Consider the following 72,089-nt stretch of genomic DNA (forward strand, 5'->3'; position numbering starts at 1 on the left):
TGTCTGCTACACAGATAGCCATGTGCACTTGAACTATATCTACAGTAATAGCCTACAAACAATTGCTGAATTAATACTGTTACTGTGTCTCATAGATACTTTTACTTCGCCCAGTTTCAATGCACACGCCAATCAGTTTGTACACAGCTTGGAAACAATTGGAGCCTACTGTTATTTTTCACACCTTTTGCGACTGATGAGGGTCTAAGATCACCCCTACCCCATCCCAAAGCTTAAAATTACAAATACTGCAACTGGACTTGCATCAGGAAACATATTACCTGTACAGAATCACACAATTGTATAGTGATTAACATGGTACAACTCAATTTTACAATAAATAAAATACTACACCAAACCTCCTGTAGAGGCCATTTTAGCATTAAATACAATGTGACAAGCTAGAAAAAATGCAGGGATGCATCTTAAAGTCAGTATATTATTATACAGTACAGACTCCCAACTTAAACTTGAAATTCCACCTGACAGGCAGTTACCCTTTAAAAAGACCTTGAGCTTCAGAAGACCTTGCCTCCAGTGGACATAATGTAATCCAACACGCTGACATGACTGCATTTATGGGCCATGTATAATACGGAATGTATAATTGCCTCATAATTCCGGTCTTACAAATCAATAATTCTAGAATTCTAGAATAAAGCTCACAGTATATAATGTGATGACTCAAGAATGCTCTGACCTGCCACCTCAAAAGTACTCATTAACTGCCATTTGAATAAAAAAGCAAGGAAAAAAAAAGATTTGAAAAATTAAAGATCCCATGCACGTGGCTTGCGTCAGACATATTCGAATTGCAAATATAGTTTAACATTTAAAACTATCTTTGAAAATAAATGTAAAATGTATTATAAATAGGTGTACGAGAAGTTGCAGAATAAAAAGTAAAAAGTAAAAGATGTTTACTGGTGTGGCCATAAAAACTACTATGAGCTGTGTAACTCCAGCAGTTATGTGTGTCTCTGCAGTTATTCCATTGTGGAATCTCTAATGATTTATAATGTGTTTCTAAAGCTATTTATGAAGCAACCTGAATTCAAACAATAGTATCAGTCACATAGTTGGTCATTATCGTAGAGCTATGTGTTAATATATGATACAGCAACTGTTGGTAAATATCTTCTGAACTAAAAACAACCTATTTTGAAAAAAGTTTAACAAGTCTGGAATTCCACTAAAATGGTTGAATGATTGACCTGCCTATAGTTACATAAATCCAATAATCTAAAACTACATGGATTATTCTGATAAAGGTTTTTGTACAGAATCCATGTTAACATTATGAAACATAATTTCAAACTATACACGTTCAGTACTAGTACAAGTAATGTGTCTAACCAAATAATACAGTACAACCAGGTGCAATAGAGGCAAGCACAGTGCCTGCGTGTCAATATGTGAGGGGTCAACTACTGCAACCTTGCAAAGGGTTCTTTGGATTTCTGGTTCTAAAGCTCACAATCCACCTGGGTAAACTAACATTCTCACCCCAGGGGGGGTGAAAGGAGTAATATCAATTAATGTGGTTCTTTCACCATGGTGTCTACAACTCAATGTCGCCAATATAGAGGTTGTCTGTGTTATGGACAGTGGGGCATGGACATAGACTGCCAATCAATTCATCTGTAATAGGAGTGTGGGAATCCACTGTGAGAGATTGAGGGAGAGACAGAGGGTTGTAGTCAAAATGCCACACAGGCACCTGGGTTTGTTCACAATATTTTGCAGGTAGCCACCACAAGGGTACCATCAATAGTAATACATAGGGCAGAAGGACACACACACACACACACAAGTGTAAACAAAAGAAATACAAAAATGCAAAAACAAAACAGTGGGTAAGAAGCAGCTAAAAAATAAGATTGCCACACCGTTGACTCAGCGCTGCTCCCATTAAAAGGGAGGTCCCACTATAGGAACCTTCTCCCTGACACACCCTCAATTAAGCTGTATGGGATTTAAAAACCCTAAACCAATTGCTGTTCTAAGTGTAGCACTTATAACCCTGGATCCACACACAGTGGTCACGTACTTGGTTCGCTCACCCTGGTCTCACTCACACTCTCACACTCACACACTCACACACTCACACACACACACACACACACACACACACACACACACACACACACACACACACACACACACACACACACACACACACACACACACACACACACACACACACACACACACACAGCTTCTAGAGGACAAAGGAACTGGCTTTCCAGATCCTCTTTTATAGCAAGTGGCCACGGTTAATTGATCATCAATAACTCAATCAACACCTGGCTACATTCCGCACCTGTTTTATCAGGCAGTGGATTACAACTCCACCCCTGCCACATATAGTACATACTTTTTTTTTTTTTTTTTTTTTAAACAAAAAGAAAAACAAACAAAATACACTACTTACACATGGAGGGCCTCAGCCCTGCCACATCACCAATAACTATACTATACCCTATTAGGCATCAATATTGAGCTCCACATCATGGGCATCTTTACTTTTTTATATGAAAAGGGTTCTATGAATAACTCCTAATGATGTAATACTAGTTTTTATATGCCAATATGACAGCAAAGATATGTCAGTAACAGCTCATGCTATTCATACACGTTCTGTGTAGCAACGCATGTGACTAATCACAGACATTATTAAAAATAAATGCTTGCTATCGGTACTGATGGAAACAAGGTGAAGACAGAAAGCCATTAAAAGAAATAAACAAACACACTAATATAGAATACAGTCAGCAAGAGCTGGAAAGATGCTCCTTATAAATAGATCACTGACAGAAGCAGATGTCCACCAAGTACTCTATTATTAATAGCGTAACTGATGCTGCAAGTTTGTCTCATACTTTACTCATCGTTCATATACCTCTTCCTGCTTCCCTCTGAACAGTCATGTGGTCCATGTGCAAAAGCTGACGGGCAGCTGTTCTGGTAAGCATGAGGTAGGAGGGTCGGCATTGCTGGACTGTGTAGTCACGACTATTGGCACCAAGTCTCCAGTTTCACCTTGATTCATACAAGCAGGAAGGCCCATTTTTATGTGACATCAGATAGTGCCTGACAGCATGCCAAGAATGACAGGACACCTATGTCGGTAATTGGGGGTGGGTCCTTCCCGGGTTGGAACATGACCTAATTCTGTAGGAGTCGTCTGTATATATAAGCCACCATGGCCTGATGGGTCTCAGTAGATTTGAAATTGCCACCTGGGGAGTTCAGCACTAACTAAGGATACTACAGACCTTTGCAAACATGGTGATGTTAAGAGTGGAAGAGCTGGTAGGTCTAAGACTGATTTTATTATCGTACTGTTCCTCGTTAATATTAGCAACCCTACAACCAGTATTGGGGGATATACTTTTGTACATTAAGAATGTAATAGTTTTGGTATTAATGTATGGTTCTTTTGTTTATGCTCACTGGAGTGGACAAAGCATGTTTACATAGTTACACTGTACAGTTTGTGACAAAGTTATTAGGATTCATAGTCTGAATATCCCTTATAAAAGTTTACCATGGTGTTTTTGCAGTCATTTTGCAGTTTTCCTATGGTTATTATACTATACATTTACTATAGCCTACCATGGTTTACCATTCCTCTCTGGGCTTTACAGTGCTTGCCTATACTTCATTATGTTTTTACTATGCCTTATCACATTTTGCTATGATTTTACTATGGGAAACCTTTTTAAGGAACATACCACAATTTTTGTATAATAATATGTTTGATGATGGTAGTAGTAATCCATCTTGCTTTAATTTAACAATTAAGCTCAGCAGAATGATTACATAATCATAGATTTTCTGACAAGGTTGGATTTTTAAGGTTTAGATGTTTAAAAAATAAAATAGGTTATTTTTTTTCTACTCTACTTTCTACTGTTTAGATGTCAGAGCTCAGGGATGCAACACTGATTTCACAGTCGAGAAGTCCAGTGTCTACCTAATTTTACAATCACTATAAAACACAGAGGTCAAACTGGTTGGCAAAGGTCAGACAGTGGATTTCTAGCTGAGCCTGATACACCCAATCCTCTACTAAAGATGTCAATACCCTGGCGTACATAAAAGGAATTCATACACGCAGTATTATTTTTAATCTTTAAAAATTCATCTTTAAAATTCATCTTTCTCCCTCTACACCAGATTAGGCAAAATTGACCCTTACAGTCCCTAAATGTCCTAGGGTACTTAATCATTTTAATTGTATCTATTAAATATAGAATGAAATGGCCCTCCAGGGACAAAGTTGCTATCCCTGCTCAAAACAGTCAGCATCTCATTGTTCTATACAGTTAGCCCAGCTGGCAAAACCTTTACATTTTATAAATCAACATGAAAAAAATGCTTTGAATGTGACAGATTACAGTGGAGTGTAATGATTTATTATAGGGTCTTTGGACCCTCAAAAATAATAAAAGAGATATCAAGGATCTCATAACCGCTTAGTTGCTAAATAAACATGTTTGGCAACCTGTGAAAAAGGTAGAGGTATTGGTGTGTAATTTGATTATTATGTGAGGTAGAACTCCTCAACATATTCCTATCTGAGGAGCTATAGGCTAGTGATATAAACGTTCTGACTGAAGAACTTGAAAAGGTCTGCATTTCAGACTGTGTATGTCTGAAGGACACAGATTAACTGATTTTTGATTCCTGTTGTAGGTTAGTGGCAAAAAGTGTGAGGACAAAGAGAATGGAGAACAGGAGAAGTTCAGAGGAGGAGAATATGAATCTGCAGTTACCAAAGAGAAGCATGATGATCTGAAATCACACAACGAGGACCTACCTTTAAAACTGAACTTCCAAAATGAGAACAACCAGAAAGAAGCAACGGTAAACAAGCATTTACTGTATACATCTGTATGCCAGCGGTTGTGGAGTAACTACAAAGCAGCAGCTCATAGGAAAAAGCAAGATTTTTTTTAAAGAATATTGAAACTTGAAAAATTCATTCTTAAAAATCAAGTAATAATTCTCTCCTTGTAGGTTAGAAAAGTCGAACCGAAGTCTAAGCTTGATACTCTGGATGATCTTCAAAGCATTGTGAATCTGAAGAAGAGGAAGAGAGTGAAGAGAGTACCAGCTGCAAAAAAGGAACCAGAGCCAGAAGTTATAGTAAGTTTCATTTTAGAAAAGGTGTTGATGAATCAATGTTGGGGAAGGGTAAATATGAATTAATGTGCAATGCATCATGTGTCATATTAATTAGTCATTGTTAACATGATAAAAGGAAGAATTAATCTTCTAAGCTAGGGTAAATAAATGATAATTTGTTTAAAACTGAGTAATATTGCACTGTGGTGAAGCATAGTGCCGTGACCTCAATGCTTCCCCACCTCACTTCAAAAAATCTGGATCCTTCAGAAACAGGAATCGTTAGCAAGCATGGCAAATAGTGGTCTAAACATGAACAATATATAATTACATAGAACACACATAGTAAGAAATTCACAGATATAAAATCAAGTGTAGATTCACAGATATAAAACTAACTGTAGACGTAAACTAAAATGTATGTCTGCTTGTCATTTTTCAGCCCGAGGTAGTGGATGTCACCACATTCTTGAAAGCTGCAGTGGAGAATAAATTACCTGTGATTGAGAAGTACCTTGCGGATGGTGGTGATCCCAATGCTTGTGATCAGGTAAGCTTTCAAAACAAAACTGTATGCATTATGCATAGTTACTATTTTTAGCAATAAAACATTAATACCTACTTTACATTACTAAGACAATTTCCCCCTTGTAGTTTCAAAGGACAGCGCTGCACAGAGCATGCTCAGGAGGTCATATGGAAATTGTGAATAAATTACTCGAAGCTGGGGCTTTGATTGAAAACAAAGATAAGGTATGTTTCCCTGATTTTTATCATCTGGAGTATTTGTAGGAGATTTCTATTACCTTTTAAAGACTCAGTATAAATTGTACCACCCTTATAAAAATTCCCTGTTGTATACTGTGATAAAATCAATATATAGTAAAGCCTGGTGAAATTACGGTACATGAGATTGGGAAAAGGGCTATCTTACCATGGTAAACTACTGCGTTTTTTTTTTTTTTTTTTTTAATAATAAAGGTTCTGCATTCTGAATAGGCACAGTCCCTTTAATGAGTTTAGCATCTCCATTATGTTAAAATGATAAAAGCCCTTTAATTGTAGAACTTTTAATATAGTACTTGTATAATGTATTGTTGAGATCGACTGACTTGTTTATAAACTGTCTTCTATTATATTTGTTGATAGCTTCATTCCACTGCTGTCCACTGGGTGTGTCGTGGTGGATCCCTTCCTGTTTTGGAGCTGTTATTGAACAAAGGGGGAAATTTCAATGCAAGAGACAAGGTATGATGCCTGGCTGCTGTTCTATCAGAGTTCTGTCTTCAGATCTGCTGCTTGATCTAATATATATATATATATATATATATATATATATATATATATATATATATATATATATAAAGTTGTGTATTTTTTTTTATCCCAACAGTTGCGTAGTACTCCTTTACATGTGGCTGTCAGGACTGGACATTATGAATGTGCTGAACATCTCATTGCTTGTGGAGCAGATATCAATGCAAAAGACCTGGTAAGGACATCATATCCAATATACAGCGCAATTCACCACTATCAACATTAGACACATTTCCATGCCTGCCTGAGTTTACAGTGCTGTAATTTTAAAAAAAGCCAGTAGGGAATAGTGTGCCACCTAGTGGTATAATGCACTTCCAACCTTGCGAATAGGAGGAAGTAATAAAACAGCAAACAGCTATCACGAAGATATCCCTAATCCTTACATCTGTTGCTTGTGAGATACAACATGCTGACTGATTACATACAATTGACTGTTGGCTGCACAAAGGGAAAATAATTCAGAATGATTTCTGTTTGCTTTCAGGAAGGAGACACTTCCTTGCATGATGCTGTGAGGTTGAACCGTTTCAAAGTCATCAGGCTTTTGCTTATGTATGGAGCAAACGTGACCACGAAGAATTCTGTAAGTATAAAACATGTGATTGTTTTGTTCTTAATGATCATCATTTTCCAAGCAGGATTTTTCATAGTACAACTCAATCGTCTTCTTAATTTCTTCTGTTAAAATGCTTAATTTTGTCTCGTCTTCCTAACAAACACCATCAGTCCAAGTCATTCATTTGGGCAATCACAAGCATGCAAGACTCATGTTTAAATGAGCGTACTTCAAAGCCCAGAATCAATACAATATAAAACATGTATTAATGGCCGCATGAATTAAGTGAGATACATCTCTTACATACAAGTGAATAGTATGTAGTGTGGCGGGGTGTTGCATTTTGCATGCAGATTCTTGATTGCAATAAATATCTTATAATGTAGTCATTTTATTTGGCAAACTTTAGTCCCTGGAGTTAATGGTAGTGCTCCATTTAAAAAGGGGTGGTAATATGCACAGCCACAAACAGCAAGAACCTTGTAAGACATTGCATATTTTTACAAATACTTATTTTATTGTACAGGATGGGAAGTCCCCAATGGAGAGTGTACTTCAGTGGCAGAGTGGAGCAAAAAACATCTTGAGTAGCTTTGTGGAAGAGCCAGGCAAGCCCCCAAATTAAAGCATCTTGAAGACGTAACAATGCCAACCAACAATTAACTACAGTTGTTGTACAACTTTGTGAAGAAAGCATGTCATGAACTTGCATTCAGCAAACACGCTATGCTGAAACGTTTTAACTTATTTAGCTCTGACGTTTAAACTGTAATATTTGTTATTTATTTATTTTGTTATTTAATGGCAAGACCAGGGGAAGATCAGCAAATATTTTTTTTATTTTTAATGATTAGTTGTTCATTATGTTGAAAGCAGGATATATTTTAATGAACTGATTTGGCTGGTAGCAATCAAAGGAATCAGCAGAGGTGATCCAGTAAACTACAAGAAAGTTGATGATAAGTATCTTCGAAAGAAATACTAAGATTTTATTTGAAGGAAATGCCTATTGGGTTAATGTGATCTGACAAAAGTACATTCAATACCCCTTTTAAAGTTGAGGAAATTTAAGAAGCAGCACATCTAATTCAGTTACATGTAGAACTGATGATGCAACAAACTATTTTCAGTATTTTAGTAAACATAATTCTCTTCAGGAGTATCAGTAACATTTTTAGGATTTTTATTGCAGCACACTAATAATATATAAGTACTACTTGGAAGACCAGTGTACAGAAGCCTGTGAAGTGTGATGTAATTAGTTAGAGTCAGATCCACATTATACAAGAGACTGTTGAATTTAAACTGACAGAGAATGTAGTGAAGGACTGAGTAGCTGTTGGGGGGAAAAAGATCAAACAAGTTTATGAGGCCATACAGTCAGTACCTGAGGCCTTGGATTGTAATGCACTTACTGTAAAACTGTTCTTGTAATACTTCTTAATGTAAAGTATATATGTACATTTTGCAAATATTTAACTATTGTTTTAGCTACTGTATGTACAATAAAAATGCATTGCATTATTATTCTATTATTTATTGCATTCTATTCTTTTACACAGCAACACACACTAGCACTTCCAAAAAAAATAAAAAAATCACAGGAAAGTTTGGTTACAAAAAAAATGTTTTAGAAGTGATTTTTAATATGTACAGCATACATATATATATATATATATTCGATTTCAGATCATTCTTGCCCATGGAAGTTTCTAGTTTCAGTGCGTGTGTCTGTACACAACCGATAAATAACTCTACTATGCGTCTGCTACATACTGAATCAATTGCACAGCATTAGGACAGGACATGCACTGCAACCAGAGACTGGGAGATATAAAAACAAGTAAGATTTTATAACAGTAATATGAAAATAATAATAATAAAAAAATCAATATGCTTAGAAAGCCAATTTTTCAAACACAACCCAAACTTTGATGGGACATCAATTTTTACTTAAGGATCTTCAGTTCTTGCCCTTTTTGAGGCTGGGGCCTCCTCCTTATCTTCAGGGACTTCAGTTTTCTTCATGGTGTGCACCACACCCTGTGCAGTCTTCCTCGTTTCTATGTATAGAGCAATACAGTAAATGCATGCAAACAAACTAATGCATTGCTCCCTTATTTTACAGTTCAATATTTGAATTATAAATGGCTTATCAGAGAAAAGTGTTTACCTCCATGCAGAAGAGCTTTTCTGCAGTTGGTTGAGATTGCTGCTTTGGCATCCCCTTCCGACAAGCCAAACAGTAACCCTCTGCAAACTTCATTAAGGATCACCAATACAATTTATTAACTTAAACTTTAGCAAATCAAATAGCAATACAACTTACATATGTACAGCACTTTAAAGCAGACCTGGGGTCAATTAGCCAGGATTACATGTGTATGGCAAGCAAGTAGAACGAAGTACATTAATACAGACAAAACATATGTATCAAATAAAAAATGAATTCAGTATTTGAAAAAAGAACCAACTGCAATGATTTCAAACCTCATGGACAGTACAACAACCAATGGTACCTTTTTGTAAAAATAAATTACTATCTTTAATAAAATGTATGACCAATCTATGTGCAAGAATCCTTCTAATGTTTTACTCAAACCAAGGTTATTGCTCATTTAGGAACTGTCTACACCAAGTTTTATAAAACACATGTCTTTAGAAATAAATAAATAAATAAACACTGCAAGGATACAGGTTAGCGATGTCATAAGGTCCTCTTAATTCTAAAGGCTGTGAACATACAAATAGGTCACAGATCATTCTTCTAGATCAACTTCATATTAGAAATAGTCCATATGTGGGAGATATATAGATTATATATTTAGGGTGTGTGTACATAGTAAAGTATATAACAGTGTAGGATAGAAGATATATTGCAAACACATTACAAACGGTTACTGTTGCATAATTTGGTAGTCTAAATAAAAACAAAACTGTAACTGTATATCATAAACAATTTCAAACTGGTTCCATCCTAAAGTTGCTTAAATGGACATCTCGATGCAGACCACACTTACCTTTTCTGCTCCACTTGATATAATAATATTCTGTAAAAAACAAACAAATGGTATTATGTTCCTGGTAATATTCATATATTTTTATACATGAATTGCAAGCAGATGTCTCCATCTATTCTAAGGCAAGAGCATTTAACACTTATTTAAGATTAATTTATAACTGCTACTATACTATATAAATAAATACTAGAATATTCTGAATTTTTCAAGTGGGAGGAAAAAATGGACATGGACATTTACAAAAATTGTGCTTTAAAAAAAAAAAAAAATGAAATAACATACCTTCCCTTTACCTATATTCATCAGACTGAGTGAATTTGAAATAGTATATCTTCTCATTGTAGAATCTTTAATGGCAGGACTATAAACAAGTTCAAAGACAATTCCTCTGTCAATTGCCTGGAAAACAACAAAACAGGTCTTAAAACAAGAAATATAAAGTGAAAACATAATCAGTAAAACATGATACAGGTTAAAACACAAAAAATAACCTTTATTTACATAAATAAAAATACAATTGATGGCATGCACACACTAATCTGTTAGTTCTTTTTACTGTTAAAGCTTGTTTTATCAACTTAATTCTTATTAAATGGGCATAGTTTGAGAATTGAGAAAGCATTTAAAACAAATGGGATGTTTATGTACTGAATTGCACAAAAATATATCAGAGGTTGGACAAAAACAAACAAAACACCTGGTGAATGTAGAAAATGTGCAGTTTATCATTACAGGACTGCAAGTGTTTTTGCCATCGCATTGTTTAGTACAGCCACTTAACATTATGTCATTGTTGACACAAGTGTTAGCAATGATTATTTACATATTTTATTACTATGCAAATACTTACCACATTCACCGGGGGTCGTCTGAAATGAAACTGTTGCTTTTCTGTCATAATAATTTCAATTATGTCCACATCTAATGTCATACAAGCGGTCTGTTGAAAAATAAAAAAGCACAGGATAAGTGTTCATCTACATCTTGAAAGGACTATAGGCTATATAAAATGATTCAGTAAATTATGTTGCAGGCAATTCTATTTGGTATCAAGACGCACTTGGCAGGCGGATGGGTAAATACACAGCAAATAAAGCATTATTCAAGCACATGTTGTGCTTAAAGCTAATTCCTAGAAGCAAACATACTAACATGAAATAGCTTCTCTGTTTTGGGATGCACAGCCACAAGGTCATATAACCTGGTACGAGGGGACGTTGTTCTCTGGGGGGGGGGAAAAAGGAAATAGAACATTAAAGATGTTTTACTAATGCAAATACAGTTATCTGTTACAAGTCAAAACTCTTACTTACTAATTCATTGCAATGTGATGCTTCAGAAACCACCACAGTCAGTCTGGTGATTATTTTAATTGGCTTTGATTTCCCCTGCAAAAATAATGTATGTACTTTTAGCAGGAACATTTATATTGGCAAGCATTATAACTGTGAAATATAGGGCACCCTGTTAAATATATGGTCACCATTTCCTTTACTTATTGTTTTAAATGTGAATGGCACTGCTTAAAACTGTAATATCTTAATACAAATGCAGACTAAAGTCTTAGATATCAAACTTAAAAAAACAACAAATATGTGTTTATTGGCATAAGACGTTGAGGTTTAATTATAGTGAATACAAGTAAATATGTAATAACCTAGTGAACTTAGTTTGAAAATGTAATACCTGTACAGTGGGAGGAGAGGTGAAAAGTTCTGCCACACAAGTAGGTTTGCCAATTTCCTGTAAAACCAAAATTTCATTTTAGGATATTTGACCAGGGTAATGTTATGCACATTTGTTTTTTTTCAGAATTGTTCTATGGGCATATGTGACAGGCTAGTGCTGTGGCCCAAGATGTTACCAGCAGTAATTAAAGACTCAGCGACAGAAGATGCAGTTCAAACGCTGTTGCGCATGTTTAAAACACAAAAACACACAGGAAGAAATAAAAACAGGCACGAGGGCCAAAATAAGATTTAAACAAAACAAGCAAACGTAGGACTGGCATTCACCTTCACTACTAAGCTGCTGCTGCCACCCCCAGGATTTCTCCTTCCTTTTATACATTTTATACAAGTCTCTAATTAGCACTCAATTACCTAATTGGGGAATAGTCATAGCTGTGATTGTCGGCAGGGCAAACCTTACATTTATTTACGTTTGCCCTGCCACAGTATATAATAAAGTATATAGGTTTAACTGTATTAGTACACTTTATAAAATCGATATACAAAGACATGTTACCTGTTTCTTTTCTTGGAGGTTAACTACATGGTTAATAGCAACTGTTGAATATCCAACTGGAAAAAAAAAGAAATCGTCCATAATAGTTGCATATCACTTTTCCTGAATTGACCCTTTACGAACACTCACTCAAACATGTCTTTTTTTTGTTTATTTGCATTCTCTTAATTCATTGTACAATTCTCCTCTAGAACAAGCCTTCGACTTGACTAGTAGTACTAAACTGAACAGGCATGCTCAAGCTGTTCTACCTGCTACAGCAACATACGTTATTCATTGTATTCCTGCAGACAGTAGAAAGAACACAAGTATGTAAAAACATGTGAAAAATTATATATATATATATATAATTCCAATAGCAAAATAGACTACGACTACAGACAGTACTACTCGCAGCATTCTAACCAGGATCACAGTTACCGGTACTTATATAAGAAACAAAACAGTTAAGCAAAAAAAAAACAGTGCTAGTTATTATTATTATTACGAAGAGTACTCACGATGAGCAGCTGTTTCGATAACATTCTTAAGCTTTCTCTTATCTGTTGTATTGACAATGTTCAAATCTCCGAACAGAGCCATGCTGGATCACTGCGACAGGACAAGTTGAGAGGGCGATAAGATCGCCTCACAATCAATTCAAGGTATACTGGGGAATGTAGTCCAGATTTAACCACCTAGTTCACTGACACCGCTGAACACATACCGAACAAATACTGCACATTAGAGCCCAGGATTAGTTGTGCCCATACATTTCATGTCAAGAATTTTCAAAATTGTATTCCTGATTATAATAAAAAATTAAAAACTGTCTGATTTGATTTCCTTATCTAACTACAATTCCCACAATACACCACGAACTGTGACGGTTTTCATTTATTGAACTATATTTAGTAATGTTTAATTTTTGTAATTAAATCAGTTATTATTCAACAGTATTACATACTTACAACAGACATATGTTTATGTTGGCATTAAAAGGCGTATTTGTCGCCTGTCTGTATTCTCCCATGATTCCGTGCGTTGTTACGGTATAGCGATTGGTTGGATTTAAATTCAATCGCGGCAGTTTGGAAGTGGATAAAACGTAGGTAAACTAGTGTCATTGTCTTCATCAGTCATGTAAGTTTTCTTATATTTGTATTACTTTAATGTTTGCGATAACACACGTTATCAATCTTAGACGAAAGCAGTATCTTTGGTATAGACTATAAATAAATGTTTCCGCAAACACTGTCTGAAACTTGAAAGCCTTGGGCAGCCCGTATAGAACTTGTTGCATTACGATTCCAAATCAGACAGAACAAGACTAGTTGTGGTTTATTTGTGTATTATTAAAAAAAAAAAAAATAAACACGTAATGTAGCGCTCCTGACAGTTAGATGGTATAATTTTCAAATGTAAATGCAAATCGATACATACTACAGCTGTAAGAGTACATGCTAAATGTGTTTTTAATCTTAGTCCTGTAATAAATATGGCGCTTGTTTACTGACACGTTGAAACGACAGGTATGGTGTTTCTGCAATGTGGAAATGTATGTGTGAATTAGTAATGTGGATGTCGACTAATGAATCGTGTGGGCTTCATTTACTGTATTCATGCACCCCTGACTGAATCGTGTGACAGGCATGTTGTACTCTGTACCTGGTATTGTAGTACTGTCAGATAATATTCATGCATGATGTATAATGTAAATTTACAATTGAAATGTGCAAGCCCTAGATACGAAGTTGATGCAGTGATGTCGCTTCTGGCTGTTTATTATTATTTACACAGGCTGATTTTGGGGGATATTTACTGTATGGACGACTAATGTTGCTTTAAAACAGATTTCCAAAAGTCAGTCACGGAAGAATTCTTCAGTGCTACTGGCTGGCTCGTTACACTGTGTCATGTTGTGGCTGCAGAGTTTCTTCGAAGAACTGATGTGTGTAATAGTCTTTGAATTCCAGCACCTCTCAAGTGTGTGGTGGTGTGTGTGTTGTGTGTTTTTTTTTTTTTTAAATTAACCTAATGCTGTCTGATCTCTACCCATCTAAATCACTTCTTGGCACCAAGGCTGATATAGTGTGGTTCTTCCCTTGCTGTTGCAGGTTTCTTTCTCACGTTAAACTACTGCACCTCAATGATTATATCTGGGGACTTCTCTAGTGCCTCATTTGCACTATAAACAATGTGTAAACAAGATGTACAAACATTATTATTTATTTTGTGTATATATATATTGTATATACTAAGGGTCATGAAGAGAAAGCATTACTATGCATGGAGCTCAAGTTTCTTCTGGCAAGGAGATACATAAATAAGGATACGTTAACAAAATTAAATGAATGAGACTAGTGGAATACTTTTATGATGAAACACACACATAGAATCAGAATATGTGTGTGAACATGGAATAAAAATGAAAAGAAAGCAGCATTGGACTCCTCCAGATGGAAGAAACTAATGGTTAGACATGTAGTTAGAAATGAAATAGTAACAGGCCTAAGAAGTACAGGTCAACTAAATTTAACTATGAATGAACAAGCAGTGCTGAAAGAATTATTAAAGGATAATAGTATCATTATAAGACCAGCAGATCAAGGTTCTGGGATGGTAGTAATGAACAAATATGATTATATTAAAGCAATAGGGACTGACTTGCAAAATATTAATACATATGAAGTAAAAACTAATAATAATGGCATAAAAGATGTGTGAATTTTTGTAGATAATATAAAAATGGGTTTGTATCAAAAGAATAAAAAAATGACATGCTTCTGCCAAATCCAAGTAAAGGTTTGGTTAGAGGTAACCCAAGAATACACAAAGAAAAACATCCAATACGAATGATTGGCACAATTGAATTGATAACCCAACATATGTTATTGTGGAAATAGCTGAAGGCAGCTACAGCCACATGTTGAAAGCTTACCTAGCTATGTTAAAGATTCAGCACATTTTCTGAAAAGGGTTAATATAAAGGTTAAACTTCCAGAGAATACCATTTTATTTAGCATGGCTGTGAAATCCCTGTACCCCAGTGTTTCCAGGCATGAAACTTTAGAAGCATGTAGAGAGGCACTGGCAAACAGCATAGATAAGAACATGATACCTACAGAAGAAATAATAAATATGAGCAAGATAGTTTTAGAAAATGGTTATTTTACATTTGGAAATAGAAGTTACAAACAGAATGATAGCACAGCAATAGGCTCAAAACTAGGTGTGCATTATGCAAGCACTTATATGGGTAAATGGGAGGGAATCTAATAAACTAGACAAGAAATCATTAGAACAAATTGAGACAATTGAGAAAAGTTGACAAACTCAATAGGCATGAACTACTTGATTATAAGAAAAGGGAAGAGAGGGTTAAGAGAGTACCATTAATAATTACATATTCTAAATTATTACTCAACATTTCCAAAATTGTTTAGAAGTACTAATGTATTCGTCATAATTCAGAAAAAATATTTCCGAAAACACTTATCGTAGCTTTTAGAAGGGATGCTGTGGCTGTGTGGTCCAGTGGTTAAAGAAAAGGGCTTGTAACCAGGAGGTCCCCGGTTCAAATCCCACCTCAGCCACTGACTCATTGTGTGACCCTGAGCAAGTCACTTAACCTCCTTGTGCTCCGTCTTTCGGGTGAGACGTAGTTGTAAGTGACTCTGCAGCTGATGCATAGTTCACACACCCTAGTCTCTGTAAGTCGCCTTGGATAAAGGCGTCTGCTAAATAAACTAATAATAATAATAATAATAATAATAATATTTGGCTGACATTTTAGTCCACATTAAACATAGAGATCATAGATGCATTTAAGGGCTATTGAAACCTGTAAAAGGACATGTAAAGTGTGCAAATGTATTGGTAAAGATAAAAGTGAAATTGCAAATAAAGAAAAAATATTGAGTTTTAAAAAATGTGTCATGCAAGGATAGCAAACTTGTATGGTACTCTCCCCTCTCACAAACAAAAAGTGTTCATTATAACTTGAGAAGTTGACATGTTAGTCCTTGAGCTCCAGGACATGCCTATTGACTTGCATTGCCTACATTTCAATTTCCACAGGATGGAGACATGTCTAAATGGAAAGCCTGACCGAACAGAACCCATGAGTGTGGAGGACTTGAGAAAAGATCTCTTTGAAGAATTTTCTTCTGTGTCTTCAACTTCTGTGTCGTCACAGGTAACCTAAAATAAGTAGTGTGGCATACTGCTTGTCAGGTTTACATACATGTGTTTTGATACTAAACTGTTTGTGAAATCCATTCTGTGCTGATGACATGTATTGTACTATTCTGTTCTTTTTTTAAAATGTCAAACACTAAGATTGATTCCAGTGAACCTAATGTTGTTTTCTAGCGTTTAGATCAGAGGTTTTCAAACTGTGGGGTGCCTTTTTTCTGACGATTTGTAAACGCTCCGCAGTAAATGGCAGACTCGTGGGCCTCCAGGACGATTGACTCGATAAACTACCCAGGCAGGGATCATGTTTAATCTGACCAATCCCCGTCCACAGAGCTTGTGTCTTTTCAGACCTATCGTAGCTCAGCGACTCTATCGCCCAGCCCTCCTTCATTTGAAAGTGCAGCGGTGGCAGATATTTATCATATACATTTTGTTCTCACACACACACATAGATTTAGAGACACCTGCAGTTTACAAATAGGGGAGGTCTTAGCTTTTAGTTTAATGTATGGGTTTTGTAGGGCTATTGATTTTCCACGATCGCAGAATCATGGAATTGCCATTTTGGCAATGGAATTCTGCTTTGCAACTGCACCAAAATAATCGATTGCTTTGAAAATCACACTACCGAGAAGCCTAGCGATGACGCTTGTATAAAATGTTTTTGTATGTTTATTTGGATCATCGGTTAACGAGAAAACAGGTGGTTTTGTGGGCGTTACGCTGATGCACTGTCTGTCTCTGTTACGGCGCTGCCTGTGTGCTGTATGTCAGTGGAGTTGTTTTAAAAAAGCAACTAGCTGTTTTGTGAGTTCTATTCTGTGGAATAATTTTGGAGTTGTACATAAAGAAAAGTGAAAAGTACCTGAAAAAAACTGATCGTCAACCCCCTGATTTAAAAAAACTTAATTGAATTTGAATTTGTTTATTTAGTTATTATCGCAAATCCGTTATGCTGTCACCCGCTCAACACAAGGAAACGACATGGTGGTTGAGGTGAAACCTTTCGTTTTATAACTTGAATTAGCCTAATTTTATGTTTATAATATAGTTCACTGCATTGCTGTTAATTTTTTTCCTCTTCTACCCAGGGATGAAATTAAGATTTTTTTTTTTTCAGGATAGTTTACAGGAAAAGGAACATCTGCAAGTTTACCTTCGCATAAGACCTTTCAGGCAATCTGAAATAGATAAGGATGAATCACAGGTAAATGATTAATAGCAATTTAATTGAAACTCAGAAAATATATCAGCCAGGATTCCACACAACTGGTAATGCAATGGTTTAATACCTATTTTAATATATATATTTTTGCCCTTAATTTGTAGGAATGTGTTGAAACTGAGAACTCGAACAGTGTGATCCTAAAAGCTCCAAGACAATCCTTAACATGTAGACTCAGTGATAAATCCCTCCCGCAGATGGCTCAACGCTTTCATTTTTCACATGTGAGTAAAGTAAAAGTATTCTGATTGTGTTATAGAAAATATCTCTGATGGGGAGTCTGTGTAGTTGTAAAACCAGCTGCCCATGCTGCTGGTATGTTGTTGAGATACTTTCTTTGTTATGCAAGGTTTTCAATTAGTTTTAAGGTATGTGGCACTTACAAGGTAATAGGCGACACCGATCTCATTGTGGCGTGCAGGGCCGATTGGGGGAAGAGTGTGGGAGGGGGGTGCCCCCCATTTTTTAAAGGGATTAAAATTGTGCATTTTGGCACAATTTTGGATGGTTTAAGCATGTGCTAGACTAGTAGTGGTCTGCTTATGTCTGAAAAAGTACTCCATTAGTGCAATGAAGAAGTTTTATTTCAGCACTACTTGCAGCAAGGCAAAGGTTAACAAGAAAAATTGAATTTTGGAGCATCAAGGCCCCTGCAATACAAGACTGGCTGAAAATGAGTGGAATTGGTGACCGCACCTTTAATTGTGTACAGTTGTAATATGGGAAACTCGTGCTACATTTTTATCTTTTATTATGGGAATGTCTTAAAATTACCGTGCTTGCATCTTTGGCTGAAGAGATATTATCTGCTCATCATCTAACTAGGGAAAATAATCTTAATATTTTTTCAGCTGACCCAAATATGGTATTGGGTGATGGATTGCGCCTGTCGCTGGCTTATTTTGATTGTTTCATACATTTACTCTGTTTCTGTCTTGTAGGTTTATGGTCCTGAAACCACACAGGAGGAGATCTTTAACGGCACTGTCAAATCTATGGTTAAAGACTTTCTTGATGGGGCGAATTCTCTGGTTTTTACATATGGCGTGTCCAATGCTGGGAAAACCTTCACTTTTTTAGGTGTGAACCATCATCTTTATGTCATTTAAAAATATAACATTTATTTTACTTCAATGGCGTATCTGTTTTAGATCAAATGCAAGATGTCCCGTAAATCAGGCATCATAGGCCATTTTTGTATATAATGGCAATTTGATGTTTGTTAAATCGGGCGACCACGCATCAAAATTATTTGAATTTGTTACTTGCTGCTTAAAAACATCACACCGAAAAAAAGGGAGACCATCAATATTAACAATTATGCCTATGGTGCCTAACTTACGGGACATGATTATGGGAAATTACAGCTTTAAAATAAATGTATTTAAGTACAGTAAACGGTCACCTTTTGGGGGGGTTTGCTTGAAAAGAGGTCACAATGAATCAATGTATTACCATTTAATTACAATAGGTTTGTGTAACTTGGTTAATTTTTATTTTTTTGTTCAAGACAGAAAATAACTACAGGTATATTGTGACAGTAAATGTTAAATATTTGTGGACTTGTAATTTTTATTATCTGCTTTTTTTTTTTTTAACATATATATACTAGGCCCTGAAAATGACATTGGGATTCTTCCAAGGTCTTTGAATATGCTGTTTAAAAGCATTGATTACAAACTGTATGAGAATATGGATCTGAAACCACAAAGGTGTAGAGAACACATACGACTTACCAAAGAACAGCAGTCGGAAGAAATTGCCAATAAAAATGCTATTCTTCGCTTAATGAAAGAGGTAAAGCGTTAGCTCTTCAGCTACATTTGACTTTTATTGTGGGGACATTTGCAAAAAAGAAGGCCTTTTAGTATCCTCTGACTTTAACTGCTTTGGGAAACTGGAGAATAATTAATGTGTTTGCTAGCAGTCTAATATGCAGAAGAAATGTTTTACTTGGTCATCTAACACGGAATATTTTACAAAACTGCCTTTCTCAAGAGAATACAAACTTGTACCAAACAACTGTTTATCATTTCCCTTTTTACAAAAGTCTTAATTTCATTTTGTAGGTGGATTCACAAAACCATCTAAATTCAAGCAACAAGTTTTCATCCAGATCAGAAGGTGATCAAAGTGTTCCCTTTGAATAAGTGGACCTAATGTGTAGATCTACAGTACTCGGAATAGATAAAAAGTACTTTAAGATCAGCTGTCTTAGAATTTTTGGGCATTTTAAATGTACAGTATAGTATAACTTTATTTGACAGTGAATCTAGAAAAAATATCACTCCCTTCAAATCCTGCCTCTCTTTAGATCACAGTAGACCCAAATGTTTGTATATTGAACTTTAAGAGCTAGATTTGTGTTCTGCATCATTAAATTGCATTAATTCACAAAACAATTTCAGTTAATTTTAAAGTTTGTGCTATAAACTTATGTCAACAGGTTCCTCCATCGATGTTCTTGGAGACTTTGAAGAACAGCTTGATTCTTCAGAACGGTTTAGTTTAAATGTTGGCACTAATATAAAATTTTCACTCTGGGTGTCTTTCTGTGAAATTTATAATGAGAATATTTTTGATTTACTTGACCCCGTGTCAAACTGCGCACTGAAGAGAAATACACTTCGACTTGCACAGGATGTCAAAGGCAACACCTTTGTAAAAGGTAACTTCACTTCTCTAGGCAATATTTAGAAGAACATTTTATTTTAATATTTTTGCTACTACAAACTTGGTGCAATGTGTAACAAAATTGAAACCTTAATGCAGTGTTTTATTTATTTATTTTTATATATAACATATTTTAAACTATGCAGATGAAAATAAAGGCTGACAAAATCTGTACTGTAGCTAGTTTGGCTAATTCCCTGAAATATATTGGTTTGTTGGATGTCTTTCTTAGATCTGAAGTGGGTTCAAGTGTCTAGCCCGGAAGAAGCGTATACAATTCTGAAGCTTGGGAAGAAACATCAAACGATTTCCTGCACCAAGCTCAACAACCTTTCAAGCAGGAGGTAAAATTGTGTCCTTTACTTTAATTTGGTTCACAAAGACAATTTTGTAATTTAATTTAATTTTTTATTATTATTTTTTTTCAGTCATAGTATTTTCAGTATTCGGATTTTACAGATTGAAGACATTGGAGTACCCCGTGTGCTAAAAGTCAGCGAGTAAGTATTCAATGTAACTTCACTGTAGTCTTAAACTTTGTGCTGATTTATTTTATGTATGTGTATGTGTGTGTGTGTGTGTATATATATATATATACAGTATGTGTGTGTGTATATATATATATATATATATATATATATATATATATATATAATATCTTACTGCTGCAAGTCGTATGCTTTAGTGGCATTCATGTTCACATTGCTATCGAAAAAAAATCCTGAATCTAAACAAATAGGACTATCAACAAGGCTGTAACTACATAGACTGTAGTAGAGACGCCTCATGCAATAGATCCCCGATAAGAAGGCATTACTTGTAGTTTACTGCGTCCAGAAGGGAAGAGGGTGATTTCATGTACAGAAATGGTCAGGGTAAATACACAATCAGGGTTTTGTTGTGATGGTCAATCAGGCAATTGTTATTTTAAATTGCATATTTGTTTAACTTTGTTTATTTAACATTGAATATAGTATCTAATGTTCTGTTTTTTTTTGTTTTTTTTTTGGGGGGGGTTTTTTTGGAAGGGGCTGTATTGCTTTAACCGATTTAAAATGCATTTTTATTTCTAAGGTTCTCGTTGTGTGATCTTGCTGGATCAGAGAGATGTGCCAAGACTCAGAATAAGGGAGATCGCTTAAAAGAAGCTGGAAACATCAATACCTCATTGATGACTCTAGGAAAATGTATCAATGCTTTGAGACACAACCAGCAGTCAAAGTAAAGTTTGTTTTTATACTGTTCAAGACCTACTTTAGGCAGTTTTTGTTGCTGGTATCTAATAAATGTTAAGCTTTTGGACTAATACTTTATTCAACAACTTTCCAGCAATTCACACAAATGTTAATTTTAGCCTGTTCCTATCCAGCTTTGGAAGTGAACTTGCTGTTAGATATGCTTGACTCCTTTTGTGCATCCACATGCCTCTAATCTTTAAATGTATACTTGCAATGTAAACTGTAGACCACAAGAGGGGGACAGTAGTATACAGAAACCTTTTTTTTTTTTTTTTTTTTTAACTTTCATACCACAAATCCTATTGGCTTATTTTGAGTTCTTTGTAAACCGTTCTTGTTCACCATAGTAAGTGCATAAACACTACTTGAATATAAAACATTCATAATATTACTAATACATAATCTTTTTTATCTTGTAGGCTGCAACAACATGTGCCATTTAGAGAGAGCAAGCTGACACAGTACTTTAAAGATTTCTTTTGCGGCAGAGGAAAAGCTTGTATGATTGTGAACATTAACCAGTGTGCCTCCATGTTTGATGAGACCCTTAATGTGTTAAAGTTCTCAGCAGTTGCTCAGAAGGTGAGGCACATTTAACTTCTTAAATATATATGGTACCAATCATGCAATTCCTCAGTTGTGGCAACCAGAATGATTTTGTGCAGTCCCAGCAGATGCTTGGTACACCCTCCTTTCACAGGATAAGCTTTCAATAACTTAAGCGCAATGCTTGCATCACAAATCTGACCCATTCTTTGTTTTCTAGAACTGGCTGTGATGGAGCTGATTTAGTTTATCATCACAATCCAGTCTTTTCAAAGTGTGAGTTTTTTTCCAAATGCAATGCTATGGTAGATTACATGACCTGACTGCAGCTAGGCAATTAGAGGAAAAACTGAACTACTGCACAGGAAGGGTTTATTATAGTGGGAAGTAGCATCAACCTTGGAAATGACTGCATATTCCAATCTCAAGAGTAACGCATACAAAGAACCAACAATTTCAACAGAGAAAAGGGGGACCAGTAATAACTATTTTAACAACAGCAACTGTTTTGTTACACCAAGCTTCATAAACGGTGCTTTTGGAAGTTTAAGTTTGTTTAATCTTCAAATAAACTTGATGTAACATATTTTGATAAATAGAAAAGCATTGTATGGAGGTTGACTTCTGTTTGTTTAAATCCTGTCTTTATGTCTGATCACTAATTGGTCTTTTACAGATTGGACATTCTTCACTAGGTGGAGTCTCTGTTTTGAGTTTAATTGCCAATGTGTAAAGTCCACCATCTTTCTTATCAAAAGATTTGCATTTGAAATGGTTTTATTGAAATGATAACTTAAAGGTAGAATGTTTTAAATTTGGTAAGTTACTGCCTGTTTTGTGCAACCTAACATATTCAAGTTCTGACTTATTTTCTTGCAGGTGGTGGTTCTCAATACAACAAAACCTCTTCCATTTATTCCCAAGAAATCGGCTAGGGAGGTGTCCTTTCTTATTAATAATGCAGACAGAAAGAAATACTGGAGGTCAAGAAAAAGCTCCTTTGTTAACTGGGATATGAGTTTGCAAGACGTGCCAGAAACCAGTGATGGTGCCGATGAGGAGGAAAGTTCTGAAGAGGAAAATATGGAAGAGACTATCCAGAATGAGGAGGGAAGTTCTGAAGAGGAAAACATGGAAGAGACCATTCACAATGAGGGTGACGGTGATGACGAAATTACAGTTGACAAGGAATCATACGAGGTATGTCTGGTTTATTAACTGTTCACAAATGTTTATAAATTAGATGAGGGAATTAATAAAATATCCTAATATCCTTTTAAATTTCTCAAATTATGCATTGTCAGATTTGGAACTTTAGTTAAAGTTGACAAAAACAGAAATAGAATTGCTCTTTAAATAACTGTTAAACAGCAATATCTTACTTTTTTAATCTTACAGAAAATGCTGGCTCAAATAACAGAACTGCAGAACAAGTTAGTACAAGAAAAAACAGACAAACTAATTATGGAGAGCAGGATTCGAGAAGAGGTTTCCCAGGAATTCATGCAGCTGTTCGAACAAAGGGAATGTGATTTCAGGTAGTAAAATGTACTTCAGTCAAGGTTTAACAGGTTAAATGAATTGACTACTTCAGGGTCTGGATGGAAGTTTAATTAGTTCAATTAAACAATTTACAACAGGGTTGGAACAAAGACCTGGGGTGGGTTGCACCGTAAGACGGACGTTATTACGTCTGACTTAAATATTTTAATTATGCCTGTGCACCAACCGACAATTTAGCCTGCCATAACTGCATCCGACGTTAATAGTCTGGTTTAAGGAATGTGCGTTTATTTGAACAAGGTGCATGCTGTAAACGTATTCTGTTTGAAATGCTTTTGCCTTTTCAGCTAATATTGGCAAATCCCCGCTTGAGTTCCCATATAAAATAAGAGACTGCACACAGCTTCTAACCTGTTTCTAGGCACTTGTGAAACAACTTCCGGTAGCTCGGCACACGCAGACTTTAAGTTTGTAGGCTAAAATGCATGTACGAACTGTTAAAAGAAAGAAGCCAAACTTTGCAGACAATTAGAACTTTGACAAATATGCCAAGCAGAACAACTGACTAATAAGGTGTTATTAATTGTTTCCTAAGCTACGCCTAGTATTTGATCACAGTGTTGACTGCAATGATAGCTAGTAATTTAGATTTTAAACCATTACTATTAAACAGTGTTTTTTGAGTTAACCAAAATGTCTTAACGAAAGAATCATATTCGTTAATGGTAACTAACTAAAAATAGTGTAAAATAACTAAATAACAAAAATATTTGTGGAGACTTGACAAAAGGAAAACATGACTGAACCAGTGTCACACTAAAAATAAATTAGTCTTTATTATTTGTTTATTTAGCAGACGCCTTTATCCAAGGCGACTTACAGAGACTAGGGTGTGTGAACTATGCATCAGCTGCAGAGTCACTTACAACCACATCTCACCCGAAAGACGGAGCACAAGGAAGTTAAGTGACTTGCTAAGGGTCACACAATGAGTCAGTGGCTGAGGTGGGATTTGAACTGGGGACCTCTTGGTTTCAAGCCCGTTTCTTTAACCACTGGACCACACTGCCTCCTAGTTTGTTCACACTAACATTTTATCCGCTGTGTTTTCGATGGTAAAAAAAATCAGACCGGTGGAATTGAAAACTACCTTTCATACTTGAGTGTAATCGCTGCAAAAATGTTAAGTTCGCTGCGAAAAAAAAATCAAAAACGGGTTCTATTTTTGGACGAAAAACGCAGAGAACACATCCCTATCCTGCTAAATTTGGATATAATCTGAAGGTAATATGGATCAGGTGCAAGCTGCTGCATAGTTATTGCTCCGAAGAGAGAGTGTACCGTTTTATATTTGGCACATATTGCAAATTGTCAGAAAGTTAATCAACTGAAATACTAGTTCTCGGCAATGACAACAAAATCTTTCAAACAGTTTTTGAACATATCCAAGGGATTATTCCTGTCCCTCAACACCCGTTCATAATTCATTGCCTGCTGGTACTGGTTTCAGAGTACGACAAGACATGTCATCCCCCATATGAAGTAAGCCCAGGTGTAACAGATACTTGCGTCCATGTGGTGCAACAGGCGTACATTTTATGTCCTTGTTTTAAGTTGGATGTAGCTTAGTCAGATGTAAATACAGTTGGTGTAACCCGCCCCAGGAGTGGAAAGGGCCAACTTGGACCACCCATGTTTTTAAGTAGTAGAATGTTTTTTGCATAGGGTGTTAATCTTTTTTGGGAATCCAGGGATGAAGCCTTTCAGTGCTGTGGTGAAATGTTCTCTTGTGTGGTGGTGGTGGTGTGTGGGTTTTTTTTTTTATAAAGATTTATATACAAGTCATTTCACAGTACTTTTATTGTTAGCATATTGTTTTTTTTTCCCGTAATTATTGTTTTTTTTCTCTCTACCAAGTGAACGTCTCGAGAAAGAAAGAGAGATCATTGAGAAGAGAGGTGAAGAGCGACTTCACATTTTAAAGACTCTGGTGGCCAAACAACGTGGTGGTCCCGAAATAGAACCGAATCATTGTGAATCAAATGTAATTGACCTTGCAAGTCCTTTTTAAACGGTGTTAAATACATTCGTATGTATAACATAAGTAGCAACTTCTGTAGAAACCTGTCAAACTGGTATATATATATACTGTTGAACTCAATAGTATTTCTGTACTACAGGAGGAGGTTGAGAGTATTCTGGAGGGGATGATGGGGTCCATGCAAGATGACCTTGCTGATATAAAAAAACAAGCAGAAGCAGCACAAACATGTCTTGTAACCTTGCCTGAAACACAAGATATTGCCACTCTTCAAACCCAGCTTGCCACAGTTTCTGAAAAACTAGCTGAAACACAGAAAGAACTATGGATGAAAGCAAAAGGCAAGTTGCATAATACATTATATGCTCAATTACAGTATATAAACTATTAATGTATAATATTGGTGTTTGGAATATTTTAATTTTTATGTGCATGGATTTCTAGTCCATAAATTGAATATGGTCCTGCAACATTACTTGCTATTGCATGAACAATGCTTAACATTTTGTCTAATTTAGATGTGTTTAATTACAGAAATAGAAGCTTTAATTTGCAATCAAATACAAGCGCCCAATGACCATCTGAAAGAAGCAAAAAAGGTGAGCTTTTGTTAACCTTCCTTAATATAAAGGCAGAGTTTAGTGAAAACAGTTGAAACTTGCCTAATATTAGTTACAACTTTTTTTTTTTTTTTTAAAGAAAATTGAAGCACAAAATGAGAAATTACAGCGTCTTACAGAGATGTGTCATGAAAAAGATGAAGTCATAAGTAATCTACAAGATGTGTTGGACCGCTGGGAGGAGTCTGCTGTAAGCTCTGTAAGTCCCACTATGATCAAATTGCGTAACGTATTTAAAATTGTCTTCCAAATCAATTGGCATTTGACTATTCTCCCAACACATTCATTAGGTGCTATAATTTGTAGTGTTTCAAAAATGCTATTGAATTGATAAGACGTCATGAAACTGGCTCAAATTAATGGCATTAAAAGAAGGTTACCGATACAGTATTTGATTTGTTTTCTTCAGCGGGTGTTTTTATTTATTTTTTTAAAATCAAGTTGGTAATATCTCCTGAGATCCTGGAGATTGACTGGCACTTGATTTAAATAAATACATAAATTAAGTGTAACCATTTTCAACAAGGTAGTAAATCTCAACAGGGAAATGTAATTTGTTGATGGCAGTTTGTCGATTGCCATTTTTACTTAAATGCTCTGATAAGAAAAGCCATTGATAAATGTATTCAATCAAGATTACTTTTAGCTTGTTCAATTCCAAATGTTGTGTACAGGAAGATTTTCATTTTGAATGTTTTATTTTGGGTTTAGGAGAAGACTGTACAAACTATTAAAGGAGAAATCTTGAACTTCAAAATGAAATGTACATGCATGAGTGAAAATGGTGCACAGATGGAAAAGGACCAACTCATTCAGACTGGTAGCAGAAAGCGAGTTTGTGATCAACAGGACCCTGTGGGACAGCCACCTCTAAAGAAAGGTATAAATTCTGCCTCATATGTGGGGCTTAGACCAGGGCAAAAGAAGACAACCATCACAGGGCGCAAAATCCTTCGGTTGAAGAAAAGGTTATCAGTGGTTAGATAATCAAAGTATTAACCTTCGACCTCCCCCTTCCCCCTTTCTGCCCATTTATATGTGTGTGTGTTGCTTTTTAAATGTTTTGTCTTTGTATGTAATATTGTCAAACATCATGATTTATATGTGGTTGGCGAAATTTGTGATTAAGAGTAAATAAAATGTCTTTCCATTTGCTTACTGGTGTATGTTTGCTTTTAAAAGGAGTTGCCTAAAAGCCATGCAGGTCATCTTAAAATGTGCTGTTAGTTTTAACACTACAGACTTCATGAGGAGGCAGTTACTGCTCAGTACTATAGCCTAAGAGATGGTAATTGCAGAGTATATATTTTTTTTAAATAAACTAGGCAAAAGTTGTCCCACCCACCATGGGTGTATAATTACTGAGCCATTTCAGAAATATCAAACTAACCGCACCTTCAAAAAGATCCTGTACTGTACAAACCCATGCCATGGTGTAAAATATTGAAGAAAGTTATACAAGTAATGGCCAATTAAAAACTCATACAGCCTCATCTTGAAGGACATATAGCTAACAACATTTCAGTTAACAACAGCCAATACATATTCCCATTTAACCCTATATTAAAGTAACATTTTGAGAGCATTGTTGCAGGTATTTCAATGCTTCTCTTCAGCATTCCTATTTTTATAACCAGATACTATGATTTCTGTTAATAAACTGCCCTGTCAGTGCTGCAATGCCTGTGCAGTGTATGAGTAAAATAAAACAAATTTGTTGTATTACATTTCTGAAAAGGAACAGTTTATGAACAGAAACATTTTGTCCTTGATCGAATACACTGTTCATTTTTGGTTTGTTATACAACTTCTGTCTATTTAACTGATGTGTTTTACTATGGCTAGTCTTGATATCATAGTAGTCAAATGCTTCTTTGCATAAGCGGTTGTATACTGGTTAGTTAATTGCTGACAAATTGCCTGTAAAAATCAGATAAATCACTATTTTAATGTTTTGAGCTTGTTGCTTTTTCACATCTGCTTGCACTGTCTCCGTAGACACTTGTCTGTCTAGTTTTTAAACTCATGAAATCCCAGTTTCTCTTATTTTAATTGTTTGAAGAAAACAAAAACATTTCTGGTATGACTAAAAATATAGTGCAAATCTCCTTAGCTTAACTTTCCGTGTATTTGTTGTTTTATTTATAAAACCATAACTTGATTATGGTAGTTTTTGGATTTTCTTGTTTGATTTTGACCACTGTAATTTCACTTTTTAAAATTGTTTTTAGGACCAGTTAAAGGAGAATGTCTTTGCTCCACTGTAACCCGACAGGAGCACAGAATTGAAGGCTTAACAAAGGACCTCTCAACAAAAGAGGCAGAGGTGATGGAATTAAAGGAGAAAGTAGATACACTGGAGCAGCAGTTAGCTTCAGTTAGAGAGTTCCTCCAAACAGAGAGAAATGTAAAACAGGGGCTATGTGAGCAGATTAATAAAGTAAAAGATGAACTGTCTTCCTCCAAAATGAACTTTAGTGAGGTAAATGACAATATTAAGCAGCAGGCTAGTTCTTATGAAATTTTAATGTCTGATCTGCAAGCACAGAGAGATGCGAACAAAATGCAGACCAACAAAGTAGAGCAGTTTGAAAAAGAGATAGGACTCCTCAGAACAGAGGCAGTGGAAAAGGCAGAACAAATCCAAATGCTGCAGGAAAAAAATGAGCAGCTCTGTAACATGGAAGAGGTGGCAAAGGCTAATGCTGCAGATTTACAAAGCACAAAGGATTTGTTGGTGAAAACTGAACAGGAGTCCCAGGAGAAATCCTCAAAGATGAAGGCATTACAAAACCAGCTGGTAGTCCTTGGTCTGGAACTAGAAAATACCAGAACCACAGCAGCAAAGAGAGACGGCAGCCATTTCCATGCCACAATCGAAGCTCTGCGCAAAGAGTGTGAGCAGATAGTAAAGGTGTCTTCTGAAAAAAGCCAGCAGATACAAGACCTGGAGCAACAAGCCGAAAGCTTAAAGCTGCAGGTTACTGGTCAAGAGGAGCAGCTGAGACAACAGTTGAATGAATTAACTGTAACCTGTAATGAACTGAATGAAAAAGAGGCTCTTGTGAACCAGCTAAAAGCCAAATTAGAAGAAACTATTCTAAATTTTGAGTCAGAAAGGCTGGATGCCAATGAAATGAAACAAAGGAATTCTGAGCTTGAAAAGGACACAATTTCTCTAAAAGGAACAATAAAGCAACTGGAGGGCCTCCTACAGACCTCCAAGGTCCATGCTGATGAAGTAGCAAAGATGGAGGAACAGCTTGCAGAGAAAGACTCCTTGATGGCTTGTTTGCAAAATAGTTTAAAAGAAGCACAAGTCAAACTTGAAGATGCAGTCTCACAATACAGTCTTCAAGAAACCAAACTGCAAGATGGATTTCAGCAAAGTGAAGTAGACATCAAGTTGGCCAATGAGGCTCTCGCTGAACAGGAAGCGGAGCAGGAGAAGAAATTATTAAAGTAAGTAAAAAAAGGCACTACTTTCAGATGTCCTGGGGGAGGTTGGGTATCACTTTATATGGAAAACTATAATTTTGAATGTTTGAAGATTTCATTGACATATGATTGATTGATTTAATTTTTTTTTTAGATTAAAGAATGAGATTGCTGAAAGTGCCATAAAAATCAAGAGTCTGAGCCTTGATCTACAGAGGAAAGATGAGGATGCCTCAGACTTAAGAGAGAAGCTGGCTGATGCCAAGAAACAAATACAACAAGTGCAAAAGGAGGTCAGTGGTGTCTAAATAGCTCTTTTATCCAACATTGGCTTTTGTTGGGTGTTTTTAGCATGTGGGCTGGGGGGCAACAACATCATCCTTGCGTAGAAAAGGTAATACAATTTAGAGAATATAAATGCATATCTGGGGCTTGTTGTACTAAAGGGATCCGATCCTGGTTTCAGGCTCCGATTCTGCCCCTGTGACGTATTGTGTTGTATTAAACAGATCAGCGCGGATCCTGAGCTCAGATTTGGCTCAAAATCAGGTCCTATTTTGGTCTTGCAGGATAAGAGTCAGTTCAGAGCTTTATCTAATGTTTTAAAAAGAAGGAATTATTTGTAGACTGTAACACGAGAGTGTGTGTTTCGTGATCGGCTTTATGTTTGCATCATGCCTGTTGCAGATTAGGCCAATTGTATATTCATTTTCATTTAAAAAAACAAACATCAGTTTGGTACAATTTCAACACGCATTGCTAAACTAGCCAAATACGTGTCAAAATACATAACCAATTCTGAATAAATAATTGAGTTCATATTTTTTAAAGGTTTGTTTGTGTGTTGTTGTTTTTTTTGTTTGGTCAGCAAAAATATATATACTGGAATTATTTCATTCAGTTGCCCCTAATACACAAATAAATCAGACATGTGCATAACAATTACTAACCTCTACCTAGTATGTGTTGACAAATGATGTTATGCTTTTACTGATTTTAAGGAATGGCTAATTTGTTTACTTAAATCTAAAAATCATCTATCAATTAGCGTTCATATGAAGAAGAGCTACAGCAATCTCATCCCAAACTCTACTTTTACCATTGGAGGTTTGAGACATTCCAATTGTCATGTTTAAAGTGCGCTCTTTATCAACGCTAGAGCGAGTGTGGCATAGTGCAAAGTTAATTGGAAGTATGAGAATTGCCCTTAATATATTTCTAGAAGCGTTGCGGTTTCACCACAATTTAAATACGCAAGATAAATACAGCGTTGCTTTTAAAATGATACTAGTACTGTGTTGGTATAAGAAGAGAGTGTTTTAAAAAGTACTTTCAGCTCCATCCACATAAAAAGATGCAGAAGTAGCTTCAGCCTCAAGCTGCAGTGTATAGATGATAATGTAAATAACACCACAATTGCAATTTGAACCTTTTGCATTCTCAGTTGTCTACTCCAATTTGTTTTTAAATGTAATTGATTTGTGGCACACTTTATTTTTCCCCCCTTTTTTTTTTTTTTGGCCCATTTAGATTTCATCAATGCGTGAAAATGAGAAATCATTGAGACTAAAGCTTAATGAGTCTGACAGGGTTAAGAATCAGGTAACTAGGGACCTTGCTAGCAGAGACCGAACAATCCTCCAATTAAAGAATGTAAGTATGTTAGTCTTAATTTGCTGCTTGGTTAGATTGACTGACTATTTTTTTTGTTACTGTATTTTAAATGTTTTGTCTGTTTTAGGAGATGTCCAACAGTACAAAGACAGAGGAAATACTGCAGTTATATCAGGCAGCTTGCAAAGGTAGAAACTTCACTGTTTTTGTTTAGGCTAGACCGCCTTTTTGACTGACGGTTAGTCTTTGTTTGAACAATTTATAATATAAATTGGTGTGTTTTGACTCCTTTTGGTAACACATTAAGTGCCATTTCTGTTCACAGGGCTTCATATTTTGGGTTAATATTTTTCATTATATAGTTTTCATTATAAAATGCATATAAACCTCCTTTTTGATTGCCAGATCTGAAAGCAAAAGAACAAATTATTGAAGACATGCGACTGGCACTCACTGAGCAAGAGGAGACACAGGAAGAGCAAGATAAAGTTCTTGAAGCTAAAATTAAAGAGCTTGAATGTTTAGCTGCAGGTAAGTTTTTTATATTGTATTTATTTTTAAAATGTGTGTTTTATTTTCAGAACTACAGAGATCTCTCTTCCCCTTTTGTAGAAATTGAAGACTGGAAACGGAAATGCTTCTTTCATGAGAAGGATAACAATCAAAACCTAAAAACTGAATGCAGGAACACTGAATCTGAGAATGCAAGAGAACAAGCCAATAACTTGCAAGAAAGCTTGAAGGCAAGTGACTTGCATTGGCAATACCAGTGGCTTATCTTAGTAACTTGATTGGTTTTGAAACAATTGCTTGTTTTATTGTATCGAGTATGATGAATGAAGTGAAATGTTACAAGGAACATGTTGCATGATAAAATGACTTAATTGATTATTGGATTCTCTTGTTGTATAGAGGATTTATACGCAGAATCAGTGGTTATGGTGAAGCAGTTAAAGGGGAGGGGAAAGTCCTCCATCTTGTTCAAGTGAAAACCATTCAAGTGAATTTTCAACGCATATTTCTTCACAATGCTTTCCCATTTTTTGTTTTGACAGCAATCTGAAGAGAAGCACCAAGCTGACAGAAGAAAGTGGCTGGATGAGAAAATGTTGTTAATTAGACAAGCAAAGGAAGCAGAGGGTCGACGAAACCAAGAAATGAGGAAACTTATGGAAGACCGAGAGCGGCATGTCAAATTGCAGACTGAAGTGGTAGGTACCTATCTAACTATTTGTTTGAGTAACTGTCTGTTTTTTTTTTTCACTTTAATCCCCTCTCTGGTTAATATCCGCATTATTCAAAGTTTCCAGGTAGTTGTAATCCATGTGTTTAGTGTGGGTTTACGGATGAGGGTTTATAGTTTTTCACACCAGACCTGATATCAATCATCCACAATTTAAACAAAGAAAATGTGTTTACAGGACAGTCAAACTAAACAGCTCTCTGAAAAGGAAGATCAGCTGCAGAAGTGGAGGCAGGAGAGGGATGAATTGGTGGCAGCTCTTGAAGTCCAACTTAAAAATCTTTTTGCTAGTAATCTGCAAAAAGACCAGGAACTGAAAAAGCTGCAAGTAGTAGCAAGTGCTCAGCCACACGAGGTCAGTATTGTTTTTCCTTTTTAAAGCATCATTCTAGAAGCAAGGACAATTTCGCTGAACATGAGGAATTTCCATTAATAAATTTCTACTTTTTTTTTTTTTTTTTTAGAAATAGTTAGTCTAGAAAACCTCTTCACGCTAATTGGGCCCTGGGGGTGTTAATCTAATTGTTTGCTGTAAAAATATTAATCTAGTTTTTTAGTTCAAGAAATGTAATAAGACATGAAGGATTATCTTTATACAATATAAAGGGGCATACATGGACTGAAATGTGAAAGATTACCAGGGGGTTGTGCAGATATGCAATATTGGAATTGTTGCTACGATCAGTGTTACAAGACTTAGAAATATGGAGGATTCATGGAATGTGTATTCTGATCGGTGTGATAACTTTGGTGAATTAAATAACAGGTCAATAAAGATGAACTTCAACTCACACTTGCGAGGAAAGAGGCAGAGATTGCTGAGCTAAAGGAGTATGTATCTAACATGAAAGATTCCAAGGATAAACACCAAGCTGCAGTCACAGCAAGTGGAGATACTTCCGTGGAGAATAAGGTACAAGCAACAGTATTTAAATGTGTTGGGATTCCAACATGTTTATTTAACTGTATTTTGTAGAACTATTGTACTAATATTTGATTAAGGTATGGGTTCTGGTTTTAATTGTTTATTTCTATAGCTGGAAGCAAAGAGCACAGAAATGGCCAACACTAAGTTTGTTCAGCAACTGCAAGATGAACATAGCAAACTAACAAGCAGTATAAAGACTGTTTGTGATGGGCCCACGACTAAGATTGCTGCCTTACCAAGGAGTTCTTCAGCAATTACCCTTCATGAAGAAGAAAACGAGGTAAGTAAATGAACTGCTATTCAAGAAGGTATTTATACATTGCTCAATTGCTCAGGGCAGTAGTGTGGAGTAGTGGTTAGGGCTCTGGACTTTTGACTGGAGGGTTGTGGATTCAAACCTAGGTGGGGGACACTGCTGCTGTACCCTTGAGCAATGTACTTTACCTAGATTGCTCCAGTAAAAACCCAACTGTATAAAATGGGTAATTGTATGTAAAAAATAATGTAATTGTATGTAAAAATAATGTGCTATCTTGTAACAATTGTAAGTCGCCCTGGATAAGGGCGTCTGCTAAGAAATAATAATAATTAAGGGATAAAGAGTGTGTTGAAATAATGCTGAAAAAACATTAGGCTGACTAATGCAAATAAGATGATGGCAAATACCTGATATCGCATTCTTTTCTGGGAAAGGGGCTACCCAATTGTCCACACTCCATGTGTCAATATTGAGCATAATCACCATAGATGCCAATACAGGCCTGGTATTTATTTTGTATTATGGAAATTAGTGTGTGAACGAGTGCTTCGATACACATGCCTGGTATCTCCAAATTTTAGTGCTGGGACAAATAACCGGATATTCGAACGAATATGTTTTGACGTGTTCGGATACAAAAATCCCTCCCCCCACCCCTTTGAACAAAGTAGAAAATAAATAAAATGCGGTGTCGACTTTTATGTACTGTTTATTTCGGGAATAAACAAAACAATGTTTAACTTAATGCTATTTGGCATTCTTTGTTTTGTAGTTAATTCACTGGGCTAAAGTAAGGCTGAAACAACATATTTCCTCCTGGGATATTTTTTTACTTTAACGTGTTACATAGTGTAATGTCTTGCTGTAAAATAAAGGCACATACACAGGGCCACGCCCCCCTGCTATGCTGTCTCTGTCTGCGTTCTGTGCATTATAATGGCTTTTATTACTTTTTGAAAAATGAACAAATATTTAAATTGAGCGAATATCCGAACATGAAAATCCTGTGTTCGTCCCAGCACTTCTAAATTTCCACTAATTGCTGTAAGTAACTCAGTGTGGATTATTTGTGGGTACTTTTTTATAATCAAAAAAACCTTTTTGTACCTCCATGTGAATGAAGAGTGTTCTAATCTCTCTCTTCCATAGAAATACATTTTTTTTTTTTCATCGTACCCACTTGTTTGTAAACTGAAATTGAATTATATGGCTTAGTAAGTAGTTGATTTCTAAAGAAAAGCCACTTTTGCTGTGTAGTGTGAGATCAAATGATCTGAGGAAACACCATTCAGTTAGATAAATTAGAAAGGAGTTTAAAGTTAAGTACAGAGATTATCCTTTTGCATTAGTATGATTTAAGGATTACGACTTGTATTCAAGGAATTGCTGCATATTCACTGCTACATTTTTCAAACCTTTACTTTCCCTTTTAATTTGTTATATGTAGATAGACTTTTGTTTCCATTTATCAAGAGGCAAAGGCTAATTGAATAAAACATCTTAACAGTATTAACTGTTCTGAGCAGTTAATTGCTAGTTTCATACTATTTAAATGTTTTTTTCATATATTTTACTGCAGTATGTTCAATTTGTTTTACATTTTCCATGCTTTATTATAATCCAATAAAAATAAAGGCAGAAAAGCAGCATTCATTTGTATAATTCTACTGAAGTTTTCTGTATGACCTAAAAGTAACTATTTTCTAACTTGTACCTTTTTTATTTCACGCAGGTTGTTCTCAACCAATCTGTACTAGACTCCTCTGAGGTTTCCACAGAAAATGGAAGAACTAGCAGGTTCCCAAAATCGGAGCTTGATATACAGTTCACACCCCTTCGGCCTAATAAAATGACTGTTACGAGGCAAGGTGGGGATTCGTCTGTTACTGTCAAAATAACCAGAACGGCAAAAAAAAGGAAGAGTAATGCAATGGAAAAGGTAAGATGAACACAGATACTTTTTTTTTTTTGTCGTATGCTTAACGCTAACTTTCTGCAAAACCTGCATGCTACTGCTGACTGGCATTTCTGTGAGACTTCAGGTTCCCTGACCATCTTGTTTCCATGAATAAAGAATTGGCAGCTTTTTATTGCTGGAACTCCTTTTTATTCATTTTTTTTTTTTTTTTTTTTAAATACAAATTCCCCAATTTACATTTGAGTAACCTCTTACTTTTCCTTTAAAGACAATGCTTTCAGGCTGCTGGAAAAACAAATCCAAACTGAAAGCCACATCTCCAAGTGTTTCTCAGGTATTAAGCTCCCAGGTATCCCTAGACCTCCCTCTCCACCCCCCATCAATCCGTGTAGTTGGCTAGTTTTTTGTTTTACTTTTGATTTCATCTATGGTGTTTTATTTAATTGCTTGTTTTATGCATTAAAAGTTTTACAGTGCATAGACTGGGGTGCACATTAAGACATTCCAGCTGTGCATCCTTACAATCCATCTAAGCCAGTCCTGGTAGGGCAGTGGAAAAAGTGCTTGACTTCTGGGTTTTATTTAAAGTACAAATATGAATTCTCAAAATTGATTTTATAGTATTGTCATTTAAAATGTCCCCCCCCATGTTCATATATTGCACTGTTGTGGAGCTGCAAATTGTAATTTTTATAACAGTCCTTGCATTATGACATTGAACTGTCCAGAAGGTATGAAGCATTTGGGTTCTTTCCTTGGGTGTTTAACATGCGCAATGTGGTTGTTTTCAAAAACACTTGGTCATTTAATTTAAACATCCCTGTCTGAAGAAAATATTTTTTAATCATAATATAAATCTAAGATTAAGTATTGTAGCTGATATTTTAATTGTCTAGTGTGGGGATTAAATAAAACACTACAACATTCAAACCCTAGTTGGTCTGTTCTCTTTGTAGAGAAGGTAGCATTTCATATTTTCATTGTCATTTGTTTGTTTCTCATGTTCCGTAGTATGTCGAGAGGAGATTCTGTGTGTTCATGTTTCTTAGTGTTTTGTCAACTTCATGGCTAGCTATCTCACTTTGTCAGTACATTACTGTACAGCAAAGAGGACAACAATCAATTTTTATTATAAACAATACATACACTATTTTTTTTATTAAGATAGGTGCTATAACTTGCTGTAAAAGTTAGAACTTCAGTGTTTGTTTGAGGATTTATTTTTAATCTCAATGCAGTGGCTTGATTTTTTTTAAAAGAGCATGTTGCCTTTTAATATGCTTTGAGTTGGGTACTAATATTTAAAACAGACAAACCTGTGAATTGTGAAACACATCAACCGTTTGATATAAAATCCTTTGTTCTTTGTTTTATTTTCTAATAATTGGGTAATTAAGACTTGTGCTAAGATGTGTCCAATAATGAATCCGTTTAACTCACAGTCACATTAACTTATGTTCTGTAATTCAAGAGCCAATCACTTAAAAGGTGCTTGGACATGAAACTATTTTGTTTAGAAAATGCAGAATCATGTTTTGATTTAACACATTTTATATTTATTTTTGTTGTAATTGATACCTGACGACAACACCCCCCCCCCCCCCCCCCCCCCAACAAATTTAAAATCGACATAGAAGAAATTTGTTCCAAATACTAAATATGTTTTTCTAACACCGACTTCTCATTGTCTTTTTAATTTCCTCCTATTACTACTTATTTAATTTTTTTCGTTTAATCTTTGGCTAAAAATGTACTGTTGCTAATTTTGATGATTACTGAGTGGTGTAAATCAGTCGCCTGAATTCAAATCACCTTCATTGCTGTTGCTCTTCTCAGGACCCTGTGGAGGGTGAGAACAAGAAAAACACTAACAGTAGAGTAATTGCATCTTCACAGTCCATCAGAATTGCCAACAATGGGAAAGAGGTTGGTCCTTCAAGCATTCAGATTAATATTTTCAAGGTGTGGGGTCCCAGAGTGGCTTACCTGGTAAAAGCACAGGGTTTGTCAGTCAGGGGAGTGCAGGTTCGTGTCTTGACTGAGTGAAGTCGTCGATCTTTACTGGGGGTTCTGGGGAGAACCGTTACATTTGCCTCTGGTGCTCCTACGGGTTAGAGAAGCAAAACCGCTAGTGACCGTTTCTCCTCATCGCGCTAGTGCGGACCCTACTGTCCAGGCATCTTGTCAGGTCATGCAGACACCTGTAGGGCTGGCCTTTGTTCTCCAGAGGCCGGTAGTTCGCCGACATCCGCTCTCGAGTTCCTGGGTGTAAAAGAGGAACTTGGCTTTGTCGTGATCGGAGGACATCCACTGAACCAGTTCTTCTGAGATATGTGGAAAATCTGTGGTGAGGGAACATAATTGGACATTCTAAATTAGGGAGGAAATCTGAGGTAAAATAATTGGGCACTTCACAATGAAAGTAGAACAAATACTATTTCCAAGTTGATTTAGTTTTATTGTACAGTAAAACGTACAAGGACAGCTGCAACAACCATCTGAATTTGGTCCATAGTCCTGTACTAAATTGAATACTAGCTAATATCTTGCTATTGGGACTAGCCAAATGATCATCCATAGTTAGGCTATGCCACTTTTAATTTGTTGCAGTGGATACACATAGATAAACAAAGCAAGCACTTATCTCCTCTCTCTTTTTTTTTTTTTTTTTTTTTTTTTTTTTAAGATCGGTTAAAATTAGATTTTTTAAAGATGATGACTGTCTGTCTTAGTTTGACTGAATGGCCTGCACTATAGAGATTAACTGTTGGAAAAATCTTGCTCACTTGGCATGCATCTGTATAATTTGCATGTTGTATTTACAAAGCAGGATAACTACATAAGGTTGCTTCGCTCAACAACCACTTCCCTGGCATCTCCAAACTCATTACAGGTCTCCTTGTCTCTAATCCCCAGTGCTTGACAGAGCTCTAATTTCTATTACAATGCATGTTTCATCCACATAATACATCTCTTGATTAGGTGATGGGCTATCTAGCTGAACAAGCTCCTGCTGATTTGTCATTATGTCTTTCATTATCTGATTTATTTAAACACCAGTATCTCCCTCAGTTATACTAATTTTTCTTTTTTTTTAATATATATAATAAAAGGTATCACCAGCTGCACAAACTAAAAGACCATCCCCTTTAAGAAAACGAACCTCTTACTCAAGTTTAAGGTCTGTCAGCAAAAAAGATGGAGCTCTTCAGAAAATTGGAGAGTTCTTTCAGAGCTCTCCTACACTTTTGCACAGTAAAGGTTAGTAAACCATAATAAGCTTTAGATTGCTCTGTCAAAGTGAAAGATTCATACATTGTCTGCAAGCTACAAACATAATTTGTGGAACCTTTAGTCTGCCTTCTCTAGTTTTTAATGACTTAATCAGATTTTGGCTTTAAAAAAAAACAACTTGCAACTAGATTGTGTGCGTGCACTGATGGCTTAAATTTTAAACGTCTTAATGCACATTTTAAAGAAACAAAATAGTTCTATTCACTTTTTTTTTTTTTTTTTTAAGCTAAAAAACTAATTGGATCACGGAGTACGGCTAAATCTCCAGAAACTGATGTTTGTAAAGAAACTGAGTATAAACCCAGGAAGTCAAAAAGAAAGCTGTACAAAACAGAAATATCTTCTCCCTTGGACATTCCTTCACATCCAGTAAGTATATAAAATTAACCTTCACTTGATGTTGAGATCATTGTAATTTGTAGAATACAAAATTAACTTTAATATAGCCCATTTATTGCTTTGATTATCCTAATTAACAATTACTCCATGGCAAATATCAATAAAAAGTGCATATATTTACCTCATTTAATAATCCTAATTTCTTGGTGTTTGACCCTGATTTGCAACGTGATCTTGTAATACATTAAATATTGCAATTCTCAACAGGTGGTTGGACTGGATCAAGACGAGAAAGAAAGTGATCATCTTATTATTAAAAGAAGATTACGAACAAGAACAGCAAAGAGATGATGTGATGATCAAAGTATTTTCAGTTTCTCGTACTTTAACGAAATCTGTTGCTTATTTAACTTTTTGTAATCTTCAGTTATGTTGCAAACTATAGTTTTGCATCAGTGTATGAGCAAATGACTTTCTGTTTCTTATATAGATTTCTCATAACTATGTATATAAAGAATTACTAGAATATAATGTACTGTTCAGTTTTGATCTAGTGATTTTTTTTTTTTGTTAATTTTTTGTATTCCTTTATTTTAGGAATAAAATGGAGAATAATGTGTGTGTGATATGAGAATTTAATGCCCACAAGAGGGGTGGGATGCTACATAAACCCCAAGGTTAATAATATAGAAACCTGAATAAGTCAGTTACTGAACCATGTAGCCAGCTGGACAAATACATCGTTGACAAATTCATTTGGCAGTTAATTTTCGTGAATTACTGAACATCCTTAAATGGCAAGTCTAATTTTGGATTTTTAAGTTCAACTATGTGTAACATGAACTCATTTTCAATCTCAAATAAAATATGTGACTAATACGGTAGAAACCAGTAGGCCTATCCTTCCAGTGCTATGAGGTGAACTCTCGTCTGCACTAGGTGTGTTAATCGTATCAAAACATTGGCGCTAATAGTATTATTGAGGAGTTAATGATAAATCTATAAAACTAAAGTAAGGTTTCACCTCGTCGTTCCTTGTGTTGAGGCCGTTAAGAAGTAACAGCTTTGTGACAACTAAATAAATACATTTACATTTTTTTTTTTTTTTTTTAAACAGGTTTGACTAGGTGGTGGGGTGTGGTTGTTTTTTTTTTTTTTACTTTTCAGGGGCCGTAGCCGCACACCCACCCCTCCGCTGGCTCCGTTATTGAATGATCTTAGTGAGAATGAAATATGACTTTTTTTGAAAAACCTACAATACGTTTAGTACATTCTTGATTGTCGCTAGAGTTGACAAATACAGTGGTTCCCAAACGGGCCCGCAAGGGGGCCACAGCTCATACAAATATTTTTGTCCTAAACCTCTGACACATGACATTACATTGTTCCCAAGGCTGGCGATCTAATTAATTTACATGAACTGTGCTACTGTATTTGGGGTTAACTGTGCCGAAATGTAACACTATATTAACGTCCACTTCAGCATACACTTGCAATGTTCATTTAACTGCCATGCTAAAGGTACGTGCTGTTACACATTCAATTTCACATTTCTATGGATCTACTCTACTGGATGTCATAAGCCATGAAAATCTGGGTAAATCAGCTCGTTGGGACAGAATGCTCCTGAACCAATCCACTATTTCGCCACACTGGGTTTTTATAAGGAAACTATAATTCCACAGCAATAGTGAAAGCGCAGTCTGTAATTAATAAGTATACGCTATAATGAATAAACAATGTTAGAATTAACCAAAACCATACGCCTTAGCTAATGGCATGAATGTACTTGAGCTGCTGAAGATTGTGTAAATAAATAAAGTTAATATTTGAATGCTACAATTTTGTACAATTTACAGTTACTGAATAGTTCCTACATTAGCTAAAAATAATTCAGGAATACAAGTTGCAGCTAAATACTAATATTTACAAATGCTAGCATTGAGTTCTGTGGTTTGGAAAGGCACACATGGTGTTTGTTTATGTAACACAATTTTTGTTCCTGGGTAGTAAGTGTTATTTCCTAATTGCTTGTACCTCAAAAGTATAGAAAATGGCTATTATTCCCCACAAACTTTGCTTTTGTGACCAGACAGTGATATTTTGAAATTTACCTATTTCCAATGAGAAAACGGGCGAATTTGTGTCTTTTCGTTCACATAAAGTCAGAAAAAAACAACATATGAATCCAAATTAACATGTATTTATACTAAAGTAATACAAAAATGACTACAAAAGATTTAGAAGCGAGTAGTTTTTCGAGATTTACGATTATACTGTAAATCACTTTCACGAATCAGCCCCCAAATGTAGTCTCCCATCATGTTCTCGTTATACTGTCCTTGGTAGCGGCGTTCAAAGTCCAGTATATCCTAGTGGAAGCGCTCGCCTTGCTCCTCCGTGTACGCTCCCATGTTCTCCTTGAATTTATCAAGATGAGCATCAAGGATATGGACTTTGAGGGACATCCTACAGCCCATTGTGCCGTAGTTCTTCACCAGCTCCACATAGTTTTCGGCCTTGTGATTGCCCAGGAAGCCCGAACCACTGCGACAAAGCTGTTCCAAGCCGCTTTCGCCTTACTAGTGAGCTTCTTGGGGAATTCATTACACTCGAGGATCTTCTTTATCTGTGGTCCGACGAAGACACCGGCTGTGACCTTTGCCTCAGACAGCTTAGGGAAGAAGTCTTGAAGGTACTTGAAGGCTGCCGACTCCTTATCTAGAGCTCTGACAAATTGTTTCATAAGGCCCAATTTGATGTGCAGTGGTGGCATCAGCACCTTCCGGGGGTCCACCAGTGGCTCCCACTTGACGTTGTTCCTCCCCACAGAGAACTCGGTCTGCTGTGGCCTGTCCCGCCTGTGGTAGTGTGCCTTGGTGTCCCTGCTGTCCCAAAGGCAAAGATAGCAGGGAAACTTGGTAAAACCGCCTTGGAGACCCATCAGGAATGCCACCATTGCAGCCACTTGATGCCATCTCAGAAAAATGCAGATATGTATCCACTTAGGCAGCTGGAACTAAACTGAACTGGTGGGCTTAAGGCCCCTGTATTTATACTACTATTTATATTACTGGAAAGTTCTAGAAGTTACTCCAAGTTTACTCAGCACTGAATCTATCTGGAATGTTCTGGAAAATAGGTAAATTTCAAAATATCACTGTCCTGGTCACAAAAGCAAAGTTTGTGGGGAATAATAGCCATTTTCTATACTTTTGAGGCATAAGCAATTAGGAAATAACACTTACTACTCAGGAACAAAAAAAAATAAAAAAATTGTTACACGGTGTAATCAATACTCATTATACAGTAGGTTTTCATGTTGCCATGGAAACCACTGTACTTAATTTGCTGTGATAAGTACCAAATGTGTGTGAGTACTGTTTTGTAAAAAAAAAAAATGGATAAAATGAACAGTTGCATTAAAAAAATGTAGAACAGCAAAAAACAAAAACAGACGTGAATTAACAAAATGCCCTGAAAACTTAACATAAAAAAACAATTTAAATGAAGCAATAAGCTCAATAATTAAGCTAAAAAGGAAGTGCAAAGGTTACCTTTTTTTTGTGAACTCCGATAAACCTACGTTATCTTTCCCTAGTCAAATAAGTGCCTAAATAAGAACGGTAATTTACCATAATAAACAGTAATGAAAAAGAAAATGTAGAACATAAAAAAGCGCAACCAGATCTAGTCAACGAAAGACAACACATTATTCAAATTCTTTGTCGTATTATATATTTAAGGTAAGGCAAGTTTATTTTTCCGTTAAAAGTGCTCCCGGCTACAATGTTCTGCCGCCCGGCTGTACAGAATTCCTGGGGAGAACCCTTATACTGTTCCACTTCAGTCAAAGAGTGGGAGATACAGAAGACAATAACAGACATATTTCAAATCATAATGAATGAGATGATTATTAATAAAATGTACAAAATTATTGTTGAGAAGGAGTGGTATGAATGATATAAACTTAAAAAAATAAAGAATAGTACATTATCTTCTGAAATTAGCTTCAGTATTCTTTCCTTTATAGTTTATTTATTCATTTTTAAGATTTTTTATTTATGCCATGCCAACCAGAGCAAGGCCCTAGTTTCAGTGTGTGTGTTGCACATTCTGTGAACACACAGAGATGAGGGAAGGATACTCCTACTCTGAGTGTGAACAGCTGGGTTGGGGGTGTGAGGGGTGTGGGGGTTGTGGGGGTACTGGAGTGGCTCCAATGTGATTTTTTTAGCCTGTAAATTGAAAATGCAGTTTGTTTCATTGATAGCTGTGAGAATGGGATTATTTAGCCAATAGAATACATGCCCGATGCTCGATATCTGAAGGCCATTAGAGGTGAGATTGAGGACTCGCTAGGTTTTGTTCTGTGTTTAGTTGGAATATCTTTTGTTGACGGAGCCCTCAACCACACCTTCAATTCACCAATGTAACTAGATCTGGATTGTTTTATTCTGCTTAGGTTCCCTTCAGTGCTTTACAACATGTTATGCTGACTTGTGAATGACGCTGTCTGTAATTTGTGTAGCTGGTGTTAACTAATATGCCTCTGTTTTTACGAAGCCCTGGAAAATGATACATTTGATATATTCTCTGGTGAATGCAAAAAGCATATTTTATCTTATAAATAAAAACTTTAACTCCACTGCTTGTCCTCTGCTTTTCTTGTGGTTCATGCATTGCTCTTTCCCAATAAAATAACCTGTGCTGTTAAACCAGGGCAAAATTGGAAAACATAAAATTTGAGTTGCTCTTGTAGAGAGCTGGTGTAGTCAGATTACTGCACGGCACGGTGGTGGCTTGAGCGTAGTCGCCCCCGCTGTAGCTGTGCACACCCCTATACTCGTTAGACTCCACCCCCTCATTTTTTTTTTTTTACATATTTGGAAAAAATAAACAAGAAGAGAAAAATTTTATTTGGATAAAACTTTTGTTAGGGTATGTAAAAGTAGGTTTAATTTTGTTACCAAGATGTTTTTTTATTGTTTTTATTTTCATCAATAGCATTAGATTTGTATTATTAAAATGTTTGCTGTGGATCTCATTATAGTCATTTTAAAGTAGCTACCAACCTATTTGCTACCAGTTTAGATTATACCTTCAAGAAAGCCCAACCAAATAGGAGTAATAATAATGTAAAAATAATAGTAATACCTGATTGTATCTGTTCAACCAGAATAATGATAAAGCCATAATAATAATAAATAACACCTACTGGTACTTACTAAGCATGTATACATAGTTAATAATATTGTACTTACAGAAATGTAAGATTGAATTGAATTTACATACATTGCTGATTTGGGTTTTGCTTTTGCATATTAATGAAGTACAGAACAGTACTTTACTGTCTGTTTCCGTGCTGTGGAGGGAGAGTGTGGGACAGGATTGGAGGGAGAGTGTGGGACAGGATTGGAGGGAGAGTGTGGGACAGGATTGGAGGGAGAGTGTGGGACAGGATTGATTCCACACAGGCTGAGCTTGCTCTGCTGCTGGTTTTTGTTTTGTTACCACTGTGGTCTGTCTCTGTTCCAACCCTGTTCACAATTGTTTAATTTAACCAATTAAACTAACATGCAGACCCTGAGGTAGTTCATTGTCTAATTTTACTTGTTAAACCTAGAGTGGACTGGCCACCCCTGCTCTAAACAATTTTCTATCGCTGGTATTTTCTTAACTTTAGACCTGTATTATAAGAAGCATTTTCTGTAACATCCACAAGTGCAAGAACAAACCAGATTGTGTACATCCAACCATCTACTGTGTTGGCCACTTGGTAAAGACAGTGGCGCATGGATTGCTGGGTGAGTCATCCAATCACGACCTTGCTGGTCCAAGCCAAAATCAGCCCACAGGGAGCACTTCATTAACTTGAGATGCCATGGGCTTTGGAGGGAAAATAGTCTAAGGTTGGTTCTCTTGACTTTGTCACAGGGACACCTACAGGTTAGGCTCTAGACAAGGCCAGATGAAGATTTCCAGGCCAAACTCTGTCCACCAGAGTTTAGTAGCTTAAAAACATCTGCTGCTTAGGTTGGGTGGATGATAGAGGCGATAGTCTAAACTAAAAATTTTCCATTGATTGGGAGGGTTACAGAGAAGTGACATTCAAATTGGTAATTTCAAACTGAGGAGAAAATGGGGGTAAAATACCCTTTGAAAAGATTGGTCCTTGAAAGATGAAGGTAATGCTTGCAGATTGCTTGTAAATGTCCACTCCAGTGCCTCAGCTTAGAAGAGAAGAGCGCTTTAGTGACAGGCAGAGGTGAACAATGCTGAGATACAGACAGTCGATAAATGATCACAGTAATGGGATGAACCCTTTGTACAGGCTTATACTGATTAAAATAGGTTGTACTGCATAAGGCTTAGGAAAACGTATTTCATTTCTTATTGATTTTGTTAAAGTTTATTCCCCCTAGCCTCTCATATACTGACAGTGTGCTGGTGAGTTTTGTATATAATTTCCTTAGGACTTTAGCAACCCTGATAAAACTGGTACCAGAAAATTACTTGCACAAAAGTAAGTAAGCATTAATTTGTACTATCTGATCAAAAATATTGATAGAAGTCAAAAAGTCTTCAGTCATGCAAAATCACCACTCTGTTCATGCATTATGGTAGTCTTTTCTTCTAGTATTAATGTTTTTAGTTACTGGTCTGACTTAAATGGCTTTCTTCTCATAGAAAAAAACAACTCTGAAGACTATAAAATACTAAGGTATAACATAGAGTATGTGTAGCAATAGTATTTGTAGTAGTAGTGGTGGTAATATTAGTAGTATTGTGTGGTAAACCTTTTGTATACATTGGGTTTGTCACAGGTAGCCTTGGCGTGTCCCTTTTGTGCTATAAATCACTGGAACCCTTTGTATGACAGGTCTCAGTTGCTAGGGTGAGCGGTTCTTTAATGGACCCAGATTCAGTTACAATAAGTCTGCCCACTGATGATGTGCAAAACAGAAAAGGTTGGAAACCAATAGTGAATTCTGGCCCACCCCTATATTCTGGATGGAGGGTGTGCCTCCTAAAATTACCCTCTGTGAACAACATGAAATGTATCACGTAAACAGTTACAGAGCCAGGACTATTGTTCATGGTACAGAGCTGACTCTGAGCAGAGCAGTTGAAAACAATCTTTTTCTAATATGTGGATGTGACAAGTGCAGAGGTGATAAATACAGAGATGAATCACCACTGACCAGGTCCAAACCCTGCCCCGCCTGTAGTCACTTAGTCAGACACTGTTGAATTTAAGCTAACATGCATTGGTTGAAATAATATGATATACCCTTTGTCAATAATAATATGAATACTATATGTACTCTTTTTAGATAGATCTGTATACCCAGTAGTAAATATTGCAGGTAGCTTTTGTGTGCGGCTTGTATGAAGGAACCTGCTGGAAGAGGTCAAGCTAACCTGCTCCTGACAGGCTCTTATCAGATAAAAGCAACTCTTTGAATCAAGTGCCAAACCTTGTTAGCACATTCCAGTTTGATGAGAAAAGGTAGCTAGCTTTCTGGAGAGAGTTGCTGAGCTGAGCAAAAAAGGAATAACGTAATTTAAAACAAATATGTATGTTTTACTAGAAGTAGGTTTTTAAAGTAGTAAAAGAATAGAAGTATTATAATAAGGAAACTAAAGAGACTTAGAAAACCAGTATACAGTTTAACTAGTTCAAGAATAGACCCACAGTCAAGTCTATTATTTAAACAAGAAGTAAGCTCGATTTAAAGACAGTCTTTAATTTAAAAGTAAGTATTCTAAAATAATGGAAACAGAACATTTAAGTCAACAACATGTCTTAAAACTGAGGCTATATTTCTTAGAGTTAAACAAATGTATATTTTAAATGGATTAACAGTCATGTATCTTATTTGGAATAAGTATTAAGACTTGATCTAAAAGGAGCCCCTTAATTAAAAGTAAATATTCTAGAAAGACTGAAATAATACAGCTATAGAATATTATATTTGAACAAGCAAGACAATAAGACAAAATAGTATAAACTGTAACTTTAAAAATACAGTGAACCGATTGAAGGAAAATAACTAATTCTGTAACCTCGTCCTTACCTGCTTGTAGTAAAAGCAGTGTTGGAGATGACTCATTGGTTTTGGCCGATGAAGCAGGGATTTTTTGATGGTCAGAAATTTAAAAGCCAAGATACTCTCTATAATGAACGATCTTGTTAATATTAATGAACAAAATACCTTTTGGATAACACAAGATAGGAGTTTATTATAAAATAAACATTTTTCTATATAATTACAGAAATTAATTAGAACCTGGCAATAAGAGATGAGGGCATAAAGACGGTTTACTGAGTTAAGCTAAAATTTGGTTTAAATTAATAAGTATTAGAAAATGCTTACGGTAGTGTTTCATATTAATCAACACTAAAATTGGCAAAAGGGTAGGTCATCTTAAAACCTGCTTCAGCTGGATTTTGTATGAACAGAGGAAGAGGTCAGACTTCGTTCAGTCACTGTAAAACTATTACATTCTAATATTTTAACAGTAGCTTGAACTTAGATGAAAATAACTGGACCTTCCATTGAAAGCTTAAATGACGTCATAACAGATCAATGGAGTAAAATAAAATTATTGAAGTATCTGAATTGGAAATGTATGTTATAAAGACATTTAAAGTTAAACTGTTGAAATAACATATTAAAAGTTTATTATAACAGATGCTTGACATTGGCAATGTTGTAAACAAATTGTTAAGACACATTTAAGATAATGTTCATTTAATTTAATCAGTTTAAGAATTAGTTCAGTTTTTGTCTCCATCTAAACAAAGTATTTTAGAGATTGCAATATCAATTAAACTAAAGAATCTAAATGTTTAGTTTATATAAAGGTTTTACTGCAATAAAAATCAGAGGAACTGTTATGCTTGAATATAAGACAATAACGTGTAAACTGTATTTAACCACTTCAACACCATGACATACACACATACGTCAAATGAAAACCCACTTATAGTACATTCTATTCTATGCTCGGTTTCTCAGTCTGGCATTTCAGGTCATTCTCTAAGGCAGTGCTAGTACTGTGGAATGTACAATGAAAGTTGGGGGAGGGTCAGGTGACATTTGTATCCAATTGCATGTCATGTAGCAATTCCAATCGACCTGTGGGCGTTTAGAAGACTGAGATATATTGCGGGAAGCCATTCAACTTTTACAAGTATATATATATATATATATATATATATATATATATATATATATATATATATATATATATATATATATATATATTGTATATACAGTGTCTGTAGAAAGTCTACACCACCTTGAACTTTTTTCACATTTTGTTGTGTCAGTGCCTCAGAGTTTCATGCATTTAAATGAGGATTTTTTTCCCCACTTATCTACACACCATACTCCACACTGTTAAGGGGGAAAAAAGGTATATATTAAAAATACAAAACTGAAAGATCATAATTGGATAAGTCTCCACCCCCCTGAGTTAATACTTGGTGGAAGCACCTTTGGCAGCAATTAGATCTGTGAGTCTGTTGGGATAGGTCTCTACCAACTTTGCACACCTAGATTTGGCAATATTTGACCATTCTTCTTCACAAAACTGTTCAAGCTCTGTCAAGTTCCTTGGGGAGTGTTGATGGACAGCAATCTTCAAGTCATGCCGCAAATTTTCGATTGGATTTAGGTCGGGGCTCTGACTGGGCCACTCAAGGACATTTACCTTTTTGTTCCTTAGCCACTCCAGTGTAGCTTTGGCTGTGTGCTTTGGGTCGTTGTCATGCTGAAAGGTGAACTTCCATCCCAGTTTCAGCTTTCAAGGTCTTCTCTGTAATTTGTTCCATTCATTTTCCCTTCTATCCTGACAAGTACCCCAGTCCCTGCCGATGAGAAACAACTCCATAACATGATGCTGCCACCACCATGCTTCACAGTAGGGATGGTGTTCTTTGGGTGATGCGCTGTGTTGGCTTTGTGCCAAACATAACGCTTTGCATTTAAGCCAAAAAGTTCCATTTTAGTTTCGTCGGAAACTACAGAATCTCCTGATTGTTTTTTTGCATACTTCAAACGGGATTCAAGGTGGACTTTCTTGAGTAATGGCTTCCTTCTTGCCACCCTACCATACAGGCCAGATTTGTGGAGTGCTTGGGATATTGTTGTCACATGCACACTTTGACCAGTCTTGGCCATAAAATCCTGTAGCTCTTGCAAAGGTGCCATTGGCCTCTTGGTAGCCTCTCTGATCAGTCTTCTTCTTGCTTGGTCATTCAGTTTGGAGGGACAGCCTGATCTAGGCAGGGTCTTGGTGGTGCCATACACCTTCCACTTCTTAATAATTGTCTTAACTGTGCTCCAAGGGATATTCAAGACTTTTGATATTTTTTTTATACCCATCTGTGACAAGGCTGGCTGAGTGATGACGTCAGACCCAGGAAAGGAAACACACACAGGACGGTGAAATGATGAAGGCACTTGCTTGCGCCGGTTTATTGCAAATAAAAAGGCTGAACAAAACAGAGAACACTGACTGCACAAACAAAAACGGCACGTTGGCCAAAGTAAATAGACAGACAGACAAACAATGTGGACAAACCAAACAAGTATCATGCGAGCCCTCTCACACAAGTAGCATTTGTTATTTGCGTTTCTCCATTTTCTCTGCCGTTCTCCACTCTCGAACACAATTCCGACAGGTTAATAGCAAGAACATCAAGTCGGAGAAGTAGTGAGAAAGTACAAAGGGGTAGAGTGAGTGGATCTATTATGTTGGCATTCACTTTATATGGCTCTAAACACTTGATATAATCTTTAGCCTTCTGCAACATGGAACACATTCTCAGGAGTCATTTTTCATTTCATGTGTTGTAAAAAGCTTATAGGAGTTTGGTGACCTCGGTCAATAGGATGCTAGAGCTCCTCTAGCTCCACTACAATGTTCTGCTTGATCACTGCAAAAAGTAATCGTTTTGTAGATTGAATCAAGGTCACAGGAGCTAGGTTATGTGCTTAATCATGCATTTCACAAACAGCTAGTACACTGTAAGGTGCACAGTTTCTTGAGATCATTTGATTTATTATAGTTTTTGCCCCACCAGAGTACCGTTTAAAGTGGCTGAAAAGAGAAAAATAACCAGAACAATCTATTATTATTATTATTATTATTATTATTATTATTATTATTTATTTCTTAGCAAACGCTCTTACCCAGGGCGACTTACAGTTGTATACAAAAAATACATATCAAGAATTACAGTACAATTAAGAGCAATATACAAAATACAATGACTTCAGTCCTAATAAGAGCAAATACAAAACACAGTACGATTTGATATCGGGGCAGTTCAAGAGCAGATAACAGTGTTGGTAGTTACATCAGGGTTAGATACGAGTGCAGGTGAAATACAAAATACTACAGATTGGGTTAAGTGCAGGATTAAATACAGTAAAATAGGGAGCAGATAAGTGCAAGTTAAAGTGCATTAAAGGCAGAGTGCTATATTGTCCGGAAGGGAAGAGTTGAGTTTTACAGGTGTTGTCTGAAGACGTGCGCCGGAAGGTGGTCAGGGACTGGGCAGTCCCGATGTCCGTAGGAAGGTCGTTCCACCACTGCAGGGCGAGGGTGGAGAAGGAGCGGGATCTGGAGGCAGGGGAGCGTAGAGGAGGTACAGCCAGTCTTCTAGTGCAGGTGGAGCGGAGAGGTCAGGTGGGGGTGTAGGGAGAGATGAGGTTCTGGAGGTAGCTGGGTGCAGTCTGCTCAAGGCATTGGTAGGCGAGTACAAGAGTCTTGAACTGGATGGGAGCGGTGATCGGGAGCCAGTGGAGTGAGCGGAGTACTACAGTAGAGTAAGAGAAGCGAGGCAGAGAGAACACTAGGCGAGCAGCGGAGTTCTGGATGAGCTGGAGCAGACAGGTGGCAGATGCAGGGAGGCCGGCCAGGAGGGTGTTGCAATAGTCTAGGCGGGAGAGTACCAGGGCCTGGACGAGGAGTTGCGTGGAGTAGTTGGTGAGGAAGGGTCGGATTCTTCATATGTTGCTCAGGAAGAATAGTCAGGTGCATGTTAGAGTGGACATGTGCTAGGAGTAGGAGAGGCAGGGGTTCAGGGTTACTCCGAGGTTCCTGGCTGAGGAGGAGGGAGAGAGCGTGGTAGATTCCAGAGGAATGGAGGTAGAGAGATCAGAGGAGGGAAAGATGAGAAGGGGAAGAAAAGGAGGTCAGATTTAGAGAGGTTGAGTTTGAGGTGATGCGAGTGCATCCAAGAGGAGATAGCAGACAGACCGGTAGAGATATGGGACGGGATGGTGGGGTCAGAGGGGGGGGGGGGGGGGAGATCTGAGCATCATCAGCATAAAAATGGTATGAGAAACCATATGATGCGATGAGGGAGCCCAGGAAGAAGGTGTAAAGAGAGAACAGGAGAGGACCCAAGACTGATCCTTGGGGGACTCCTGTTATTTCTTAGCAGACACCCTTATCCAGGGCTACTTACAATTGTTACAAGATATCACATTATACATTAATTCACATTATACAGATATCACATTATTTTTTTACATACAATTACCCATTTATACAGTTAGATATTTACTGGAGCAATCTAGGTAAAGTACCTTGCTCAAGGGTACAGCAGCAATGTCCTCCATCTGGGATTGAACCCATGACTCTCTGGTCAAGAGTCCAAAGCCCTAACCACTACTCCACACTGCTGATTAAAAACATCTCCCAAATGCTCCCTCACATACTTGCTCTATTTAATGATTTCAGTGCTCTCTCGGGATATAAAATCAATTGGTCAAAGTCTGCCCTGTTGCCGCTGAATACTGCAATGACTGATATAGTTTTGCCTGCAAACATATCAGTAGTTAAGCATTTTAAATATCTTGGTGTGGAAATTCACCCATCTTTACACTCGACTGTACTCGCTAACTTTAGTATGATTTTCAGCCTGCCTGATTAATATAACAACTGGGTGGGAAAAGAAACAATTAAACTGTGTGGAAACCAATCAAATAGCAAATCAACTTCTATTCAATTTAACCACGCTCACCTGGTACTAATCACACACTACCTCACCTAATTCAAACACCACCTTACAATGTTACTGAATGTAGTTAATTTAAAATTACTTGAAGCAGAAACTTACCCATCTGCCTCAGATCCCAGATACCTGTGGCAGTGTCGTTGGAGTTTATGTTTTTTTTTTGTTTTGTTTTTTTGCAATGGTTTGTTTTGAAAGTGATGTTATGCGAGTAGGCTTCACGTAATACATTACCAAGCACAAAACTAGAACAAGAACAAAGCTGAGGTTCCCACGTTGAACTGGGAATTGAAACAAAATAAATGTACTTACCCATTATGATTTTTTTGTGTGTGTGTGTGTGTGTGTGTCGGCTGCTGAACGTAAGTAGCAGTGATTTGCTACAAATCTTTAAAGAAAAGTCGGGGAGTGGCGCCTGCTTGTAGTTGTTTGCAGAGGATGAAAATACAGATTCTGCAAACAAAGCTTTGCAATAGATAAGGGCATGGCGATTGCTGCAGATGGGAATGTTGATGTCTTTGTTGAACACAGCTTTGAAAAGTTTGGTGGAGGGCCGATATTTATAATGGCGACGCAGCGGAGGTTGAATAATGGTGCGACGCTTTGAATGGCGCTGCTGGAGAGATAGTTGCAGGCTTAACTGGCGATGCAGCTGCTGCAGCGAGAAGGAAAGAAGCTGAAGGACGAGAAAAATCTTCGGAGCAGGTAGGAAAATTGCTCTAAATCATCTGAGTCGGACGAGAATACAAAGTTTAGACATTAGTAAAGAGAGAAAGTTTAAGCACGTTTGACGGAGTCTGAGCGATTGCTAGAAAGCGAACTGAAAATGCTAGATAGCGAGCTTCTTCTGGTTAATATATAGGGCACATTCCATCTATTATTTTAGATGATTAGCGCCCTCTATCTGTAGTCCTTTGTCTGTCTGTTTTACTTTATCTTTCTGTCATCTTTATTATAACTTCCCTTCTTTTTCTGTTTCCTTTATATATTTTGTCAGTATCCTTTCTCTATTCAGTCGCCCTTCCTCTTTCACTTTTCCTAGCAAATTCTTTATATTGACTTCATATACCTCAATTTCTCTCAGCCTCCTCTCCATTTTCCTTCTCTGCTCCTCATATTTCTCACACTTTAATAAATAATGTTCTACTGTTTCTGCTACTTTACATTTTTCACACTTTCCATCTTCATGTTTCCCCAGTCTTAAAAGATGTTCATTTAAAGAACTATGCCCAATCCTTAACCTATCCAACGCTCTTTCCTCTTTCCTTCCCAACTCTTTGTTTACCCAACTGTTGTTCACCTCTTTATGGATATTATAATAAAACCTTCCTTTTATGCTTTCATCCCATCTCTCCTGCCATTCTTTTACTATCATTTTTTCACATAACCTCCCATTTCCTGCGATCCCAAAGGAATCACCACATCAATTTCCTCTCTTTTAACCCATTTTTTTGCCGCCAGATCTACCATCTCGTTGCCCAGAATGCCAGAGTGACCAGGAATCCAAACTAAAATCACTTCGATCCCCATTATTGTGCATTCCTTATATTGTTGCATTATTTCAACCATGATATCTCTTCTATCACTAAACTCCCCTTTTAATGCAATAAGACCACTTAATGAATCTGAAAATATGACCGCTTTTTTAGGCTTTATTTCAGCTATTTTAACTATTGCAAATAGTATAGCTACCATTTCTGCAACAAATACCGATAAATGGTCAGATATCCTCGCTATTTTACAGATATCTAATTCTGGGATATAATATGCTTTTGCCACTCTTCCTGTTTTTGGATCCTTGGATCCATCTGTATATATACATAATGCCTCCTCTACAAAAGCTTGACTCTTTCTTTTCAGTTCCATTTTTTCTCCTCCTTTCTTCACTTGCTCACTCAATTTTATACAACAGTTTGGTTTTTCCATCATCCATTCCGGAAACACATTTATATTAACATTCTTTACCAATTTTAAATTTTCCATTCCCAATTCCTTTATCCATTTTTGCATCCAATACCCCAACGTGCCCCCATTTGTTTCCCACCTCTCCTTTTTATAATGATTAATCCACCTAACTTCCAAGCTTTTTCGAGGAGGAAATTCTGGATGCATAGAGTTAGCCTTTATCCAATATTTTATACTTAACCATTCCCTCCTTAGTTCCAATGGCATCTCATTTACTAAAACCTGCATAGCATTTATTGGAGCAGATTTCATAGCTCCTATACATACCCTTATTGCTTTAGCTTGCAAATTATCAAATTTTTCCATCTTACTTTTACAAGTTCCCACTAGATTCTGACTTCCATAATCTATTACACTCCTAATTAACCCTCTGTATATCATCATCATACAAGTTTTATTTGCTCCCCAACTCGTCCCTGAAATACTTCTTAGAATATTCATCCTTCCTTTACATTTATCTATTAGAATTTATTTGTTTTTCCCAAGTTAATTTTTTATCAACCCACACTCCCAAGTATTTAAATTCCTCCACCTCTTTAAGAATCTTATCTTGGTATAATAAATTTAACTTCTCCTGCTCTCTTCTTCTTCGTGAAAATAATAGCACCTCTGTTTTTGTTACTGATATTTTAAAGCCCAATTTATTTGACCATTTTTCCAGATTATTCATTGCCTCCTGTAATTCCCTCCTAACTATTTCAATATGTTTATTCCTTTTATAAATAATCCCATCATCAGCAAACAGACCTACATCTACTTTTGATCCTATTAAAATATCCTCAGCTAGATCATTTATCATTATATTAAATAGCAAAGGTCTAATAACACTTCCTTGAGGAGTTCCATTTTGCATCTCAAATCTTTCAGAGAACTTCCCCTTAATTTTAACTTTAAATCCTCTTTCCTTCAAAAACTCTCTGATCCACCACAGTCCTCCCTTTTAAAGATAGCGAGCTGTGTGAGATTTAGATTTAAATAGGAGAAGATTTACAGGGAAAGCAGGGTGGAGCCCCGGATCACGTCCCCTGAAATACGCCTATAAGCTAACACTTCTGCAGAGGGAATCTGGGCATAAATAAAGTGCAGTAATGATTGATGTTTTTTCCTGCAAAATTGGATTTTCTTTATATAAACATTATATCAAAGGAACGCAAAACCAATTTAGAAATGGGGTACAAAAAACAAATCTAGCTAGAATCAGAACATGAATAATATACTGTAGCTCGTCAATGTGATAGGCACAGAGGTATACAGTACTGCTTAAAATGGAAAAAAAATATATATTACTATATTTGTCAAAACATGTTGTTTACTTCAATATTGTCTTTAAAGTACAACCACAGGCATATAATTGACACACTGTTTTAAAACACAATAAATACATTGTACATTAACATGATTGTGTATTACAGTCAATCTGCATTCAAAACTGTAAATTGTAGGTGCCTGTCTACCCTATGGAATGGGGTACCTCCGCCCCTGGGTGTATTTGTGCTTCATTTTGTATATTTTGGGTTATGTATCACGGGGGAGTTAATGTATATTGGTATGTGAGCACGGGGATATGGGTTTGTGTGTGTATGTGTGGAATAGTGGTGACAGGGAAGCAGTTAAAATCGTCCCTGTAAAAACATGTGGGAATGTGACTGGAGCCATGAATTGAATACATGATTAAATGACAGGTGTATAAATAGGGTGATCACAGGTGAGAAAGGGTTAGTGATGGTGAGCATTAATGTTGGTGAAGGTAGGTGGGTAGGTGGGTAGGTAGGTAGGTAGGTGGGTAGGTAGGTGGGTAGGTGGGTAAGTAGGTGGGTAGGTGGGTGGGTAGGTGGGTAGGTGGGTAAGTGGGTAGGTAGGTGGGTAGGTGGGTGGGTAGGTAGGTAGGTAGGTGGGTAGGTAGGTGTGTGGGTAGGTGGGTGGGTAGATGGGTAGGTGGGTGGGTAGGTGGGTAGGTGGGTAGGTGGGTGGGTAGGTGGGTAGGTAGGTAGGTGGGTAGGTGGGTAGGTAGGTAGGTGGGTGGGTAGGTGGGTAGGTAGGTGGGTGAGTAGGTGGGTGGGTGGGTAGGTAGGTAGGTAGGTGGGTAGGTAGGTGGGTAGGTGGGTAGGTAGGTGGGTAGGTAGGTAGGTGGGTGGGTAGGTGGGTGGGTAGGTAGGTGGGTAGGTGGGTAGGTGGGTAGGTAGGTGGGTGGGTAGGTGGGTGGGTAGGTGGGTAGGTAGGTAGGTAGGTAGGTAGGTAGACTGACTGTGCTGTATTTACGCCCGTGTTTGTTTACGTTCGTGAGTGCTTTGAATAACCGTTTGTTTTGGCCCTTGTGCCTTTTATTTTGTTGAATGTGTTTTGTTTAGAGTTTCTGTCTGTGTTATTTTTGTTTGTTTATAATTAAACCAGCGTTTCCAACACAAACCTGCATTCTCTGCCTCCTGAATCTCTCTTCCTGATTACAACAGCCAGGTCAGTGACGTCATCCTGTCACACCCTACCTACCATGCTGAAGAATCCTGTGTACTGTAGGTATAGGATATATCCACACTTGCTGTGGCTTATCTTTGAGGAACACAAGAGAACACAGCAATGCAATAAAACATATTACCCATTGGAGGTGCTGGTAAAATATATTCATATCATATTTTTTATTAACTAAAATCCATTAACATTATTACACTGGGGGACAAAAACACTTCACTTTGCCAGGTATTGAACAAGGACAAATCCATGTGTTGTAACAATTTGGGTAATGCTCTGTAAAAATCTGATAAATGCACTGTGTGTTCATCCAAATGTAAAATGTATCACTACCAATATCAACTATTGGTTCAGATCAAGGAGAATAAAGCAATACCCTCACTTTGACAAGCTGTACTCCTACCAAAATGGAGAATATTAAATTCGCCACCTGAAAGTGATGGATACACACTCTTTGCTCACAATATCAGATTCATGTGGTATGAATCAATGAGCAGGCTTATAGAAATAGAAATGTTTCCACCCAGTAAAGATGAAAGTCCCCTGCATGGGTACTGTATGCTTTAATCTGGCACAGGTACTTGAACAATACAAAGGGCTGGAACATTGTGTTCAAGGTCCCAGTTGCAAGTTGACCCGATTTGTATTTACTGTAATGCAGGGCTTCTCAAACTCTGTCCTGGGGACCCCCTGTGTCTGCTGGTTTTCATTCCAACCGAGCTCTCAATTAATTAACTAGACCCTTAATTGAACTAATACTTAGCTTAATTAGACCTTTTTACTTGTTTTCAGCTCTTAAACAGTTGCAGTTCAAGTTACTTATAAAATGTTATAGCTAACTTGGAATCTGCAATATAATTGCAATATAAATGTAATCTGTAATTACATTTTTTTCTGGTGGGAAAGTGACCATTTCTCAATCATTACTGCTTGGTCCTTTGGGAAAAGTGGGGGTTAAAATATAAGTAGCTCATGTGTTTTAAAGGGTATAAATAATTGGTATTTAGAATTTGTGTTTGGGGTAGGGCAGTGGAACAAAGGAAAAAGACACAGGCTGAACTGGAGAGAGGGAGAGACATCTTTTTGACTTGACTAATATTCAAACCTACTGTTTTATTTTGTTCCTGAAAATGCCATCCACTTCAAAGAAGGACACATCTTTGCCAATCAGGAATGTTGTGCGATTCCTGAGTTATGTTTGGTTCCTGTTTGATTTAATGTTAAAACTGTTCGAGACTTTGCAAAGCAATAATCAATCAAAGAAGATAATAAACTTGGAATACTTTCAGACTTTTAAGTTTGATTTATATGTGTGAGTTTCAAGAAAAGGCCAATGGTTCAACAGTCCTATTGTGACATTTATGGAACTTTGCCATCATCATTGGATTTGCTGCGTGATTGTTACATATATAAAATATACAAATGGCTCATAGAATCAACAACTGTTTCTATCACAATCTGTCAAGTCTGCTTTCTTGCTGGTTTCATACACTTTCAAGTATAATATATAGCATTTGAAATAGTTTTGTTTTGGCTTCGATGTTAAATGTATCCTGTTTGCTTAGAATCAGTCAATATGGTTCATTGTGTTGCCACCAAAAAAGCAGTGTGGTCTTTAAAGACAAATCCTCTTTCTTGCAATATAATTTGTTACTCTATATAACTTGTAAGCAATCAGGATTTGACAGTGCTGTTTCTGAAACTGAATATAAAACTATCCATCTCCTACTTTTTCTGAAATCCTATCCAGCAATCAATATTCTATTCCTGCACCCGTATTTTTGTCCCAGATGACTTTCCATAACAAGATATTTCTAGAGCAGTGTACAGGTACATGTTTTTTGCATGATGCTACAGAAACATAAACAATATAATATTCAATAACAAGGTTGAAGTCTGAAGATGACTGAGCCTCTAGTTTTGCAAACTGTTTTTATTAGTGTGTGTGTGTAACAGTGTTATGCTGTTATGGATTCTGTCCCTCTATATCCACAAATGCAGAGGAGCCTGGCTCTCTTGCATAGTGGTTAAGGTGCTCACTTGGGGTGTACATGGTGGCCAGTTCACGCCCAGCCTCCGACACTGTTACACATGATACAGATTACAATCAGTACCTCTAACAAATCACTAGTGTGAACTGGACACAGTCGAAACTGGTTCAGATTAGAGATTCATTTTATACAGAAAAATATTATCTCACATTAGATGTATTCAATCTTTAGTATTTTTTTAGTATTTAGTGTAAAAAAAAAAAAAAAAAAAAAAAATCCAGTCCTTAAATATGCTGTATGTAGAAAGTGATCTATGCAGGATATGGTCCAAGTAAATGATATTAATGTAATTATTATTAGAGGTCTACAAAGCCGCAAAAATTAGAAGGGTAAACTATTTGATTTTACATTTTTATTTTAATTATATATAATGTGTGTTATGGTTCAGCATAATTTGTACACAAAAATAATTGAATGCATCAATTTGATCAAATTTTAAATGTGTAAAAGCTTGCACCATCTGCTATAAATGATCCTCTCCTCCATCATCTTTATCTGATACCTGTGACACATTTAATTGGACGTCTCCTTAAAACTGATTCAGTGCTTCTGGTATGCAAGTCATTAAATAGGTTCACAAAAAGCCAGAGCAATATTATTTAAACTGCAGCCAATGTCATCTGCCAGACGCCTGTTACATTTCCATTATTAAAGTCAATACAGGGAAATCAAAAACATAATTTGTCATACAGACATACAGGAGGTCTTTAGGTTCCACTTAATTGTGCAGTTAGGTCAATGTTGCTGCTTTTATAAAACACAACACAGATGTTAAAAGGTAAAAACTGGCATGTAAAATTCCATCAATCAACTATAAAATAGTAATATACTAATGCTATATGTGACCCGTGATGCAAAATATACAGATCAGAATGAAGGATTAATACAGTACTTATACTTTAATTTTCTTTTTTTTTTACTGACGATTTCTTAATCGATTTTGTTCAATAATATTCTTCATGATAAACTGTCAAACAAGGTAAAATAAATTACTGAATGCTTTCCTTCCCTCTGTAAAAATCACTTGCAAGTTGTTATATAAGGCTTCCCCTTCACAGTCTTGCCACTTTTTACTTCTGTGCTGTTACTGGCAAAGTTACTTGAACATTGTAATCTGATTTCAATTATCCAGATTCTTATCACAAATAATATGGGGATATTTAACGATGATAATAGTTATATTTAGTTGCTATTAGTATATAATATATTTCTAAAGAGTGAATAAGGCAGGGTTTTCTTTGTCTTTAAAAATATGTGATATCTCATAGTATTTATGGAGTATTTAATCAAATACTGCCGTATTCTGGTCACCTAGAGTTCTGCTTTAATCTATATTTTTATTATGTGGATCAAAAAAAATACTGATCACAATAACTACGTAAAATAATATGCTTTGAGCAGAATAAGGCATTAATATATTATTGTGGTGATAATATTTTTGACCCATATATCATTTTATATATTCTATGTTTCTTAAAATGGACAAACAGCAGTCCCCCTACATTGTTTCTCCCACTGAACAAAAATAGAGGGTATGCCATGAAAATGGCATACCCTCTATTTCATGTCATGGGCAGACATGGCAATAACAAACTAGCACATGCTTTGTAAGGTTTATGTCAGCACGTTGTTGTCCTTTTCTTGTGTTTTTATTTTTCATTGAACTCTTCTATTACTGGTATGAACTTTGTCGTTTTGGAGATCCCTTCAGTCCTTGGTTGCACTTCCATGTGCTTTCACCGACAAAAAAAAAATGTTCACGGTTAATAAAAGCTTTAGGAAAGTGTTCTGACGTAGGAAGGCGTCTTTTACAGAAATGTATTTTTGCTTGTATGATACCTACGTATGAACACGAGGGCGGCAAATATGTTCTATTACCAATACAAGGTGCTTTATTACCATGGAATAATGTTCTCCTACCTGGGTCAAGATTCCAGGTACCGCAATACATTATTAAGAAGCAGTTTGTATGCTGTCTTTCTCCTGCCCTGCTGCAACAGCCATAATCTCATCATGTCTTCAAAGGTTTTGAAATTATTCTGACAGAGAAGGTAAGCATGTCAATTATGTATTTATTTTATTTGGAAAACGTACTGTAGTTTTTGTCAATTTGCATTCGATGTTTATTTTATCATTGTAGGTTATGTAAATTGTAGTTATGGCATGGACTTCTTTTCTATTTAAAGTGAATTTGACATTTTGCATGAGAGCTACAGTACGTGGGTTTATTCTCATTTGTGATTGGATGACTCATCATCACTAGCAGTCACTGGCTGACACAAGAAACCATTGATATAAATTTGTGTATGTAAATGTATGTCTGGAACATCTTAATGTGTCTAGTCTCACCAATAGACCTCACCAATAGACCTATAGTTACTGTGCCATTAATATGCCATCTGCAGTCATCTATCCCCATGTATTTTGCTACAATTACCAAAAAATGTGTTTCACTTTCATTTCATCACTTCCCTAGCACCCCTAGTTGCAGTGCCCCTGGTGTAGACCCGTCTGAGGAATATTGGTATGTACTGTACACCTATGATAGCTGCTTGGCAGGGTATTGTTAACAGTCCAACGCATTATTATTTTTTTTTCATTCCTTGCCATTGCTGTTTCTTCACAGTAAACAGTGGCCATAGACACATTTTAATAAAGTAATAACATGAGGTTTACTTGTGCCTTATTGTAGCTGAACAAGCAAACAAATACCGAAATTTTACTTTAAACACTTCAAATAAAACAAATGTGGAAATGGCATTCTAAAGTGACCGGGGGGAAAAAACTCACTGTTTTGGTTCTCGTTTTATTACATTCCACATAAGTCGCAACAAAATATATATACAGTATATAATAATTGCTGCACAACATTTTTCAGGAAGGTGGGTACTGTTTAAGTGAGGCATTTCAGAATGAGGTGCTTGCCTTTTTTCTGTCCCATGAGATTCTGGCTCGCTCTAAAGCAGCACAATGCATTTTTGTCCCAGATGACTTTCCATAGAGATCACAAAGGGTGTGTGCGCATAATCTGATTTGTTTACTTTATGCTGTCTAAAACTTTTAAATAGAGACTCAAGAGCTGCTGTGTTGACTCTGTGTTTATATCACATGGAGCTCTTTTCCATTTGCCATTTTTTGAAACTGTCACGCAAGTTCTTGTGAGACAGTAAATAAGTGCAAGGTATTTTTGTCATTTGTAGCGAATATGAACATCTGATTTTTGTGTCCGAATATATGTTAAATATTCGTTCGATATTTGTCCCAGCACTACAATATACTGTAGGCTACTATACATATATATATATATATATATATATATATATATATATATATATATATATATATATATATATGAAATTTCAAAGTCATATATGAACCTGTACAGTCATACACTTTTTGAAGTTTATGTTTTTGTTTGTTTGGAAGACTTCAGGTTAAATGTTTAAATCTTTTGTTGTACATCTCCCTTTAGCTTGAGTGTAGGATTAACTGCCCTTTCCATCAGCTTCCCAGAACATGATAAAGTTGATTACCGGAAAGTGGCTTTTCTTCTTTACAAAGTAATACATTATATAACGGAGTGTGACTGGCTCTACGTAATAATTTCAGATATTTTAATTGATATGCATTTTAAACCTATAGCACCATTCAGGTCTAAAAATGTTATGAATCGTCATAATAGATGGTACCATGAAATATATAAATGTCAGTAGTAAAGGCTACTGTGATGCGACAAGTGAAACTGTGCAGCGATGTGACAAAATGACTAGAACCTATACTTTTTGATAAGTATCTTTCACACCACGGGCAACACAAAATAAATACAAACAATTAAAACCTATTTTGAGATTTGTCATGCGACAACTAGAGAATTGACCAATCGGAGAACAGCGTCAATGCATGTGGTCCAGCAGGGTGAAGCCGTTTCCAAAATGACAGAGGAGAAAAAATACCCAGTTTTATGACAAAGATCATCACAATTATAAAGATACATTCGAAGGCACTGGATATACCTGATATGTATGATTTATTGCCATGATGAAATACTGCCAGAGAAGGCACACATAATTACTACATCATGTTGAAAAATATGTACCAGTCTTGATCATAGTTTTGTCAATAGCAATTTTTTTACAGTTTTATTTATCTGTCAGTTTTGAAACTTGTCGCATCGTGTCTGTGTTGTTTCTAGTGTGTGTGGTCATGTCTCTGCGAAAATGTCGCCCTTACTGCTATAAATCTATACCCTAGAATTACAGTCCAAAAAAAATGTGCAGAAGTAATATAAAACCTAAACCATATTAAGCCAGCAAGCAGCAGAGCATATATATAGATAATCTAACTAGTGCTGGGACAAATATCAGACTATTCAAACATTTTTTTCTTTTTTTTTTTTTTTACATGTATTCGGATACAAAAATTAGATGTTAGTATTTGTTACAAATGACAAAAATACCTTCCATTTATTTACCGTCTCACCAGAATTTGTGTGACAGTTTAAAAAAAAATGACAAATGAAAAAGAGCTCCATGTGATATGTGAGAATATATACAGCTCTGGAAAAAATTAAGAGACCACTGCAAAATTATCAGTTTCTCTGGTTTTACTATTTATAGGTATGTGTTTGGGTAAAATGAACATTTCTGTTTTATTCTATAAACTACTGACAACATTTCTCCCAAATATTGTCATTTAGAGCATTTATTTGCAGAAAATGACAACTGGTCAAAATAACAAAAAAGATGCAGTGTTGTCAGACCTCGAATAATGCAAAGAAAATAAGTTCATATTCATTTTTAAACAACACAATACTAATGTTTTAACTTAGGAAGAGTTCAGAAATCAATATTTGGTGGAATAACCCTGATTTTCAAGCACAGCTTTCATGCGTCTTGGCATGCTCTCCACCAGTCTTTCACATTGATGTTGGGTGACTTTATGCCACTCCTGGCGCAAAAATTCAAGCAGCTCGGCTTTGTTTGATGGCTTGTGACCATCCATCTTCCTCTTGATCACATTCCAGAGGTTTTCAATGGGGTTCAGTTCTGGAGATTGGGCTGGCCATGACAGGGTCTTGATCTGGTGGTCCTCCATCCACACCTTGATTGACCTGGCTGTGTGGCATGGAGCATTGTCCTGCTGGAAAAACCAGTCCTCAGAGTTGGGGAACATTGTCAGAGCAGAAGGAAGCAAGTTTTCTTCCAGGACAACCTTGTACTTGGCTTGATTCATGCCAAAGCTGCCCGATTCCAGCCTTGCTGAAGCACCCCCAGATCATCACCGATCCTTCACCACATTTCACAGTGGGTGCGAGACACTGTGGCTTGTAGGCCTCTCCAGGTCTCCGTCTAACCATTAGACGACCAGGTGTTGGGCAAAACTGAAAATTGGACTCATCTGGGGGTGCTTCAGCAAGGCTGGAATCGGGCAGATTTGTCTTTGTGAAGGACGCATGAATCAAGCCAAGTACAAGGTTGTCCTGGAAGAAAACTTGCAGCAGCAAAGGTCATTTAAGATGATCTAGACAGCATTCAGAATTGGGAAGCCACATGGCAAATGACATTTAATAGAGAAAAGTGTAAGGTACTGCTTACAAGCAATAAAAATGTCCATTATAAATACCATATGGGAAATACTGAAATTGAAGAAGGAATCTAGGAAAAATATCTAGGAGTTTCTGTTGACTCAGAAATGTCTTCATCTAGACAATGTGGGGAAGCTATAAAAAAGGCTAACAAAATGCTTTGATATGTAGTGAAAAGTGATGAATTTAAATCAAAGTAAGTAATGTTAAAACTTTATAATGTATTAGTAAGACCTCATCTAGACTATTGTGTTCAGTTCTGGTCACCTCGCTACAGAAAGGATATTGCTGCTCTACAAAGAGTGCAAAGAAGAGCATCCAGAATTATTCCAGGTTTTAAAAGGCATGTCGTATGCAGACAGGCTAAAATAATTGAATCTATTCAGTCTTGAACAAAGACGACTACACAGCGATCTGATTCAAGCATTCAAAATCCTAAAAGGTATTGACAGTGTCAACCCAGGGGACTTTTTCAACCTGAAAAAAGAAACAAGGATCAGGGGTCACAAATGGAGATTATATAAAGGGGCAATCAGAGTTTGGAACTTACTCCACAGTAATGCTGTTAAAGTTGACACCCTAGGATACTTTAAGAAGCCGCTTGATGAGATTCTGGGATCAAGAAGCTACTAACAACCAAACGAGCAAGATGGGCTGAATGGCCTCCTCTCGTTTATAACCTTACTTATGTTCTTTAACTCTTTCTAGCCTGCAGACCTGTTTTCCGATCTAAGAAACTGAAAACGGCAGACTGCTCTGCTCTGAAAGAGAACTCCATTCACAACAGCAGACCAGTAAACATATCCAGAATACTAATATGTATATCAAGTTTATGTAATATATACATCTAAATGCACTCGGAGACTAAAACAGAAATGGTGGAGAAAGGGTATCAATAACAGATCACAGCTTTTTCTGTGGCCCAGCCAGGGCTCTGTGACTAATAATTATTATCCCCCATCACTGTTTAGTCCCCAGGTAACACACGCAAGAGTAAAAAGCTTGGGGAGCTGGTTCAAAGGCCTTGACTCAAAATTGGTTTGCAAATTCGATTTTTTTTCAGTTATACAAACAAACAAGACACCATCTGTTTGTGGAGTTTATGAAATAGTAGTATTGTTATGCATTAGTGGTGAATGAGATACAAGCATGATGCAGGTTTATAAAGAATGTCAATAGTTTCAGCTATATCTGATTGTTGATAAAACATAAAGCAAAGTTGTCAATGCTTGTAATTGAATGCATGCAAAAACAGTTGTGACAGTTTACAAAAGTTCAGTGAAAAATCAGGACACACCACCATATTTTGTCACATATATTAACAGGAATTAAAAGCTAGCAATTTTTTATAAATAGTTTCATCCTTATAGCATTTAATCTATCATAGTTGTTTATTCAAATGGTGTATTAAGAATTAACTAGCCATTTGTGAAAAAAAAAAAAAAAAAAAAAAAACATTTGACAAAGTATTTTTCAGTGTCTGAAAAACTGAGCATCTGCTGCAAATTCAAACTGTTGATGATAATGGCTCCTAATACCTGTAATAACTATAATTGTCCTATGATTGCCCATTTCCAAATATCCCCCTAATGAAACCCTTTGTTTTATTGTGTGGCTGGGACAGTATATAATTTTGTGTATTAAAAAGACATTTTAAATAAGCTAGAACTGGAAATATTAGAATTGTGAATAACTCAACTGCAAGTTTCATGAATTATTTGGGACTTCTGCACTTAGACTTACTTCATCTTACTGTTCAGGAAATGGATTCACTTAGGGGGAAAAAAAGAAAGAAAAAAATGAGCATGACATATGTAATACTGTTCCTCAAATGTCATCAGGTTCAAATTCTGTATATACCGTGTAATGGTCATTTAGTCTATTTATTTGTAATAGTCTGGAGCTGCAGTAAAGGACAACAGATGGTATATTGTGAGTTGCTTTACCCTCGAGTAACATTAAATATGGAAAATATCAACAGGATGTCAGATTATATTTGCTGCTTGGTTGGATGGCAGTCAGCATCTTGTTCAGTGTCCCTTCCACAATGGCCTTTTCATGCTTCAAGGATGCTAACTTCAAGATAATATTTACTTTGGAAAACCTATAGGTCACAGCTTTAAATAGGAAAAACTATTATGTCCAGAAAAAATCAATTTAATAAAAAAAAAAGAAAGAAAGAAGTAGTTCATGCCAAACTGTTTTCAGCTTTGGTTCATTCAAGCATGCGCTTTTTGATTTTGGTTTAGGTTGTCATTTCTCAGGGCAATGGGCGTATTTGAGTTAGATAGACTGGATCTTTACCCTGTGTCGATGCCTTTGATTAAGTTTATTTGTTTATTCCAAAGTGCTTGAGGAAAGTCGTCTCCAAACGTCACAAGGTTTCATGTCAATCTGAACAGATGAGTTTTTGATTTTAGAAAGTAGCAATACTCTTGGTCCATTAAAACAAATATATTTTGCTTTGCATGGGAACTTTATTTTTTTTTTTTGGTGAACGGAGCAATTTGAAATATTTGCTGATTATGCTGTGGTCTGATGCTAGGGTTTCCTCAGGGTAATACACTGGTACTAGAGAGCATGTTTAAATGTACTTTCTTTTCCATACATTGTACATGTTATATAAACTGAATACTACATGAACAATCATTGAGTGCTGCATTTATTTAACTCATAAGGATAAACAACCTACAGGGGTTTGTGGGTTATTTGGCCATCCTCCTTCATGGAATAATTATAGTACTCTATTAACATTTATGCTGTACCCCCTTGTGACAGGAATGGCTGAGGGTCTGACGTCACGGCAGAAGAAGGGACCACAAAAACAAAAAGGTATGGTGCAGTGGCGCGGGCGCCGTTTTATTTAAAGCAACCAAAAAATAAAATATTTAAACAAAAATAAACACTCGCTCACAGAGCAAAAATAAAAGGTTAAACAAAAACAAATCACAAACCCAAAATATATAAACAAAGGTCAGGCTGGGCAGATAGCTGTCACTGATCCTTTTACTTTCATTTTGTTTCTCTCCTCCCGTTCTCTCCTCCCGTTCTCTCCTCTCGCTCCAAACACCCACCCTGAACTAGAGAGCTGCAGGCTTTTTATAACAGGTGACCATCTCCCAATTAGCAACAAATTAAATCACTTAATTCATTCGGGAGATGGCCACCTTCTGCACGAGTTTTAATTATTACTCCTGGCAGAGGACGAGCACCGATCTCGCCTCTGCCAGGACACGTTTTAAAAATAAACAAAACAATAACAAACATACGGCGCTCGCCGTCATGTATACAATAATACAATAAAAATAATACAAAATAAACACACTGCACAGGGGCGGAGGGGGAGACCCCGATCTAAAAATAAATAAACAATGTACAGGGCTGCTCGCCTGTTACACCCCTATTTATCATATTTGCTATAGAATTACATATATAGTGTATATCCCAGGTTTAGATTTTAGGGACGAATAAGGCTTTAGGAATATCGAAGTTGGATTAGCCTGAATTAAAATCCATACTTTCACCAGTTGTTTTGATTGAAAGTAATGAATCTCAATGGTAATTCAGAGAATGACATTTGTTTTAAACATGTTATCAAGCCAAGTTACCCATTCCTGTGCATAACGTGTTGATTCAAGCACTCTTAAATACAAGTAATGGTATCTATTGCATTTTCAAGTATTTCAAGTTGTAGAATTTGGTTGACTTTTTCTTTCTGAAAGTAACAGTCCTAACATATTGAAAGGGGTTTACTGGATGAATCCAGTACCAAAGTAACTACCAAAGGTCATCAATCTCAATGAAGCAGGCCCGTTTGTTGTCATTTAATTTTTTCAATTCCAGAACACTTGGTTTGTCACTATGGTTGCTGTCTCAGATCACTGAATGTGCAGTCAAAGATAACTGATCAGACTATTGCATGCTCATTAAACACTAATTATCTTCACAGTTTGTTTACTTTTAATTACAGTACTCTAGATGCTGTAAATTCAAATCAGAAAAACACATGTTGAATAAGGCCCAAATTGTCAAAGAATTTTCAGACATGGTATAAATGATTGTTATTTGAATTGAACTTCTTATAAAAAATAAATAGCAAATGTGGGGTTAAGGGCAGTACATTTCTCCAATCTGCTTAAAATAAGAAAGAATCACATGGTAGACTTTATATCAACTATACCTTATTACATTTCTTCAGAGGTCTTATCTTATAGATTTTCCTTATTTAAACGAACTTACATAAAAATATCTCATTCACATATATTTTGTTTATGCCCACATACACAAATGTATGTAACTCTTTCATGCTATCTTGAAAAAGTTCATCTTGAAAAAACTGCACCCTGCATTCCCATTTGTACACAACTGGGAAATGAAACAGATCAACAATTACACTACAACAGCAATGTCAGTGTTGTAATATACAGTGATTTACAATGATTTACCTGACTGCGTCCGGTACCCTTATAGAAGCCAAGCTGTTCTTGTCAGAGTTGTACTTTTAGGGCTCTTCAAGGAATATATATTCTTCTCCATCTCATTAAAAGACATTATGTAAAACAAATCGGTATCTCAGGTAGAAATTGAAATTGGCTGATTAATGTCTTAGTGCCTTCCTAATCTGATAGCAAAACCTGTAACCATCAGTCAGATTAAATGGAGGGAAATGTAATACAGCCCTATAGGGAGTATCAGTATATGCTTTACATACAGTGTTTTTTTTCATTAAAAAAATAATGAACAGCTGTAGTGAGCAAATCATTTTTGGCAGTACAATAGCTAACTGTTTTGCAAATGGGACCATATTTTTCCAGATTTACCTCATCGATCATTATTATTATTATTATTATTATTATTATTATTATTATTATTATTATTATTATTATTTCTGTACCACATGAAACCATTTCTCCAGCTTTTTACATCGTCATTAAAAAAAGCTAAATTCAAGAGTAACTTTGCTAGGAACAAGCCCAAACCCAAAAATCAAGTAACAAATCTTAGCCTTAGCGTTCGAATAGTGTACAGTACATGGTGCATAATGCATTTAAAGGGGTTTATTTTTCAAAAGGAGTGATAGTAGTAGTTCCGTATCAATAGAAAAAAAAAATGTTTTGAGGCTTCAATTATTGTGGTTTATGAAACAGAAACCTGCATAGAGCTTGCTTTCAACCACCTTTGTCTGTTTTCTCATGGAAGGTGAGCCATAGCTAGAGTGTGGAAGTATACACTGCTTCTGTAATGACAGAGCCTGGTCCACTGTAGCAATCTGCTGGCTTAATCAGAAACAAATGAACACTCAGGCCCTAGTATAAAACAATAGAAAACACCTGGAAGCAATTCATACCCATGGAGGCAATGATTGTGAAATAAATGTTTCTGGTGATGTGTTTTTGAGCCAATTTCATATGAATTCACTTTTTAAATGTACTGTTCTGTATCTCCAGTTCTTTGTCTTAATCCCAGCAATGTGCTCATATTTTCTTGCCAAATATCCTTATATAAACCATGCACATAACTAACGAAACATGCTTCAGAATGATTCTACCAAAAATTAAAAATATTTCAATAAAAACATAAATAAAAAGGCGATATGTACTGAAAATGAGTAAAGAAGACTGTGAATAGAAATGTTGTTTGTTCATATTTACATGCTTTTTTTTTAGCTTTTGCTTTTGTGAATGGATTTCATTTGACAAGCAAGATGCCAGTGCAGCACTGCAATGACCTTAATCCACAATTTCTTCGTTTCAGTGATTATTATCTGATGTGATATAGATAATACACAGATTTTGAATATATTTTTACTCCGTGATTTTTTTTATCATATTTTTTTTTTCAGAATAACATAAATTCTGTTTCTCAGGCTGTGCTGTACATAGTTTTATATCTAAAAAAGGCAACTTACATTAATGTTTTGTACTTTTTCTATTTCAATGGCTAAGTTTTCTTAATTCTTTTGGCATTTTGTATTTATCTCCCTCAGCTAATGACCCAAATTCCACATTATCCTTCTAAAAATTGATATTTTAGTTGAAATGTACACTGTATATAAATTGTGTACTGTAGACCTGATGATAAAATGTGAAGTCCAATTTTATTTTTTACTTTATTTTTTATAATAATACAATACATTTTATAGGCACGCATTCATTACTGTTGTAATACAAACCCACTTAGTGTCATGTTTTCTGCAGCCTGTCAAATGCTGCGAGGTCAGGCTTTACTAAGTAACCACAGGATACAATTAATTTTCAATGCAACTAACAACCAATAATCATCTCGGCTCATAAACTGACATTTTGTGCAGCCTGTCAAATGCTGCGTGGGCGGTCTTAACGGGATGCAGTTCAGAACACCAACGTGAATAATAAGGGTATAAGATATAAAAATAAAATCAAAATTGGTATGATAATATTTTGTTGGTGAGTCAATTACTTAAGGAAGATGGACAGTTTTTTTGACAATGTTTAAAATTCCAATTACTACTAAAGAGTTTGCAATAGTCTTTGATGCAATTCCCAGACGGGCTTTAGTACTTCTAAGAAGCTACAAAAGAGGGTGTAGTGTAGAATTGATGTCTACCATGTTTGTAGGTGGCATAAATATATGAAATAATAATTGTAACAATAAACACATTAGGAATGTATGTAATGATAGTAAGATTCCTTCGGCAAGATTTTACTGGAGTGCATTATTTGAGCATACAAATTGGAAGAAAGTTTGGAAGGTCCTCAATAAGTATTGTCTTATCAACAAAGTTAAAGAGGTATTTATAAAATTGTTCATAGGATTTATACTGTAAAACATGTCCTGGCTAGATTTAAACTGGAATAGATTACAATTATGTGTTTTGTAATATGGAAAGAAAAACTATATTTCATTTATTTTATCAATGTATTTATACAAAGTTATTTTGGAATGATATGCAGCATTATGTTATGAGAACACTAAGTGAAAATGTACAGTTTGGTGGTGATGATATTTTATTAAAAAAAATATATATTGGAACCGAATGTGGTATATATATAATTGATATTTTATTAATATTTGGGAGGTATCATAAAGTGAAATGGTCAGGCCATAAACCACATTTTAATCTGATTAAAATAGAGATGGAAGATTATATCAGCACCATCAGGACCATTAAAAATGGGAAAGCAAAAAAAAAAACATCTGCTGTGTTTGATTTGACACATGTATGCATTTATGTAAAGAATGACTAAATGTACAGTATTGAAACACTGCTCTTTCATTCACTGTTAATTTATTTTTTTTCTCACACTCGTAATGTGCTCTCATAGGCAAAAGTGAAACCCGGTTTATATCATGACCCGCTTTATATCATGAATAATGCCTGCACGGCAATCATGATATAAAGAGGGTTCATCTGTATAAATATAACCCAGCTGACTAACTTTCCTTCAGTTTCCTTCCATTCACAAACCTTTGCTACCCTTTCATGTAAAAAGAAAAAATAAATCACACCTGAGTTAGCTGCTTGGTCTCATTTTGTAGGACTTGAGACACAAGCCGAGCATTTAAAACCCACAGACACAGTTAAGCAGAACAAGAACTGAATTTCATCAATTGGCCACCAAGTCTTGCTGCTGACATTCTGCAAAATGCACTTAATTGTTGCTGTGGGCA

At 36.1% G+C, this 72,089-nt stretch overlaps 3 protein-coding genes across 8 annotated transcripts; 2 read left to right on the forward strand and 1 right to left on the reverse strand.

Moving 5' to 3' along the window:
* The first annotated feature begins 3,225 nt into the window (after window positions 1–3,225).
* Window positions 3,226–8,544, forward strand: LOC117415175 (ankyrin repeat domain-containing protein 1-like). Its single transcript, XM_034025183.3, has 9 exons — window positions 3,226–3,315; window positions 4,702–4,872; window positions 5,026–5,154; window positions 5,576–5,683; window positions 5,788–5,886; window positions 6,283–6,381; window positions 6,527–6,625; window positions 6,938–7,036; window positions 7,536–8,544. Exons 1-9 carry the CDS (start codon window positions 3,289–3,291, stop codon window positions 7,632–7,634), a joined length of 930 nt encoding a protein of 309 aa, XP_033881074.2. The 5' UTR covers window positions 3,226–3,288; the 3' UTR covers window positions 7,635–8,544.
* A 285-nt stretch (window positions 8,545–8,829) lies between these two features.
* On the reverse strand, window positions 8,830–13,203 carry rpp30 (ribonuclease P/MRP 30 subunit). 2 transcript variants are annotated; one of them, XM_034025184.3, is made up of 11 exons: window positions 12,777–13,198; window positions 12,277–12,332; window positions 11,716–11,772; window positions 11,343–11,417; window positions 11,182–11,253; window positions 10,880–10,969; window positions 10,312–10,428; window positions 10,030–10,059; window positions 9,705–9,742; window positions 9,183–9,262; window positions 8,830–9,072 (listed from the first exon to the last, which is right to left on the reverse strand). In XM_034025184.3, exons 1-11 carry the CDS (start codon window positions 12,856–12,858, stop codon window positions 8,963–8,965), a joined length of 807 nt encoding a protein of 268 aa, XP_033881075.1. In that variant the 5' UTR covers window positions 12,859–13,198; the 3' UTR covers window positions 8,830–8,962. The 2 variants fall into 2 exon arrangements, with proteins under 2 accessions (XP_033881075.1, XP_033881076.3); XM_034025185.3 differs by lacking the exon at window positions 9,705–9,742 and having other exon boundaries at window positions 9,183–9,269; window positions 12,777–13,203.
* An 83-nt stretch (window positions 13,204–13,286) lies between these two features.
* Window positions 13,287–40,441, forward strand: LOC117415849 (kinesin-like protein KIF20B). 5 transcript variants are annotated; one of them, XM_034026708.3, is made up of 34 exons: window positions 13,287–13,398; window positions 16,336–16,453; window positions 17,576–17,662; window positions 17,785–17,904; window positions 18,622–18,760; window positions 19,293–19,477; window positions 19,750–19,804; window positions 20,127–20,348; window positions 20,586–20,697; window positions 20,782–20,853; window positions 21,428–21,574; window positions 22,011–22,173; window positions 23,017–23,337; window positions 23,536–23,675; window positions 25,558–25,684; window positions 25,821–26,022; window positions 26,216–26,280; window positions 26,381–26,500; window positions 27,013–27,181; window positions 28,533–29,763; window positions 29,894–30,032; window positions 31,270–31,392; window positions 31,481–31,541; window positions 31,759–31,884; window positions 31,966–32,096; window positions 32,409–32,564; window positions 32,775–32,951; window positions 33,363–33,509; window positions 33,634–33,804; window positions 35,516–35,722; window positions 37,538–37,627; window positions 38,815–38,962; window positions 39,222–39,364; window positions 39,602–40,440. In XM_034026708.3, coding segments are annotated over exons 1-34 (5,700 nt in total). In that variant the 5' UTR covers window positions 13,287–13,396; the 3' UTR covers window positions 39,686–40,440. The 5 variants fall into 5 exon arrangements, with proteins under 5 accessions (XP_033882599.3, XP_058882415.1, XP_058882414.1 ...); XM_059026432.1 differs by having other exon boundaries at window positions 13,345–13,363; XM_059026431.1 differs by lacking the exon at window positions 13,287–13,398 and adding an exon at window positions 14,133–14,206 and having other exon boundaries at window positions 39,602–40,441.
* Window positions 40,442–72,089: the final 31,648 nt, after the last annotated feature.

Source organism: Acipenser ruthenus, chromosome 7 (assembly GCF_902713425.1).
Source record: "Acipenser ruthenus chromosome 7, fAciRut3.2 maternal haplotype, whole genome shotgun sequence".
In the NCBI taxonomy this organism is placed as follows: domain Eukaryota; kingdom Metazoa; phylum Chordata; class Actinopteri; order Acipenseriformes; family Acipenseridae; genus Acipenser; species Acipenser ruthenus.

What these genes read in the sequence shown, in the direction of transcription:
- LOC117415175 (XM_034025183.3), top strand. Translation starts at nt 3,289, where the DNA reads ATGGTGATGTTAAGAGTGGAAGAGCTG. An exon ending in ACAACCAGAAAGAAGCAACG is followed by an intron (nt 4,873 to 5,025) that starts GTAAACAAGCAT and finishes CTCTCCTTGTAG; the next exon opens with GTTAGAAAAGTCGAACCGAA. An exon ending in AACCAGAGCCAGAAGTTATA is followed by an intron (nt 5,155 to 5,575) that starts GTAAGTTTCATT and finishes GTCATTTTTCAG; the next exon opens with CCCGAGGTAGTGGATGTCAC.
- rpp30 (XM_034025184.3), bottom strand. Translation starts at nt 12,858, where the DNA reads ATGGCTCTGTTCGGAGATTTGAACATTGTCAATACAACAGATAAGAGA. An exon ending in AAACAGAGAAGCTATTTCAT is followed by an intron (nt 10,970 to 11,181) that starts GTTAGTATGTTT and finishes ATTTTTCAACAG; the next exon opens with ACCGCTTGTATGACATTAGA. An exon ending in GACGACCCCCGGTGAATGTG is followed by an intron (nt 10,429 to 10,879) that starts GTAAGTATTTGC and finishes GTTGTTTTCCAG; the next exon opens with GCAATTGACAGAGGAATTGT.
- LOC117415849 (XM_059026431.1), top strand. Translation starts at nt 14,172, where the DNA reads ATGTTGTGGCTGCAGAGTTTCTTCGAAGAACTGAT. An exon ending in TTGACAAGGAATCATACGAG is followed by an intron (nt 23,338 to 23,535) that starts GTATGTCTGGTT and finishes TTAATCTTACAG; the next exon opens with AAAATGCTGGCTCAAATAAC. An exon ending in TACAACAAGTGCAAAAGGAG is followed by an intron (nt 30,033 to 31,269) that starts GTCAGTGGTGTC and finishes TGGCCCATTTAG; the next exon opens with ATTTCATCAATGCGTGAAAA.